This window comes from Haplochromis burtoni, unplaced genomic scaffold, assembly GCF_018398535.1.
Source record: "Haplochromis burtoni strain Fernald_Lab_line unplaced genomic scaffold, NCSU_Asbu1 Contig_7, whole genome shotgun sequence".
Lineage (NCBI taxonomy): Eukaryota > Metazoa > Chordata > Actinopteri > Cichliformes > Cichlidae > Haplochromis > Haplochromis burtoni.
Window position 1 is genome coordinate 208,254 of NW_024582368.1, and position 54,536 is coordinate 262,789.

Here is a 54,536-nt window from a genome sequence, read left to right on the forward strand (position 1 = left end):
AATATTTCTAACCCGCACTGGCAACTGAGATTTAAAGCAATTTTCTGGAGCGTGCTGCCCAATTTAATCGACTTATCTTATTCAACTTTAGTACGTCTGCTCTCTCTCTGACTTTACTTTGAAAATAAAGCATGTTTTTATCTAACCCTGTATATATATATGTGTGGCCAACACAGTATAATGAATAAAATTTCCTCTTCAAAGATCCCAGATGAAATGGGCCAGGTGTTAACGAGTCTGGTTTGATTCTTACATGTCAACAATGTCGGGCTGTTTAAAATAAACCACATGTGAAAGGAGGCTGTTCCTGAAGTTCATTTCTCAGACCAAACATTTCTGCTCCTTACATGAAAGCAAGAAGCTATTTCGCATGAATGGCACAAAATCTAATTCAAGGTATATGCTTTGGATCAGGCTCTTGAAGGGGTGCCAGTGGTAACGACTCCGTGTCAGGAAAGATCAAATTTGCTCAGTGGAGTTTTTCTTGTGTAGGAGAACCCGAAGGAACCTAGATGACGGGCATTTAACCATGGTCCTTTATTTCCCTTCTATACGAGTCTACCAAGCAGATTCCAGTTGTCTATGCATCAGCGCACACTGAGCCAAGTGTGGCTCAGGTTTAGCCTGTCTGGGTCAAGCTGAGGTCTGGACTTTTAGTTCATCCTGGCTTCATGTTTCCCATCAGCAGCTGCCTCATGCAGTGACAAGACAGCACTCTTCCCGCTACAAAGACTTGCTCCAGCTGCTTCCACAACTGGGCCACAGAGTCTAACAGCCTGTGTGTGTGTGTGTATAAAGAGCTGATTGAGTGAGTGCACAAACGATGGTAAACTTTAATACCGTGCCTTTGTATTGGGATCACAGTACAAGGGCATTTCTGCTTTGCTTTGTGCTCTTGTGCAAGTATAAATCATATCTTCCGATCTCTTTGTTTCTTTTTTCTATTGGTTACCATGTGCTCCTGCAGATCTCCGTCATGTCCCGAGAACCGCTGTGGAGTCTGGTTTCAGTGCACTTTCACATGATGGGACTTAGCTGTTTGTGCAGACGTAAAACTTCCTCCCAAATCCCCTCTTTAATGCTATAATGAATTTACAGTCAAAGGTTATGGAGTCTGACCTGTAGACAAACTAACATCTGAGTAGGATTACATTCTTTGTTTTAGTGTAGTCTGTGGTGAATTGCTCATTTTTACAAAAGAAAATAAAGAAAGCTTTCAAGATCTTGGGTATTTTTAGGTCTTTATTATTCATGTAAACTTTTTTTTTTTTTTTACCAAAAAATAATATAGGCACACTTTACATATATAAAATAATGCTCTCCAAATGAAATATGAACATCTCCACATTAACTATAAACACATTTAGAGGATAATTATTCTTTATATTTTACATGTTTAGACACTTAACCTGCACTTGCTTATCACTGTTCTTAATGGTGTCAGTTTAAAGCTCAAAAGGCGTCATGTCTAGCTCTCTCGAGGGGACATTTTCACTGACCGCGGTCTTACTTTTCAGCATAAGTTAGTCAAAATATTTTGAAGTAAAATGCAGATGACAGTCTGTAAACCATCGCAAGATAGTTGGATTTGTGTGTTGGTTCCCCCCCCCCCTTTTAATTAGACCCACCACCATGTGTGTGTTTATTTTTTTTAAATCAATGTTAGTTGGTCACCCTGTTACTGAATGAGTACATTCCTACAGGTTCTTTTTTGTTCTTTTGCATAGATTTTGCTTTAAAATTGGGGCATTAGTACAACTCTTATATAATAGAAATATAAAGACAAAGCAATATAAATTAGTTGTATACTGAATATAAGTAAACATATCAAGCTTAAAACACTTTATCACTCTTTTTTATGTACAATACATAATCTAATAATATGACAGTGAACCTGTACAATATGTACTGTAATATATATATATATATATATATATAGTATATTTAGTACAAAAGAAACCTAGCAGCATTAAAGGATTAAAAACAAAAGATCAAGAAAAGAAAAGAGTAAGAAGTGCTAAAATGTACCTGAAAAAAATCTGTATTTGATTTTTTTTTTTAATCTATAGTCTGATTTAGCTGTGGATCCAGGTGATGTGAATGATGGGTTCACATTATCTATCTGTGCATCACATCAAAACAGCTAGTGACACATCCTGTCTATCATATCCTGCAGTTAAACTGAAGTGCGCACAAAGATCCTCAAAGCATGCACACAAAAAAGAATGAGGGGAAAAAAGAGATTTGCAATTTTCAGCCATTTGATATGGCAGAGGAAAACAAAGTGTGGTTTGAGCGGCACCCTCAACAGACACATCAGTAGCTTTATCAATAAAACACATGCATACACAAACATACACAGACAGCATGGGGTCAAGAAGAAACACACCATGGTATGTTTTCTCTCTGTGAAAAGGATCAAGTCATACTGAAAGTGATTTGTGTAAATCTCCTCATTCTGTAGGTCAAAGATTAGAAATAGAGGCTGTAAATAAAATTTCAAAAGTCTAAACTCTCTAACACAAGGTTAAAAAATTTGTGGTTTTTTTTTTATTTCTGCAACTGCAGTCTTGTAGCATTTGAGGAACTGCTGGTAAAAAGCAACTGGAAGTTTTCAGTGCGTGTGTGTCTTGACTTAGAAAGCCTGGGTTTATTTTTTTAATCTGCTTGATCATTTAAATATATATCAGTGCGGATGGAAGCTTGTTATCCAGAGAATTGTTTTGTCTGTAAGAGTACTTGAGCATTTTGTAAAACTTCTCACAAAGTGGTATTCTAGTCTTTAAAATCTGAGTAAAACAGGTGTTGGTGGTGTGGTATCAGATGATACTTCATGGGGATAAAGGATCAATGTTATCTCCGACAGGCGTAAGCATTAATATTTTTGATAACATAAAAACCTATAGTCATGGGAGGCATAGCTATTGTTCGTCCCGCCCTCAATGTCTTGGGCTTCAGCTCTGGGAATGTCTCATTGTTCATCATGACCAGCTTTTCCCCATTCAACTGGACATGTCTGTAAAGAGAAGAAGAAATACGGTGTGTTAACTCAGTGAGTTACAACATGCTTAAGTCACATAATCAGATTTACCGACCGTCTTATATTCCAAGTCTTCTTCCCCTGCCTTCTGACAAATAAAACTGGTAGGCCATGGTAAGACTTTATCAACAAAAGACTCGGGATCTTCGTTATTTCATGGGCCTTGTATCTTGCCTATCAATCTGCCAGCAGGGGGTGCTGTTGTCACATTATTGTAATTAAAACAACTGCAAAGTGTGAAAACTGACATGTTGAGTGGAAAATACCAAGAGCAAACCCAAGTTTATTTCTCTGTTAACATTTTGGGTCATCTGTATTCCCTAATATTTGGCTTTAGCTGCATTTACTGCAGCTGCTCACTGTGATAAAAGTCATAAGGCTACAAAAACCAATATGCTCCTCATATATATGAAACAATTTTCTAAGACACTCTGTTAAAGTGTTATATTGTAATGATTTAGGTTGTCACATTCATCAAAATAACCCCTGCTACATCTTCATCTACTGTAAAACCTATTAATATTTATTTTTTCTTTTTTTAAGACTCCTGACTAGGCATGATCATAGAAATCTACTTACGTGAACAAATCCAATTTTACAAAGTCAAACACCAGTTTCATTAAACCAAATAACAGTCAGTTTGAGTATGACCTTTGCTTTTTTAATTCACAGTGGTTCTCTTTATCCATACAGGACACAATATGCTAATTATTATTAATGTAAATACAGTCTGTCCACACTATTTTCTATCTTGTTATGACTACGTTTCCCCTGAGATTGTAATGTTCACAATAATAAAGGAATAAAGGGCAGTGGTTTGAAGACTTTTACATGAACATTGAATTCAAGAAAAGATCAAATAAAATGATGTTCACTAATGAGAAGTTGTAATTCAAACCGGACTGCTCAAAGCCTTTCTTCACATACATGGGTCTGAAAACTTAAAAAGTTCCACTACTCAAACCAATTTATAGACATCTGGTGTTGCTAAATTCATCATAAAAATCTCCCTGCACTCCATGTGGTAAATGAAAGCACTTTAGGCCAGGCACATCGTTAGCTTGCTCTCCTATTAATTGCCTTGCGATCCTGTTCTAACACCTAAAACATCCTCCATCATTACACTGTTATTGAAGGATCATGCTTGAGCTTTCATTAAGGCCGCATGTGGGTATCATATAACAAAAAGACAGACACGCACACACACAGTCTTAGGTCATTAGACTGTTATTTCAGGATTTGTGTCTTAAGTCTGAGTCCGAATAACAGGCCAGGGGATTAAGGGAGAGAGTTAAAGACTGAAACCATAAAGTTTTTATTTTAAGAGACATTTTAAGGAAATGGGAATTATATTACCTTGTTACATAAAGTGAAATATATTGTAGCCAAATGGAATGTATATAAAATGAAAAATCGATTGCTAAAACATCTGTTGTAGGCTATAAAAACAAACTCAAAAAAGGGACACGAAAACACATTAAAACTTTGCAAAGGACTGTGCTCTCTGAAAATTTCCTTCAATAATTAAGGTGGCAAATTAAAGCAGTGCAATGACAATGACCATCTGAACAAACTTAAGTTTTATTTTTCAGTTAGCTTTAATTGTTACACATTATTCTTTATGAGAATACTTGTCTTCACCTAACTCTAATCCAGATAAAGACAGGAAAAGGTAATTGCATTTGAGTGTACATTTGCATGTTTTGCGGTGTGGCACTCACTCAGCATGCTGGCTCCATATAAATTATACACTGTGGTCATAAAAGTAAATTGAGTCACTGCAGCTCTTTGAAGTTTTGATGTTTAACACCCTATTAAGTTTGGAGGCATAAAGTTGTTTATAAAATTATAATTTTCCTATTCTCCATTTCAGTGTTTTTCCTGACATCTGCACAAAGTAATTCCTTTTACAAACCAAGGTTTACTCAAGCAGTGTACAAATAATCAGCATTTTATTCTTTTCTTTTTGTTTTATATGAGCAATAACTGTCACATTTCTCTTTTTTGAGCGACATAAATAAATAGAAAAGGACTGTTTCACATAGAAAACAATTACCTAAAGCACGTGTGCATGTTTAAGTTTATATCTGCACATGTGTAAGAGACTAGAGATACTAACTTGGCTCGCAGTCCATCATTGCCATAGGGCTGCAGTAGGTACTGATGGACAGTCTTGTTCCGTAACGTTCCAGCCAATTTGATTTTCTTCCTCGATCGATGCAGGTTGATGATGTAGATCGTTATGGATCCTCTGACATAGTTATGACTAGTGTCACAAAGAAAAAGATGGACACTGCCTCATTAATTTTCTTTTACATTTAGAAAAAAAAGATCAGGGCACAACAGAAAACGTCGCCTCTCCACATCTGTTAATGGGGATTCATTATATATTACATTGCCATGTTGAATAAAATTCTCTATAATTAAAGATGACTACAAAGAGAAGAAAGTCTTTGATATTTGCATCCCATATAGTAATGGAATAAAACCACGACTCCTTGATCTAATCTGGATCAAAAGGCTTTCGGAAAATTAATAAAGAAAGATAAAGCCGGCTAAAAAAAGGAAATTCCTTTACATAGCAAGTTACTCTTTATTATAGCCTAAAACCCATCATCTACTGTATATTTAGCATCAACATATCAAACTGCAATTCATTTTTGAAGCCTTTATCATTCCATTAAAGTCTATCTAATACAGAAAGCTGCTTCTCTTATACAATATCCAGTATTGAAACCTGCCGCTGTCTGGCCCAGGGTCAAATGAGGGGTGTGAACACAAAGGGCAACACTACTTGAGTTACACAGACAACAGTCTTTGAGTCCCTCTCCTTAGAGCAAAACACCGGGGACACAATTTGATAGGAATACTGGTCAAAGGTAAATAACTCAGTGAGACAGATAAGACAAACATGATAAAATCTAATAAGAGCCCATATATGAGGACAAAGACAACACAGCTCTAGTGAATACCACATGTCAGCCTTGGTGTTCACCGTCTGGTAGACATCGCTCCCAGTTACCACCTCCTAAATCTCATATCTTCAAAGCAATATTGGATTTTGGTTTTATGTTTACCTTTGTTTTTTGTGCACAGGTTTAGCAATTTCAGTAACCCGGCAGGACTGTTAATGTTTAATATATCTACCAGGAGATATAGTCCCGTACTCCTACTGGGAACACATTATATCTGCCTCTGTGTTAAACTCCTACAGCCTTGTTTCTCAGAAATGTGGACCATGGTTCAGATGGTTAGATGGAGTAGGAGATAATAACCTTTTAGACCTTTAAAATGATGAGGTTCTTAAAGATCCAAACCAGGAACATAAACATGTGTTGATGCTGTTTGATGTTGGAGCATCGCTGGAAAGTGAAAAAAATGCCATTCAAACCACTAAAAGGGGTAAAAGGGCAGTGGAAGTCATATTTAATCTGCAAAGACTGCTTGGACACATTTATATTCTTTGCTCTCTAATACAATTTAGTCAAACCACCAAGACTACAATGGTTTGCCTACTTAAGGGCTGACTGTGTAAAACCACAAAGTAGCAGAAATAATGGCAACTGAAGTGGCTTTGGATTTGAGACAGACTGCTTTAGTGCTTCACTGTCTGAACATATGAGTCTAGGGCTGATTGGTATCTTGAGTGGAGCTCAGTGACTCCACATGCCGAGGGCATTTCTCTACTCCTAAATTTACAATACATACCAAGAGACTGAGTGAGTACACTTGTTGAAAACTATTTAGAATATCTGCATGAGTGTCACTAGAACTCACGCTTCTGTAGTATTTCTTGCACATTTATCAACCATCTATCTTTGCCGTGCTCCGATATTTTTCTAAGAGATGCTCCACCTGTAAATGAGCACCGTCTAGAGTATGGCCGTAAGTCTACCCTGGTGCTGACAGCCACTGGCCTGGGTTAAATGATAACCTTGAACAGGCCATGGTGGCACTCTTTATCTCCTCGCGGCACAGACTGCCTTATTGTCCCTCCCCCTCAAATATCCCCCTCCAGCCAATCTGACATGGGATAAAGGTCTGTGCACACCTTTCAGCAGCCCTTTGACGACAGGGAGACAGAACCCACACACCTGATAAGTGATACCCGTTAAGTTTTATAGTCTCTGAGCTGTGAATGAGCGGGTGTCTATGGTCTGCTTATTTATGGGAAGCCAAATGGTGGAGTTAGGGATTTTGTTCTTCCTCACCAGACACCAGCCTCAGGTGTTTGTGAGAGGCAAGAGGGGGCGTTCTTTAAACTACAGTCATCTGTTTTCTGTCTGACATTCCTGAAAGTATTGCTAGACTTTACTAAAAGTCTATGAGCATTCAGCAGCAAAACTGGAACAGGTTACAAACTAATCCAAGGTAGTTAAGCACGTACTTTTGATAGCTGGTACAGTGGGCATAGATACGTAGTTTGTCTCGTATGACTCGTCCTGGTTGCGGCTTCCTCTGCAGTCCAGCCACTCGCACAGCTAGAACCTTGGGACCAACCAGACGTCTAAACACCAGAGAAAACCAGTAATCCTGTAAATGAAATATCATCACATACACACACACACAAAGAGACAACAATTTGCATTATTTTTATGATTGCATTAGTTAATTGATTCTCATTGTAACTTTTCAAGACAGGGTTCCAGTAGTGACAGTTGAAAGACACCAGTAAAAAGCAATAGGTGTGGAGAAGACGTTTTACATGCAAAATAAAAGAAAACAACATTTCATTTAAAAAAAAAAAAAAAGAGAGAGAAACTCTGGATTCCCTTCAAACAGAACAGCTCCAAAATCTCTATCGTTTCTAATCGAGACATGAAATGTCCTGGTGATTGTAGAAACAGATTTGGTTTCACAAGCTGTGAGAGTTAAGTATGTGTCGTAAGTGGCTAACGTGTGTAAAGAGAGACGTGGTGCACAAAAACATCAAGTCTGAATACTGGACTTCTAGTTGGAGCGCACTGTCACATGACACACGTCACATTGTATTTAACAACCGCTGACTCGTTTAGATTTGACACTTCTTAAATATGACATTTTTACAAAATATTATCCTCTATCATGAATTGCTGTATTCATTATGATTGTTGAGTGGTCCACCATACTAAGTTAAACTCTATAGACTATAGGGACTCAACACCTCTTCAAGAGACCCAGAACAACATGTGCTCCTCAGGAAGTTCCCATGCAATCCTGCATATGGCAACATTTAAGGGCTTCTTTTTTCCACTCAGACTTTAACTTAATTTGCTGCCAAGGCATCGAAGAAGCACAGCACAGTATAGAACAGTATAGTGGTGGCCACGGCCAGAGGGACAGATGAATGAATGTATGATCCATGATTATTACACAAAGAATAAGACAAAGAGCAGTGACGAGTCTTGGGTTTCATTTATTCCAAACTTGTTCCTTTGTTTTTAAATTTCAAAAACACATGTAACAAAAAACACCAATAAACCGATAGAATTTAATCTGTGGCTGTGATGACCACAGCAATGATTAGTGATTGTTAATGTGGAATATTTTAGAGAAATATCTGTTGAGGTTCTAGATCTCCAGCTGTGTAACTGTTTCCTTCTTATCCTATTGCTCGCCATCGTCTTTTTCATCCCTTTCCGTGTCTTTTTTAAATTTAATTTTGTTTTTTTGCACCTTACTTTCCCCCCTTGGATAGATATACAGACAAACGTCAACTGCTGGAACAACCATTACTTCAAGAACTGGTAACATGCCAATATAAATAAAATAAAAACACCAGACACCAAACAAACTTCAGCTGCTCAGAGGTAACAAAGGATGATAACAATTAAACCTTTATGGTTAGCTAATACGGACAAATTAGATTCAGCCCATTGCATCATCAACCTGCTTTTGATGTAAGAAATAAAAATTCTTTCTTCTTTAACGGTGAGCAAAAATCTCCTTACTTAGTGCCAGTCAGACAGAGTTCTGTTTAAAGAATGGATCTCAGACAAAATCAGCCATCTCTTTAATTTAGGCGTTTACTGCTCACTTCTAAAGGGGATGGCTGACACATGTGGAGTCAAAACAACACAAAACAGGAAAGAGAAGCATGATTGGGAAAGAAGAGTATGCTTTAAAAAAAAAGTAGGAAGGGGAGGGGAGAAAAGTGTGGAAAAAAGATGAGGCAGTTGAGCCATTCAGTGGGCTGGGGGCTTTCACTAGATTCTACCAATGGTGGAGTCATCCTATAGGGGATGGGGCCAGGTCATAAATTTCCCATGCAGTGGACAGGTTGGCGCTGCAGTGAATTCTCTCAGCAGGTAGGCTGGTGCAGCCTTCAGACATCCAGCCATGTTAAAAGCATTGTGATCTTAGCGGGAGATCCCCATTCCCAGAAAAATAATGGAGACAAAGAGGGAGGAAAAAATGAAGCAATCTTTATTGTTTAATATCTTATAGGTGAAGTGAGGTTAAAGTAAGTGCATGCCCGCTAGTGAGATCTAATGAGGGAATTTCTGAAAAATGTTTTGCAGATGTAATTAGTTCATGAGCCCAATAACATTAGCAGCTAATAATGTATTTTGGAGCTCCCAGTACACATTAGACTACCTATTTCTAAGTAAAGCAAAATGAAAAGAAAAAGAATATAAGTCCTAAATAATAACAAATGTTTGATAAATGCCAAGACTCCATCATTTTTTCCTTTATTGTTGGAAGAATGAGTTACTGTCATTAATATAATCTTCTCACCCTACACTGCCTCTGCTTTATATAAACCCATTTTTATTAACTGAATAAATCTTTTTTATGAACTTGGCACGTGGAACCATTTTATCACTTCTTGACATTTCAGGATTTTTTTTAACAAAATGAGATTAGCTAAAAAGCGAGACAATGCTACAAAGCACCCTTTTAAAAAGAATTTAATTAGAGGGTTTAATAAGAAACAAACATCGTGACTGCAGAGGTATACCTCTTACACGTGTTAATATAATTCCCCCCTCATATTCTAATAATGCACAACCAAGTGACTAACAATGAAACAATAATATGTTTTTGTTTTTTAGGTTTTTTTATTTTTTAGACCAAACCACCGGGGAACTTGGCATTGTGCAGTCTCATTCCACACAGGTTTGCAGGCTATTTGACTAACGTGCCTGTGCATCAGATTCTCAGGTTGCAGATCTCTCACCGGCAGACTGTCCCACACAGAGAAGCACAAAGTTATGATGGGGGTTGAGGGGAGCAGTGACACTGTCCTGTGCTACTGATAAAGGGCTAAGGTTACATGGCATTTTGCCCCCGCGTCTAACTACTCATCACCACTAAACACCTTTCATCTCAGCTAATAGCTCCCACGGGAAAGAGTAAGAGGTGCCATCAACGCACCAAGTCTAATAAGGGAAAACTCTTGCATAGTTGTCCAGTCAGATCTTGGCCATTTTGATTGCAGCACTAAGAAAGTGAACAGACATTTTAATCTTTTTTGAAATAAAATAAAGAGGCTTACAGGTAGAGGGTTAAAATTCTGGTCCACAAGATGTGTGTATCCATAGTCAAAGAATGAGTGACGCAACACAACATCAATGCCATTCAGTGCAGCCATACCCAGTGTGTTCATCCACCTGCAATATGTGAAAAATATGTGATACATGAGAAATAGTCAATATTTTATTAGGAATAAATACTTTAAACTAGAAAATATGAAAGATTTTTTAATTGTGGCTTCCAATGTTTTAAGCAAAGGTAGTATGATGATAACAATACTTACAGAAAGCCAGCAGCATACGTGTCAGAGAGATTGCTGATGCCGCTTGCCCATGCTGGCCCAAGTCCACCAAGCCACACCTTCTTACCCGGAGTATGTGTGTTCACAACCTGCGATGAGTCATTGAAAAGAAAATTATCAAAAAATTTGGATTTCACATTTTAGGCTTGAGAATCAGTGCAACCTTTTCCATCTAAAATTATCTGAGGGCCATCCATCCAACTCACGGTTGGGCTCGGCTGGAGATTATGCCAGCTAACATTGAACAAGAGGTGGGATAAGCAGCATCCCTAGTCCATCTGAGGAGCATTACAATCCTAAATTCTTAACTTTATAAACTTTAATGATGAAGAGGAACCTTTGTTTTGTTTTGCTAAATGACTGCATTTTACTGTCTCTGTAAACGAGTGAGACGTCGTGAGAGTTTGCAACAAAATACTTCTAGCAATACAAAGAGAACAATAATAAATATAATAATAATAACAACAAATCGGAAAGACATAAACCTGACCTTATTGTTTGAGTGGTGGTACACAGAGGAATCCCACTCCTTTTTCCTGTTAAGTTTTATTTCTTGGTAGTGATTGCTTATTTTCCCTGATCATCTTTCAACTCACCCAGTTTTGATAATATTACGAATTGGCAGCCATAACCATCTTACCCTCAGGGCTTACTTTTGTGGTTTGCACATGTGGCCTCTTCAGCAACAGGTCTGGATGATCCAGAATTTTGCAAACTCATTAGAAATGCAAATATATGTCCGGTCATATAGTTTGTATTTACACTACAGGTATAGAACTCCAGAGTTTAAGGAGTCATTACAGGCATCCCCATTTTATCAAGCATACAATATATATGCATATGACTGGGATTATTTATAGTCAAAGTTTAAGTAAAACTTAAGTACCTTGGTCACTTTACTGATCTGCTCTGCAAGTGTGTCCAAAAGTCGAGTTTTTAGGAAGTCCTCTGCTTTGTTTATTCTGCCATCCATGTAATAACTGTAATGAAAATGCAAAACAAACAGCGTGAAAATATATGCAAATTTATATAAATTTGATATCCTTGATTTGATATCCATCCATCCATCCATCCATCCATCCATCCGCTTATGTTCAGTCTAACCTTGCAACGATGAACTTTAGACTGTAAAGGTTTTACAGCAGCTTTGATAAACAGGCACTGACATACTCAATTATATTTCAGTGCAGTGATAATCCAATTTTACTGAGATTGCATAATGGATGGCTTGGAAGCATGGACATTTCAGACAGACTGAATAATAAAGACATCAATCTGCATGTGTGTGAGAAAAGGATAAAAAACAAAAAGACATGAGAGAAAAAGAGTGTTTAGGCAGCATGAAGAGAAGAATTTATTTATTAGAGCCAAAGTCCTGCTGAACAAAACCCTGTGGGAGAACAAAAATCCCCTCCAACATACTCTCTAAACGAGGGAAAGTCAGTGATAATAGCTACACTGTCTAGTGCATATTCAGGTGCCATAAAAAGGCTTTTTCCCCCACTATTTTATTTGATGAGTGAGTTGCAAAGTTAGCGCGGTGAACACGTAAATATGTCTGTTACATTCAACTGTTTCCAAACGACTTAACACTAAACCAATCTGTGGCAGGTAAACTTCCTTGTATTTTGTTGTTGTCCTAGAGTTTTTAATCTGGTGCCTGTGGCAAGACGCATGACGTTAGGAATGCATTTTATATCAACCAGTAATGACCAGCTAACCAGAAAGCTTAAGACAACAGTAATTGTCATGACAAAGAAGGCTACAGCCTTTATCTCCTCCTGGCACAGCTTCTGTAAGGTCTGGCTTTTCCTTATTGGGAGATGTGTATCATAAAACTACCTTGATCGTGTTTGTGTAATTACTCTCACTGCCAGAGGGGGGAGACAACAGTTGTACACTCAATCAATCAATTAATTAGTCAGTACACTGTGATTGGCTCTCCAAGGTCGAGTTATTTCAGAAACAGCATTTCTATGAACAAAGAACTGCCTTGCTCAGTTATATTGTCAAAAGTATCCCAGAGTCCTATATATTAAAAATTTCCATATTTAGCTTGAGTGTTTCATTATCCAGCCGACTGCTTCAGTAAATAGTTATGATTTATTTTTAAAAGACAGCAGCAAGTGTTCACCTCTTACATGCTATCCTCTGGGTATTGTTATAAATTAAAAATGAAAATATTCAGGGTGATCAATGGTATAATGGTGAAAAGAAATTACAACTATTAAGCCCAGTGATGTCATTAAATATCATCCTTTGCACAAACATCAGAAAACGAAGCATGCATAGCAGGTGGAATAATGTAGATGTGTCCTTTTCTAAATTTTTAAAAGCAGCACATGTTATAAGATATAGCCAAATTTCTAGAAAGATGGAAGTAAAAAATATTTTATGTAAAATTGTTTTTTTCTTCTTCTCCTCAATCAATTTTTAATAGACACACTTAGGTCTCTTGGAGAATGCTAGTTAGTATATTTCTTAATCAAAATTTCAAAAAAAAAGGGGACAACATAAGTAAGAATGGTACTGTAAATACTATGAAAGTAGAGTATTAGACCATATAATCATAACAACTAAGGGCTCATAAATTCAAAAACTATGTTAGAACCTCTACTGAACCTTTTTGGAAAGGTCTACAGAAATGACAGATGTGCCAACAAAACTGCTGAGAACAGAGCTGAATTTAGTTTATGTGGGGTGAAGCAGTGTTGCAATCTGAGCTTAACCTTGTTGAAATTTTCCTCATAGCACTGGAGAAGTCCCAAGCTCCTGGCCTCAAACTGTAAACAATGCACGGATTAAGTCATAGCCTTACACAAATTATTTGGCTATCCTGTCATCTTTTCTGAGAGCTTACAATAATTCTTCAGTCTAGATCTAAGGGAAGAAATTCCAGTTCATATATGGAAACAGAATAAGACAGCACAAATTCTATCTACATCTTACACTACAAATTACCATTAGGGTTAATTTTGCTTAGAGTATATACAAGCATCCAGTAAAAAAGCAACACTAGCCTTTAAGATAAACACTCAACTTGGTGGTTCATTAGTGCAGGAACACACACACACACACACACACACACACACACACACACACACACACACACAAAAACAAATTATGCAAACAATGCTCAAGTATTTTGACCAAAAACTTTGAATTAGTATTCAGGTCCAAGCTCCTCAAACAAAACCACAAAATTTTCCTTTGTTCATTCAATGTTTGGCATACTACTTTGGGCTAAACGTTCCAAAATTCACTAAAATGCAAAAATTTACAACACAGGAACTGAATGTTTTTAGACAAAGATCTACTTGCTCAGCTTGTTCTCCACCGCTCTCTCAAAGTGCCAGCACCACATCAAAGACAGCTCACTTACAAAAGTATCTAGCACTCCACTAACACCAAAATATGGCACAGCCTAGAGACACAGATGTAATCAGTTCAGACAAGGATGGACAGAAGCAGAGGTGGAACTGCATCAGTACCACAGTTTGAAAACTATTTAGCTGAAATGGTACATTTATTTATTTATTTATAGATAAATGATTTTGATTTGTAATGATCACAGAAGATACTTTTAGAAGACTGTTACTAATTTTTGCACTCGTGGAATTTTTTGCTAATGGTTTTTTAAAAGCCCTAAACTATAAACAATGTAGAACAACTTACTTTTAATAACTGCATGTGAGGCACCGAAAATTGTCCATCTGGTGTAGCAAGAGATTTTGGGAGTAAGCAGAGGGGTAGCAAAATAAGAAAAGGATGTGTTCCTTGAATGTGGACCATCAGGTTATCATTAGATCAATCATAATTACGTAACGGCTGAAGAATATGTAGCATCCCTTAGGATTTCACAAGTAAATTTACAGCCCCTTTGTGATTTTCACCTTTAACATCTATTTCTCTATTACATAAGCTATAAATAAGAACTGGTACCACTGCCATTCTGACAGGAAACAAGAAACCTCTGGCTGTAACATGTTAGCCTGGCTTGTAAAAAGCAGCACTGCTGAAATAGTGAAACTACTAACATATATATTTGAAAAAAAAAAATGTTTCTAATGCACTTTAAGGCCACAATGATTAAATCAAGAAGGGCTCATTTGAAAGGAGAGGTTTGTCAAAGTGCGCCTTTCATTATTAGAGCATTTAACTGAGGGAGCTTGCTTGTTTGCTTCACACCCAGATGTCCACACCACTGGAGCAATTAGTCTCAGATGTGCTTTGCTCAGGGGCAACAAAACAGCAACTTCAAAAATTGTAAATCTGTCTTGTTGACTTTTCTTGGTCAAATTTAAACCTGGCACCATGTCCTCACACACTTTAAACTAATTTAAATCTCTCACCAAGAAGCAGCCCCTGTTGGTAAGGCAGTTCACTATACATAAGGCTGGAGAGCCTTGGTGTAGCAAAGTGATTAAAGTTTGTCGAAAACCACAAATGTCAACCACATGGCATGGCTAGAGGATAAGTCAGGGAATCGGCATTAACATCCATCTTCTCAGGAGTATAAATGTTTCACTGAAATCTATAAAAACCTATCGATATAATGCAAGTCAGATTTTGACTGAAATACTGATAGATCACAGTTACCTTAAAAACCAATCAACAGGAATTCCCCCAAAAATGTGTTCTGTTAATTTCAGGATAGATGTCAGTGTTATTGTTAATTTAAATGTAATTTGTTTTAAAACAATATATTTATTGAGATGATTTATATGTCTTATTTTAGTTTAGTGTGAGCTCAGTGTGAAGCCCATTCTTTACTCCCTGTTTTATTAAGTGCACATACATTACTGTCCCCCCACTACACACTGACAAGAGGTAAAATTAAGTTAGCAATACTTGAGTTAACAGGTCAACAAGCTCTTTCCACTATCTCACAGATGCACACACAGACATAGAAAAACATACAAACTATACATCATGAAACATCCACTTTACAAAACACTATATGGACAAAAGCACTGGGCCACCTACACTTTACACCTACATGAGCTGCATGGCCACATAAACCTATGCCATGAAGTTCATGATGCAAAATTGTTGTGCTGGTGTTAATACCAGAGGTTAGGAACTCTTTCGTGCACTATGAGCCTCAGCACTCAATGACCCTGCTCTATAACTTTACGTGGTCTGCCACTTCATGGCTGAGTTGCTGTGGTTCCTAAATGCTTCCACTTTGCAATAATTCCACTTAGTCTTGATGGCAGAAAATGTAGGAGGGAAAGGAGGAAGAGACTTCACAAACTAACTTGTATCAAAGGTGGGGAATTCAGTGTGCTCTTTAGGATGAGGCACTTTTTAAAATATGTTTGTAAAGGCAGATTGCTTGCCTGAGGGCTTGGTTTTATACACCTGTGGCAATTGAACTGAAAACACCTGAATTCAAAGATTACTTTTGTTGATACAGTTCAACACAAAATTCCTAACCTTAGTGTGCACCATCTGGTAGTGTAATATTAACCTACTCCTAATCTAAACTAAGCCTACAGTAGCTCAAACCTGTCTTTGCTGTAAAATGTAATGATTCGCGAAAATTGACCTAAAGTTATATGTGCCTTGTCAGGCTAAAAAAGGGAGGTGCTTTTAAAAGTGCCCAAGAGAGGAAAAAGCACCATTTTCAGCTTGATTTAAAAAAAATAAAATTTCCCAACATCCACAAAACTTGTTAAAGCAACCACTACTGGGATGTTAGGCCCTCAAAACAGGTCCTGACATTTGGATTGGTGTTTTTGTTCATTGTAGTTCATTTTTATTCACCTCTAATGTATTAATGGAGATGTTTTATCATCACAAACCTTGGATAAAATATATATCTGGTTTTAGGGTTAAAGCACCTTGACAGAAAAAAAAAAGACATCCAGGCCTCTAAAATAAAAGAAAACTTAATACTGAACCAAGATGCAGAAAGAAATGTGAATACAGAGAAGACAGAGACAAAATCAGGGAGTTTAATAGAGAACGACTACACATACTGATCATGCCTTGCTGGTGAATCCAAACATGGATAAGCATTAACTGAGACAAGATGCTGCAAATGTCAAACTACAATGTTGTGGGAAAATGTCATAATATAATGCAAACCACATATCGTTGTTTCAAGCTTTGGAGGTACACAAATATTTCACATCATAACCAACACGTTTCATCACCACAAGTGCCGACTGGACACCTCCGACTGTAAGCCACAGACAGACGTATACTAACAAATTCACAACACTTTCCAAACAGGTTTAAATCGAGTGCTTTTTTCCTACCAAGCACATCTGACTCAAAACAACTTGAGACAGCTGCACTAGAGTAAAACCTATGTCGTAGACGTGTTAATGAGTGGTCTCTACTTTTATTAGGTTGGCTTCTTTTGTAGAGGTCAGAGTTTCTGTCACGCAGCCTGGTTAGACTGGAATCTGGACCTCTTGTGTAAAACGGGCTAATTGACAAAGGGAGTGAGCCAGAGCATATGGTTTGATTTTAACAGTGTGGGTGGTGTTTTTCCAAGCCTTACTGACAGCCCTTCCACCTTCTGTTTCATCTAATTTCTCCTAATTAGACCTGACCTTCACCTTAATGACCACTCACTCAGACACAAAGGGTTTGTCTTAGTTTACACTCAATGTGCCTTTTTGTACATATTTTACATGTGGGTGTAAAAAGATACAGATAAAACATTGGGGAAAAAGATCAAACCAGTGATACATTTGTATGCATTCCTACAGTATGTGCAACAGACAAATGGCAGGTGTTACTAATTTAACACACACACTGTCTCTTAGGCTCCTTTTCCTGTTGTTCCACTTGCAGGATAAACACGGTTTGGTGAATATGCATTAGTCTCTCTTGGTAACTGTGCTGACAAATTTGCAATATTGGTACAAAAACACAGTGTGGCCTGTGCTGTTAGATATATGGTTTTGAATTACTCTCTTTCAGAAGAACGTAGGTTAATTCTGCGTTTTTCTGTAGATGAAATAATAAAAAAGGGTAAAAATGAAAGGGTAAAATACCTACTGTTGCCACGTAACTGCATCTACAACAGAGCCAGCATTCTTCATGAACCTGAAAGAAAACACAAATGTCATTAACTGATTCGTTGTATTTTGTCTTCAATATATGACAACCTATGTCTTCCTTACACAATTACAATATGGCTATATGAATATTACAACATTTTACCCATTTAACTGTTAGTGCTCAGTTTATTTAACAAAAATATTTTTTAATTCAAGTGCACATATGTCACCTTCACTTTATCTCAAGAAGAAAACAAAATCTATCTAGGTGACAAAAGCCATAATTCACTAAAACTCTTTGCCAACTGTCATAAAATGTGTTGCAGTGTTCATTCTTTTAGCAGGTAAGCAATTGGTAATTAATAAGACTTCAGGATTAAAGGCAAATTTCTGAAAATCAATTAAGACAAATTATAAATATAAGAAAAGTGTAATTTAACAGCTGAGAGCTCCTTAAAAAGACAGCAAATGGTGTGTATGCATTATGCAGATTTTCTGTCATTTTAAAATATGTGTATGCAGCAGTCTAGATTTGGCTTATAAAAATGAGCTCTTTCATAGTTATATAGCTTACATAGCATAATTACATGGTTTGACAGTCACTGTTGGGTCCATATATTTTTGTGATGCTTTGCCAAACCCTTGCTGCAGCTGTCTTCAGTTACTGTTCCTTCATGGCTCTTTCTACCTCTGGTTTTGTCTGCAAGTGAAATGCAGCTCTATTGCAATAACAAAGCCAATGTGGAATATTCCACTTCCTGATCTTTCAAAACCTTTTTACAGATTTAGGTAACTCTCCATCTGTACTGTGATGTGCTAAAGAATTACCTTTGGGAATGAGGCTAAACACAGACTGCAATACTTTATACTTCTGACATCATTCATCTGCTTTTGTCACATCACCAGCAAACTACACTGAAAGTCATGCTTGTCCATGCATTGCACTGCCTTCACTCTTCACCCAAGAGATGTAGTATGCTTCAGATTAAAGGTAGCTCTTAGTCACATCTGCCTACATAAGACTGAGCTGGTAGTGTAGAACCTCTATTTTCACTTGTCTTGTCAAAAGTCTTTTATTAGGGTAGATTTTTGTAGTGATTTTATTTAATCATGGAAAAGATCCTGTGATCATCTACGACTTATCTTCCACAGTGTCCATGAATTTCTATGTTGTCTAGCTGAACAGTGCACTCTATCCTCCAAATGAACAAAATTGTTGAGCAGGTCAGTTCTAACTATTTATTTTTTTACTGTTTAAGGTCGGTTCCACTTATTTTTCATTTGCAATTTCTGCTCATTTGAAGAGACAATAACAGCCTCCAAGTCCAAAATGGAATGAACACCAGAACTGTTTAGTATATAAAGATATGCTACACCTATCCATAAGACATATAATAAAATAAAATAATTAAATGAGAAGGACAATTAAATTGAACCCTCTGAAAATATTTTGAGTCCCTCAAAAGTGAATGCAATATTTCTGTTCATTCCCTTAAGCACACCCTTTCACGACAAATTCAGTCTAACATTGAATTTGAAAATAAACAAATGTAAGTATCATGGCAAATCTGCAAACTACTAGTTTTATTATTATTATTTTTAACTAATTAGAGTTGCTGATTCTATAGCTTGAGGATTTGATTTGTTAATTTTCAGTTTAATTGTTATTAATAAAAGGAAAATCATCTGAGAGCAGAATCATCCTGTACACAAACACCGTGCAAACACAGAGTCGCCTCTTTGCATCTGTGTATGTTTCCTGATCTACCTGACCCAAATCGCTCCATATTTGGCTGTAACAGCTTGTCAGACATGCCAAAATGTGTGTCTCTAAACATCATGTCACAGAAACACAACTTTCACTGGGCTGGCTTGTTTAGTCTGTGCAGCTCAGATATTTGGACTCTTGAGCTGCTCAGCATCTAATTAATCTTATTTCCTGAGAGCAGCAGAGTAGTTGGGCTGTCAAACACATGAGCAACCCCCTCGTAACAGTGTCAAACACACAAGAATCGTCGTGTCGTTAAATGCGACACCCATGACCCATGGGTACTCCGGCTCTCGACTCTTCATCTTCTCAATCGTCCTCCTCTTCTCACTACTCATCTTCTATGTCCTCCCTTTGTTCTGATAACACTGCTCATTAATCAGTCTGACTATTACAGTACACATACACACATGTGAGCAAAAAAATACACCTTTTTGCTTCTGACTAAATCTGAACTGTCAGTGCTCAGTGAGATAAAAGGCAGCTCCTAACGGTTTCACTGATGTAAGTAGTTCAAGTACATAGTGGAGACAGATCCATACCAAATTATTCTTTTTCCATAGTCTTCCAACTACCTGTCAAAATGTGTGTGGCTGCCGAGAGGCTAACCTATATTGAGACATTAAACTGTTCCTGTGAATTTAAGTACACATGTGCTTATATACTTGTGCATGTGAAAACATTTTAACACATAAACATATTCAATTTACTTTATAGATGGTATTTTGGTTAAATGACATGCTGACCCCATTTATTCAACAAATTAAAACCAGAACTATGTATCCCACCTCCATCACTTCTAATTGTCTTATTAGCTCTGTAATAAATCTCCTAAACCTCTTGTGACAGATTAGTGGACCGCAGAATATAGCTTCCTTTCAGCCACACAAAATAGATGTTAAGTTTTCATGGTTGCTGCGCAGGAGCACGTCTAACATCTGCATTTATTCACCAAAATCTATCAGACATTGCAAAATGTTCCCAACATTGTCATGTTTATGACTGTGTGTATCTGACCAGTTGCTTTTACATATACAAAAGTCTAAGTGGAAGCTAAAAGGGAACAAAGCGTTCTCCATTGCTGCCCCCAGTTTATGGAATAAATGCCTGTGCACTTTAGACAGTCACCTCCACAGCCCATTTTTAAAACACATTTATACTCTCTGGCCTTCGACCGGGCATTATACATTGATCTTACTTGCCTTTGTTTTATTATGGGAGCTTGTTTGTGTTTTTATTCTATTCTAGTTGTTTTTAACGGTCCTGCATTTATTCACTTTTGGTTGCAGCACTTTGTATTTGCTGTGGTCGTTTTTAAATTGCTTTATAAATATTGCACACTGAATGTCTGAATAAAGTAATTAAACTTTAGATTGACTTGATAAGGGCCCCACGTAACATCTTAAAACATGAAGATGTTACGCAAAATATCTGTCAAGTTATCAACATCTAAATGATCATAACAACATTTTTCTATATATTACTAGCTTTTTATACACCACCCTTGTGAGTTTAATATAGAGTCTGACAATTTTATTATTTGGGTGATTTTGGCCTATCATAGATATATATAATGAATATATTATCCCCTATGCACCACAACGAAGCTTTTCACGTTTTTGCTTGAGGTAACGTACATATGGTGTCGTTTGTTTGTCCACCAGTGCAATTTCAACCTTGTGGTTTACAGTTCTCTCTCAATGTCTGCAACAGAACCATGGCCACTTGGTTTCTTTGTGCTAAACTTCAAACTGGATTGCCAAAAAAACATAGTGGAAAATCTAAAAAAAATAAATACATTTTATATGTATATATTTATTGGTTGGATAGTGTATGCATTTCCAAAATTCCAGTATTAGTCAGGCTAATTTAAAACAATCAATCAAATTATTATATACTGCTCATAAAGTCAAAAACAAAGGGCAAAAAGTAATTTTGATAGTACTAAATTATTTTATTATCCAGTGGAAAAAAAGCAAACATTGCACCATAAGGTCACACTTTATTTGTATTGTCCAACACTGACAGAGTTGTGTATATACCTCCATGTTTGACTTTCACCCTTTGTTTGTTGTACTGGGCCAGTGATGCATTCATTTTAGTCAAGTTTGTTTCCATTTCAACAGACAGAAAAGCTCACAAAGGCGTTACTTTTTTGGAAATAATGATTTTGTTTGAGGAATACTGTCAGCTGTTTGGTTGACAGAACTAAGGATAAATTTCTTGTCTAAAATGAATTTCAACAAACTAAGACTTGCAGTAATACCCAAAGAAGCCTACATACCTGTGACAGGCAATCTGGGGTTCGTTATTTGTAATGCAGCAAGGTCAAATTACGCTTTTAAAAAAAGTTTTTGTCTTGGTTAACAATCACTATTAGATTATCCAAATTAAAGTTATGCACAAACGTTTCCAAATCATTAGTGAAAAGAGGAGAATGTGTTATTCTCTGATGGCACAGATTTGCTATTTGTATCCAAAGTGCATTTTGTAAATCACCAACTTGATCAACTGCAAGCCTTAAACTAATTTTGAATTAAGATTAGGTTAAGTTGAAGACAGCCAATTACATGCTCACTGCCAGTGGAAAAGTGGTTTGTGGAAGAACAAGATGGGGAGGTTTTTTGTTTTGTTTTGTTTTTTTAAATCTTTTGTCATTGAAGTTTTGAATTTCTAAGGATCACAACAAATTATGTTTCTTTTGCCTAAATTCATCAAAGGTTTGTTTCAGTGAGCCACACTTTGTAAAATATACTTGGACAGACTTCATTGAACTGATGAATTGATAAAGACAATACAAAATGAGTCAGCGCCTTAAAGGAGGTATTACTTTTCCGTTTTGTGCTCCATATTCACATCATGATCTTACGTTGCCCGTGAATTGTTAATGTTCTGATTTTCATCTGCCAGATAATTACAGCTTGTGAATGCAAGATAGATAAACCATGGAGCTACAATATTGTGTGGCTACAATACAACTTGTCCAAAAACAACACAGTAATTTTCAGTGAAACAGAGTCCGAACAATTTAATCTTGCTTTCAGTCAACTTGAATAAAATTTTGGCCAGCTAAAGAAAGTATGTCTGAAAACCTTTTTGTTTTCCAAAGATTATAGTAATCTGTATCAAATGCTGGTGAATAATACTACACAATGACACAGTGACAATGTCTTGGTTAGTCTTTTGTTGTAAAGGTTTGGCTACCAAGTGTAACAATGCAACCTTTGCAGAGGACAGGCTGCAGTTGAAAGAGGGCGGTTAGATAAGCGACCAGAGTCAATCCAAAGCTGCTGCAGCTTCTGGGTGAGACAAGCAGGTGGGACGTTGCGCCATCACGTTATCAATCAGATGACACTTTATTTATGCTGACATGGTATAACTGAAGCTGAGAACCTAAAACCTGCAGAGTGGGAATCCATAAACACTGAATACAACTACAGAGTGTGAGTGTGTGTGTGTGCGTGCGTGCGTAAAACTTTTACTGAGCTTTACTGTGTTTAATGCATAAACTACTGCAGCATACTTTCCGCTACCTTCCCCCTTTCTTTTCCAGCAGGACAGCCTAAGAAGAAGTGTAATCCTGGCCAATCGCTGTTTTACTTGGTGACTCACCCATCCAGCAGCAGAATGGCGTTCTTCCGGGGTCGTCCTGCGTTGGGGCCAAAGAGGTGAGCTCGGTGGTAGAAGCGCACAGACTGCAGCAGGGTACGTAGTTTGGTGTAGTCCTGAGCCAACTGGGTGCTGTTGACCGCACGACCCACCATGCTGCGGTACGCATTGGGCTCTGGAAAGAGAAGACACAGTAGACTGAGGAAGATAAGAGTTTATACAAGCAGCATTGGGAAGATGACAAAGAATGATGTTGTTGTTGTAGTCTGATCCTGCTCTTAGAATATCCAACAGCCAGTAGAAAAAAGGGATAATTGGCCAATTCACAGTAATACAGACAGATGGACATTGCTTCAAGGGAATAGCCAAAGCACACAGGGTGGCCTTGCAGAATCAGTAAGCCTAAGAGAGTGAAGGATTTTTACAAAAGGAGAAAGACTAAACTTTTGCAGACTCATTGTTGATTAACAATTTCACTGAAGATTTTTCTGTACCAGGCTGTTTCATCCTAAAAACATAGGCTGCTAACATGTCTGCTTTATTAGTGTATGTTGATATGCTGTTTATGAGAACTATGAAATGATTAACTGCACATTTTAAAAGATAACCTTTAATTCATCATATAAATGTCCTCTATATTTTGTGCTACCTCAGCAATTTACTTGAAATTATTTCCTTTGTTGCAGTCACATATAAAGTTATTAGACATATGCTGCTACTCTTAGGCTTAGGCTGAAAAAAAGGGTGATAATAAGTTTTTAATGTGAGGGTATTTTTAGATTTTCAGAAAATTAAAAGAAAAAAATAGTTTACCCCTATGCGAACCCTTGGATTAACCCTTTAACTGCTACTGAACTTAAAAATCCTTCATTAAATCTGCAACAGTTTACTTTAGTTCTGTAACAAATTTGTATTACAAGTGACAATACAAGCATGAACTGTTATACTGCATTTAGTTTATACTTCGAATTTAATTTACTGCACTCAACCAGAGAGAATAATGATATGATTTTGGCAATAAAAACTATACAGTGTGTTACCTTTAAAACACTTTCTTTTCCTTTTACTCCTCTAAATATTTTAAATAGTGTAAAAACTGCAGATATGATTGTAAGTCATGTGTTTTAATAGACAGTTTGAAGTATGTTGCTGTACTGACCATTGCCCAGCTCCCAGGAGATGTTGTATTTCTTCCCAGCGCTGTACTTCAGGAGGCTGAGGGTGGAGGAGGTGTTCCAGGAGTTGTCTGGATTTCTGTGTAGTGCGTTGAGCCCCAGGATCAGGTGCAGGCCAGCACAGTCGGCAAAGTTGTACAGTTTGTCTAAAGACCTGGCTGGGAAAAACCCACAAAGCAGTTGTAACTTTGATTCTTTTTACACGTATGGAATCATATGACCACATGAACATGATAGAAAACATGTGTAACTCATGGATTCCCTGATTCACATGCCCTCTGTTTCTATATGTTTATGTATACAGTAGCCCTTAAACCATATCTGTGGTGCTTTCTGCACCACAACTATGTATGTTTGCAACCGGCTACATTTTCTTTTCATTAAAAAAAAAAAAAAAAGAGAAGATGGAAAAGTGTTGACATTATGTAACATTATGCACTTTTATTATACTTATTTTAAAGTCAGCTTTATCAAAACATACCTTCAGACTTGGAGGAAAACAAAATTGAAGCAGTATAGGTTTGTGTCACGTGTATACTACTGTATTTACACTGTGAGTACTATGAAACCTGCTTAAAAACTTAAGATAATTAATCAGTTATGATAAAAACAAATCCAAAATGAGAATTTCAATAATTAATTGTTTTTACATTAGCTACTGAACAATATCTAAGCTGGTTCTGCTCAGTTCTTTGTGGATCAACTGATCAGTTTATTCGCATAGTGAAAATAGAAGTAAATCAACCAGAAATAGAGCCCAGCTTTGAGGAATGTTTATCTTGTCTGTGGCGTAGGTAACATTGTTGTGATTAACTGTGTACAAAGTTGCTTCCACCACTTCAACTTTCAAACTAAACCATTCAAACAACCAAAGAGGACAACATTCCTTAGCCATACTGTGTAAGTACTCTGTAAGATGTACTTGAATAAACTGACTGCACGTGGTGCAGGATATACCTGGAATGTATTCTGCAACCAGTTCTGAATTTCGTGTGTTCATTTTTACACACAACAGCAGAGTTTCTTCCTTCAGCAACATTCAGTGAGAAGAATGCAGACAGACTGATTTTCCCATCATGGACTCCTGTGGTGATGCGCTCCTCAAAGCATCAGGCACAGGTTTGTTCTGTTCTGCAGCTGACTGCTCACTCATGTTTATGTCTGCTGTCTCCATTAGAACACATTATTCTCCCTATGCAGTAGAGGATAAGGCCAACTGCAGATGTTGGCATACAGTGAGAGTGCCAAAAGTGTTTGTTTATATTTTAATGTGTGACTGTAGGCTGCTCCTGGATATCTTAGGCTCTTGTTTTGAAATTTTATCTGTTTGGATTCATTCCATTAATGTAAATATTAACCTGAACTCTAACCCTTACTTCCTAGGTTCAACAGGGACCAGATGAAGACTGTGCAGGTCTGGTTCCTGCTAGAATTTGCTCTCAGCTCTGGATTTGGCACCACCTGAGTTTGCCAAATGATAGCTTTGTCCAAAGTGGAATGAAGACAAATGCAGAGCAGACTCGCGTGCATGTAAAAGGTTTGGATACGTGTCATGCCAATAAAAGGCATAGTATTTAAAAATGGATACAACTAGCTTCAACAGAGGACACATTTAAATAGTGAGTAATGCTTATTAAGTTATATCTGAACTCAAATGTGTTTGTATTCAGCATTTACTCCAACCCTTTATTTCTAGTAGAGCACTGGCTATGTATAATCCAAAGAGCAAATAGAGAGAACAGAAAGATTGCTTGTTGCACCTGGCATTAATCTGCTCTCTGCTAATAGCAGGACAAAGCCTGAAAAGCAAAAAATGTTTGCAGCAACAATAGCTTTATTCCACAAAGCTCTTTTGGGGAGTGTATATCTCCTGGGTAAACTCCCCGTTCTCTGTCTCATTAATAACTATCAATAATGTTATTATCATAACTGCTATTATTGTAACTTCTTCCCTTTGTGGTTGGAATCAGAGTGGCGTCTGTTTGCAGCAGCAGAGTTGAGGGCAACTGGACAGAGAAAGTAGGGCCAGATGTGGCTGTCAAGATGAGTGATTCCAGGCCTTTCCTCACCTGATATCTGAGCAGAAGGCAACCAGCCTTACTGCAAGACACAGCTAGCAGGCCTGCAAACACATCATAAAAGCATCATGAGATGTATCAAGCTACTAAAAATACTGTTTCTCTGCTGGCTGATCTAAGAGCAGTGTGTAAAATAAGAGTCTATGTGTGCATGTCAGGCTGGTTACTGCTAAATCTTTATACCGAGTCTAGGTCTTAAGCTTATGAAACACACGTAACTGGTGTCGTATAAGCTGAAGGTGCTAAAAGATATTTTGCACTCAGTAATTTTAAACATAAATTTTGCTTTTCACCTAGACTATTAGATAAATAATTGCATGTTTGACAGCATACTCATCTAACGGATCTATTATACAGACTTTATAAATGCATATTTATTTATATGCATACTATGATTCCAGCTTATCAAATGAAAGGATCTGTCATTTCTCCTGTAAGTTAAATGAACAGGGAAAATAAACATTCTCTCCCCCCCCCGCCAAATATCTGAAGAAATCAACTTGGTACCTGCAAAGGTATGACCTCTATCATTATCAGAATTTTTGGACATATTTTTGATTTTGGTTAAATAACTAGTAATCGAAATGATTAGTTGCAGCTCTAGCAGTCTTAGCACTGTATTTATACTTATTGTAAAGAAGAGTTGAAATTAAGGCTGACCTAGACCCATTTTGTGTGTCCGATTATGGGTAAAAAAGAAATATATAAAATATATAAAATTCTGTTGATAAGGTCTCCTTTTTAAAATAAAAGCAATCCCCTGTTAGCCCATTGGTGAGCAGTTGTTGGAGTCTCTTTTTCACACTGACAGCAGCTTGTAAAGAACATACATTACAGCATAGCCCAGCATAGCAAAGCTCTTGCTTATCATCTAGGAGGTGGAGATCATGTGTTTTCTTAAAAGCAGAAACAGGTATATTTGCTATACTGATGTCAGAAAATCTTCGACTTACTGGGGCAAACTTGACCCCCATACATAAAGCTATGCAGACACTAAAAAGCCTTTAAGATACAAGTCAGTGATCTTGGTCAGACAAAATGAAGGCACTGTAAATTAATCTATTTCATCTGTTATAGCTCACCATCACATCTGTGTGATGCTAGAGCACAAATGCTCCAGGATTCAATGAACTCCAGAGACATACTGTGGTTGGAATTCTGAAGGGAATACCAGAACTTACTATTTCTGGATAATCACTCACAAACTTAGACACAGATAATCAATAAAGCAAACATTAAATTGTCTTTTCTGTTCATCCCAATTACATTTAATAATATCTCTGAAGCACTTATCATTATTCAGCTTTCAGTTTTTAAGAAAACTAAATCCTTCAGAAACAGGTCTTACATTGTAATGTGGTTTAAAACAGGTCTCAAAATTCTCAATTACACACAAAACAATGAAAGCCTGTCTAAGAGGTCAGACTTTACTGTACTCAGCTACAATCTTCTCTTTTATCTTACAAACAGTCCAGCCAGAAACAAGCAGAACAAACCCCAGAAAGCCGTGTGTGCACGGGTGTGCATTTGCTTATATGTGTGATTCTGCTGGCGTGCCTTTGTGTGTTTGTGTGTAGCGGAAAGAGTGGAGTCTGGATATTGTCAAGCTGTCTATCTGATAGAAAAGCCGGCTCTGTGAAGCAGAGCGGCCGGCAGCATCAGTCAGCGATATGCCTCATTTCTGCAGTTCTGCATATTCCTTCAAACACTGAGGTACACATATGTCTATGTGCACCAGGCCTCTATGCACTCACACAGTGTTTACTGGTTTACATACCACCCACATGAAGCAGACACCCATTTAAAGTTTCCAATGAAATCCCACTCTTTTCTAGCGCTGTGCTTTCACTAGGTTACTGTAGCTGACAGGACAGGTGTATTTTTACATGAAAGTTGTTGCTATTACAGCTTGGATTTGTTTCACTTTTGAGCTGCTAGATTCGCCTTCGTTATATCACACAGCCTCACTAAAATTTCATAAAAGTTATGAAAAACAGATTGAGACAAGGATCACACAACAGAGCTTAAAAAAGCAAGGGACGGCATAAATATAAAAACCTAAAATTTGAACTTAAAACATGAAACACCATCAGGATTTCTTTTAAATCACAGAGATACTATATTAAGACTATATTTTTATTATCAGTGAACAACCACATTTAACTGAGAGTATACATTACACAAAAACATTGCAACCATTCCAGACTACTCTGCAACATATGTTTTTGTGTACTGGGAGGAAAGTGAATGCAGGCTACAGATATGCAGACAGAACAAGTAGCCTTTCCTGCCTAAAATGTGAGGGATCATTTGGAATTTAGTTTCAGTGATTTATGAAAACATTTCTTGCTTTGAGCATCAAAAACAGAGTATATCCATGCATTCTCCACCATTTATGCCTTGGGAGACAAAAATACCAAGCACAGCAGAAATTAGTTTTCTGTTTTCATTAGATATTTAATTCAATACCGAAACAAAGTTGCCAACACAATTTACAACTACTAGTTGAATGGAAATCAGTCTGGAGTGGGTGTGTGCACACATTCACACACACAAATTTCAAACCCAAAATGTAACCATACCCTATTCTTAATACACGCCTTCACCTTTAAAATGTTATGATTTATGCCATAGGACTTGGCTTTTGTGCTCATTAGGATGACATGTCTGCATAATTTGACTGTGTAAACAGACCTAGGTCCCCACAACATGAGTAATACCCGGACCGCTCACAGAAAAAAAGACTGCAGCTGAGTTCTGGCTTGCTTTAAAAGCCAAATCAAAACCGAATCCTCAAGAGACATGTGCAGACAGGGTAGAAGGCTGTTTAGAGAAATTAATTGTGAGTCTTTTTTCCTGTTTATGGACACAATATGTTTTCCATAGATGCACATGTTGCAGTCAAGTTTCCAGAGTTCTTGAAAAGTGTCCACACTGCTAATGAAGATGATCTAAAATGAATTCTAAAACTTTTTATGTTATTTTTCTTTCCTCTAATGATTTAATAACTTTGTAGATGTAGGAGGAAAAGAGAGTTATGCATGAAATAAAATCACACTGAGCACACTGCCGCCCTGTAGGTGCTTGTAATTTTCTCTGTCAGCTGTAAAAACTCACAGCGCACTGGCTTAAAGTTTGCAGTGAAACGCACACTGTAAACTCAATGGGGAAAAGATGGTGGAAATGGCTATTCTGAAACAATACATCCATCAAATTATTGTTAACATGCTGGAGAAAATTGTTGATGACAGTTTATGAGGCTTTACCAGATGGATTAAAAGTAATCTAACATTTATACTTACACACAACACGTGCGGTTACAACATGCAAGATGATGTCATGAAAGATTTGGAATTAAACTGCCCAAATATCCAGGAAAACTCAAGCTCAGTGCATTTATCATCGCCACCTCCATTATGGCTACAATTTCCAGCAGCTCCAGTGGTTCATCTCTGCCTTCTGTTTCTCATTGGTCGGGTCATCCACTAACCAGATCCTCTCGGGCTGCAGAGCAAGACAGTGTGACTGAAGCAAGATCATCTGAAGACTGATATATCCAATTATTTCAACAGCTAGTCAAATGCTCAAGAGCAGCTATCGATCAAACCGCAGTTTAACAATTCATCCATATCGGTGAAACCCAGACCAGTATACTGTTACGGTCGCTGTGCACAAAGATGTTAAAAGAGGTGTTTTGCTATGTTCGCGTGGTATATCTATGACTTACCCTGACGCTAGCTTGACACTGAATGTTATGGTTGCGCAGAGGGAAAATGTGGTTCTAATATACTGCGAGCCTGTGCTGCTCCACCAGCATGTTGCACAGAACCCAACGCCTCCATGTTTACATAAACACACATCTCCACATGGACTCTTCTTTCATACAGGGGGGCTCCACTTCAGCAAAACCATTCAGGTCAAACCACTTTTGTATTTTGGAAGAATGCAAGATATGTGGTGGGCACCTGTTTTCAATTCTGTTAGTAGAGGGGGACTGATATGTGTGTGCGTCCATATGTGTTGAAACCAGAATGTGAGAGAGAGATTATCTCAATCTGTGAATTTGCTCTGACTAGACTTGTGTGTGGCCCCCTTCTGTGAACCCAGTGTAAAGAGATGCAGAGCAGCTCGACAGGACTGGTGAGTAAGATGAGTGGTATGTTAACATACGCTGTTCTTGATGTAAAGTACAACAACTCTGTGCTCCTGTGTGTGTGTGTGTGTGTGTGTGCAAGCACTATTTTCCCTAGTGTTCCAAACAAGGCAAGAGGATGCAGCATATAACAAATGAAAGGCAGTGAAATGGACAAAATGACATCAAGTGTCTTTTATTGGCTTTGGGCCATGTAACTCAAACCACTTGTTGGGGGGAAAGGGTGTGAGTGGTTTTCACATCTGTTTGGCAATGGCCGCTGTCTATCACTCCCTAATGGGAAAAGCACGCTTGTTAGATACTAATGACCTCATTGGCTTGTAAAGATACAAGGTGTGCGCAAGGAGTGAATTCCCAGGAGAGAAACATCACCATGTCTGTTGTATTTGTATGTACTGTGGAGCTACCTATAAACCACTACCAAACACAACCAAAGCACGAGGTAATACAGCAGCCATTATCATTAGCCAAAATTGTTGTGAATGATTCTTTTATTACAAACTGACAGACTGTTTAGTAACTTGTGAATCGAACTGAGGGTTCATCGCTGTCTAAGGCAAACAGTTGTCTTCATAACAAGATGATTAAGATGGCCAATCTGCAGCTTCTTTGCAATGTGCAACCAATTCTAATATTTGAACACCCAGCATTTACATTCAAAGCGACACCACAAAGGCACGCAATTAGTCAAATTCGATGAAGTTACTCTTCTAATATTATTGTATTACAGACAGGAAGTAATAGAAATAAAAGGTTTTTTTGATAAGCAAAAGAAATGCTTCTTGATGGACAGGCTAGTATTGCCAGTTGGCAGGGTGCTGAGACAAAATATAAACTAACTTGCATAACTGTCTAGGGATGGATAGTATTTTGTTAGCAGTCATACTGAAGAATAAGACCTACACCATGTTTGCTGCAAAATGATCTTCATCAGGTCAAGGTCCAACACAAGACATGTGTTCAGACTTGTAAGCATTAGAAGTTATTAGAGTTATTATGAGATTAATGTGGGGACTTGTTTGGAGTCTGAGACAGAGAAAGGAGGACATTCTGACCCAAAAAAAAGAAGATTCAATTACATGAAAGTAATATATACATATGGTCTGACACTTTTGTTCTGTTTGCACCATATGTCCGTACACTTCATGTAAAGGAAAAACTTTAAAGCTTTTTACATGAAAATATGTATATTGTTGCTTTTATACTGTAGGATATAAAACTGCATTTTTACCATGTAACATATTTTACACTTCATAAACTGTTTACTTTTTTTGGCCAATGCAGGGCAGTTAAGCAAAGGGTGTGAATGCAATACCTGACAGTTTCACTACCAAAGATTAGTAACGCTGTCACCTACATAGAGGGTTGTTGTAAAGCTTCCGCCTCTTATCTGGTTAGCCATCTCGTCTCACACACCTCTGCTGATGCTGTAATTAAGCACTGAATGCTCTGTAGTTGTGGAGAAACAAAACTCCTCCACATACATAGGCTGGTATGAATGAGAGACTAGCCCAGGGCTTTACTGCCCTGAATCATCAAAGAGCTTGAACCTAAAATATTTTCAGGAGTCCTTTAAACAACACACCTGCTTAGGATTCAGACACAGTGGCTATCTTCACAAGTTTTTAACAAATGCTTCTTTTAACACCTTCACCATCATATTCAAAAATTATACCACTGGCAAAGGGCAACAATGTGTTGGGGCATAATGGACATCTGCTACATTCCAGTTCAAAAAGGGTATCTTTGATCCCAGGCAGTGTGATGAATGAGGGTTATGAAGACCAGATCCCAAGCGGGCAGCAATGCAAACACACAGTATTCCAGACTCCCTTTCACTGCTAGAATAATCACCATAATCACAGCAATCATCTTCCACTCTCAAACTATATCCACACACATTACTTATGCTTCACTTAAACTGGAGGTTCTTCAGCTGAACGTGCAGAGCCAGATTAAACAGTTACTGAATCACCATCTTGCATAACAACTTTTATAGGTAATTATACATTTATAATATCAGATGCTGGGAAAAGACAGAAAATGTTTATAAAAATGCTACTACGTAATGTGCAGACCATACCGACTACATAAGCCATTTGTTATTTTGCAATTCAAATCTAATCACTTATAACTGCACTAATTAAATATAATTGACTGAATGATGGAATAACATTTTAGAAATGTATGTATTATTTTCATAATAATTCTCGGATAATACCTGAACCAATACTTTGCCAGTGAGTTCAAGCCAGAGAAAAAAATCCTACAGGTCTCTTAAGATAATAAAATCATCATATTTTCAGGTTTAAAAAAATGATACATTATGAAATTAGAAGATAAAAATTTGAAGATTAGAAGACAAAAGTGCACAATTGCTAATTTAGCACAGTATAAAATACTAAAAAAATGTTTCAAGGTTTTAAATTTACATTCAAGGAGACCTTTTATGGGGTTTTTTCATATCTATTCTATTCTTCTGGAATGTCATGGAATAACTTTAGTCACAAAAACCAAAACCTATATATGTTATGTTGGCTCTCTACACAGGAACTCAGTTCTTTCTGTCTAAAACAGGCAGTTTTAGCTTTAAATCTTGTGGTCACTACTTAACGTGAAAAGATCTAACACTGCTATTTAGCAAACCTAAAATAAGCCCCTCAAATGTCTTTTTGGTAGATATTGTTCTCAGTGCCTGCTTATTGTGTGACATATAGGTCAAAAGCTGTATATACTTGTGCAACATAGGATGGAATCACTGCAAAGTCCTTTTCTACAGCTTGCACTTGCATGTCTGCAGCTTTAATCATGGACCTCTACCTTCAAAGCAAAGCAAACAGTCCAACTTCTGTGTCAGACTGACTCAAAATCACAATGAGGATCATCAGTGGTGATGAAAGCTGAGGTTTTTTTGAAATTCATAGGTTTGTGCACTGAGAATTTGTTACTCACAATCAGCATCTAAGCATGCAGTTGTACTGGTATCTGATGGAAGAGATTTGCTGCAAATCACCTAAACAATGGTGCGTGTTATTGTACAAAACTGTCCTTTACCACAAAATTTAATTTAAGTTGAAGGATCAGAGTTTTAACACCGTGGAGGAGATCCAGCACGTTGCAGATCAACACAGTTCTTGATCTAAAAACAAGCAGCAGTCCTGGAAGCGATCGTGCCATTCACGTGGCCATAATGGAGATAGCAGTGAATTTTATAAAAGGTGAGAGTTTGCTTTTTATGACTAACGTGGATAACATAAACCTTCGATCGCACCTTGTTCGAATAACATTAAATGTCTGGTTTGGAAATGCATGATAAGACGTCAGATCTACAGCAAGCTTTAAAATGACATCATCATCAGATTTCTCCAGCAAAACAACCTTCAGTCCCATGAGATTTTTACAGCACCTAGTATGACAGAGATGATATTCCTGCCAGATTTTCAAGGAAATAAACACAGAAACATTTTCCAACTAATCACCTTAACAAATCACATCATCAAAAGTCCTCTCAAACCATCCTCTCAACAGTCTTGTGCTCTGGCTAAGTTTCATGATGTTGTCTGCTGAGAACCTAATGCTATAACAAATTGAGCCTATTCTTCATCTGAAAACATTTTTTACTCCATTTGCTTTCCATCTACACAAGGACTTATTGGCAGAGGCTAGAATGCAAGTGAGATTTTGATTTGTTTTATTATTATGTTTTGGTCAATTAGTCTGTTGAGATGTTTGCGGTTTAGAAAAATGACATTCTTCTTTAGTGCTCTAACACTTGTGGCGGTACTTTTAACCGATGCAAAAACCATATTGTATGCTAAAATATTTGAATTCAATCACACATATTTTTCCAGTTTTACAAATAAATACCATTTCATTTACACCCAGTGTAGGAAACCTCAAAAATACATTGCTGTGTCAAAATATTACTGCAAGTTCATCCATCAGAATAAACATTTTTAGCATTAGTGATTTGATTTGCACCATTTACCAGAATATCCTTTAGAAAGCAGTCCAAGTAATGTCTGCTCACCAGTAATGCTGATGTACTGAATTTATTTTAGGATTTACTTTTTCCCCTCAAATCTTGATCCTAGATTATTTAACCATTAGAAACAGTGTATGACATTAACCCCATGAGGGACAAGTGGCAGAGTCATGCTAAGAAGTAGTTAAAACAAATAATTAATACATAATTAGGATTTTATAAGCATTGTTTTTTTGTACCTGCTTACAGTTGACAGTAATGTGCTCTGTACATTTTTCAGATCCTAAACATATTTTTAGTAACATAATTACATTTATATTATAAAACACAAACGGAAATATGACTGAACTATAACTATATGATAAAATCTAAATCTTTACCAAGTGTGTAGAAGGACTATGCTTGTACATGCCATGCAGTTTAGACAGCTTACAGTGTCTTTTTCAACGTTTCAGTAAAGGTTGCCAGTAAAGAGAAGATGCTCAACATCTGGTGGGACTAAGATGTTTACATTAGAACTTCAAAAATGTTTCATGTTGGGGGATAAGAAAATCAGGAGATTTTAGAAGATAAAAAGGCAATGTGTCTTGTAATATCTTCAGTATTTACTCTTAAACGCTGGAGACAGCTATCCTTCATTTGCTTAAAACAAAAACAAACATCTAACATCACCAGAATCCGCTGGATCATTTTTAACATAAATATGCACTGAGACGTTGGCTTAAAATTTTTACCGCTGACACAAGTTAGACTAAAAGCAATCAATTTTTGATATTTCTATAATTAACGTGTACTTATTTTGTATTCACATACATATGATGAGTGAAAAACTTAAACTCAAGGCAAATCTAAAAAAGCATCAAAAGATGCCAGTTGCTTAACATTATAGCAGAATCAGCTACGGCTTTGCTTCAGTGTTGAGATTCTAATGTTGCGATGAATGCACAGGAGTCTTGGCTCAGCTCGGTTCCCATGTCTCTTCTAGACCTACAGTAAAGGAGTTTGAAGGCAGCAGACTTCAGCAGGGGTAGCCTAAGTAATGCAGAGCCAGGCTATTAGTGTTGTGAGTAGGGCATGCTGGCTCAATCAAACCCTGGGTTCCCTACTCTGCCAGCGGACAGACCAGGCCAAGCCAAACATCTGCTCCTGGTTAGAGGTGTCGGCTCCTGCCATTCACAGCAAAAGTTCAAAACCTCAGGGAAAGATTTCACTTGGCCTCTTCTTGCCTGGGCCACTGCAAGCAGTCCTGTACTCTCCCTAAGGGAATGCAGGTCTGAGGAACGTACCACGAAAATTCAATTCCAGTTTTCCTTTCCGTGCTTCGCTCCTTTGACCGAGGCAAATTTCATTACACACTTATGGACTTATAAAATTCCTTTAATAACAAAGCGCATTGTCCCACAGACCAGGGTTCCTTTAAAGCCAAATCGAGTAAAAGGGCTTTGAGGCCAACCATCTATAAGAACTGAGATGCTTTAATGCATGAAACACACTCTACTCCAATTTTTTCCGATCCTTTTCTTTCTATTTTCCTTCTATTTCTTTACAACACATAAACAGTTGTATAATATGGTTAAGACATAAAATAAATAAGTTAAGTGGGTTGCACTGCTTAAGTGATGAAAGGCCATAAAATATCTTACATATTTCCTCTGTCATCTTGTAACAATCAATCAGCTGGCATCTAATAAAATCTCCAAATAAAAACCCAAAGCACCAAATTACTGGATACTTAAGCCAATTAACAAAAACAGAAACAAAGAGAGACCCTGGAAAATGAGAAAGAAAACAATTTGGTCACACATCTAACATTATGCCTCTATTACTCTTCTAATGAGCCAAAAAACTTTACGGAGGTGACTGATTTTAAGTTGAAGCCAAACAGCTATCTGTTTTTGGTCTCAGTAAAAGTAGGTTACCATCCTAACATTCAAGCATAAACTGGCTTCCATATGTGTCCGTCCAAGTTCCTAATGTTTTTTTTTCTTTTTGTTTTTTTAGAGATTTACAAACAAACAAAATACAGGCTCTGATAGTGATGTGGGTTCTGACTTTAAGACTTAGACTCAAGGCTCTATCTGATCAAAACACACAGCCCACCGTGCTTCTCTCACTTCAGTTTACAACATTTTTCAAGTGTAAACAAAAACCCACACTGTAATCCATTACTCCCTAAAGCTGCTCAGTGATCAGAATCTTTCACAATAAACAGAAATGAAAACAAGCAACAAAAAAAAGGAAAAAGGGGGGAAAAAAATACAAAGAGACGATTCCCCTGTGAAGTCGGTTTCCTTGTAAGACTTTTTAGCATTTTCCTGCAACTCTGGATTATGTTGTTTGAGCACTGGATTTGTTTGGTTTTTTTGGGATAAAGTCTATGAATCGTTGTTGTGGAAGGTAGCTGGGCACCTGCAGTTTTAATCTTTCTAGAGGACACGATACTCAGCTTTTGTCTGGATTTTCATTATAGAGATCTGAAGGAAGGAAACAACTAATGTTGTTTATAGGTAACTATATCGACACAGAGCATGATTTGACATACTTGAGCCACTTTCTTTGTAAGTTAGAGATGTACTTGATGCATACTCATGTTATATATCTACAGACTGTATTTAAAAGATGGATATGTCTCAGGGTCTGAAAAGTGAAGCAAATGTGCTTTAAACCTGCAGCATTACTAAAGGACGTGGCGTGCACTCGTACTGTTAAAAAACGTAAGTCGAATTCATCAGAAGTCCAAGAAAAATGACCCCATTAGTTACTTAGGGCCAGATTTACTGAGGAATTAGTGTATTTCAAATGCAAAAGAAAGACATGCTTTCTTTTACGTTAAATATTAGCAAAATTAGCAGTAAACTGCATGTTGCAAGCATTAATAAATCAGTTTTCAATACTGATTTATTATTTGCATGTTCCCACCTCCTTCATTCAATGTTGTTACTGTGTTATCTTTCTGTTTAAAAAAAACAAACCAAAAAAAAACCCCCATCAAACCCAGTTTATGCTGGTACAATTTCGTTTAAAGCCTTCTTCAGTACAGCATGATTTATTTTTTCTTTTTAATTAGGCCTTTTAGACAAAAATGGGGTCTGATTTGATTAGTGGATGTGCTATAATAGACAAATCTCCATCTTACTGCTAATCTCGGACTTGTCAGTCCATATTTCAAAATGTTCAAGTTGGTGTTTCAGAACAGTATTTTTACCAGCCACCAGGTGAAGTTATCCATATTATACATACAGTTTATGGTTGGTTGCACATCAGAACTTCAAGATAATAGATGTGTGAAAAGATAACTCCCAGACTGAATAATGCATGTATGTCATGCATGTCCTGACCTTTTTAATGCAGAAATATTGCTTTAAGAACAGCAGGATTTACATAGTTCAGAGGCAGCTGTTAACAATGAACTGATATGACTCTGTAACAAATCAATGAGTCCCAGTAAAGTAGCAGGTATATTTGAGGATGTTGCCTCAACACAGTAATTCTTTCTTTGAATTCTCACACTGAGGTACAAATTTATAATGGAGGAATTGCATTATACTGCTGTTTGTCATTTGAGTTATGTGTTGGAAAACAACTTACAATTTACTGAGCCAATACTGAAGCCACTTAAAAAAAATCTGGCATCAATCTTCACTTTGTTACATCACTTGAATTATTTATTAAATATATGAGATCATTTTGGGATATGTGGGTCAGTGAGTAGATGGAAGAGGACAATAATATATATTGTTAAGTAATGGGTTTCATAATCAAGAATATTATGCATTTTTTCATTTGTTTTGTTTGGTTTTGTTTTTTGTTTTACAAATAACAGGGTCTTCAGACACCACCTCAAAAACAATATATTTACACATAAAAATTTAGGAAGTAGCTTCTTTACACATCCCTCTAAGGCACCTAGATGTCCTCTTTTTATGTCCAGGTCAAAGGTCATGGACAGCCAGCAGCAAGGCCCCTGAAGCAGGTAGAACTTGCCCTTTATTTCCTAACCACTTCAACAAGGAGACACATACTTTCTCAATTATGGTGTTTCCCCTCCTTTCTTCGTGATAACAAGTTTTTTTTAATAGTTTTCTAAAGGCAACTGTGATTTCTTTTAAGCTATGAAAATAGAAGTACATCAGAAACAATATAATATGGTATTTTTACAAACATGCCAAAAAAAATCATTATAAAAATTGACTGTCCTGATTTCCATCCATCAGTGATAACAAGAAATTGACACAAGCTAGTGGGTTGTGAAAGATTTTTGGAAACACCCTAGTTATTAAAGATGTTTTTGGAAGGGTGCTTTGAAGATGTTATTTGTGCTCTGAGGCTGTTGGGAAATCTAACACTTGTGAAGCTACTGATCCCTGAACATTTACAGGTTTGCTCAACCTTGAAGGCACAGTTTACACCACAGGTGTTGGCTTGTGCGATGGATCTTAAGTGCTGGGCCTGGCTGAGATGGTAAAAGATTGTTCTAGAGAAAAACTGGAGGTCTCACATGAGTTGAAATGTTTTATTCATCTTCAAGTTTTGCTCTCTTTTTGCTCTTTATACTTCCGTTTTGATCAGTCTGTTGGTTCACTTCTCACTCTATCCATTCCCCATTTTTCCCCTTCTCTCTGCTCTCTTATTCTTCACTCATGCTCTTGTTTTCTCATTTTGAGAGTTGAGAGCTGTGCTGTGAATCTCCAACTCAGCAGGACACCATGGAGTGATAGATGGCCTCTGACAAGGTCCAACACAATCCAACATATGCTCCAAATGAAAAAAAAGGAACAGAATTAAACAGGGTTCACAAGTGGCCAAAGAAAAACATGCCAAACATGTATGAAAGCAACGTTTTTTGGGGGGGATGGGGTTTAGTGCACGATGACACAATAAGTTGAATATCCCCAGTGTTAAAGTATGAACACAAAGTATGAACCAAAGAGAGGAAAGAAACAATTTATCCAACAGGAATAATGTGAATGATTATGGTTAGAAAACATTGGGTGCAAATCACATTAGACTAGAGGAAGAACGTCAGTAAGTAGTCTCATCCATATTCTGCAACTGTGCATATATATTATATATCTAAAGTTACATTTACCACTGCAACTAAATATTACAGAAACGTTAAGCAGAATGTAGGAGAAAAAAAAATAATATTAAAATTATTCAGGTAAAACATATGAAAATATTTTATTTTAATTTCTTAATACAAAAATGTAATATAAAAGAACAGTGTTTATGTACTCATGCTAAAATTTACTCAACTCCTTAGATACGTACTGATGACGGCTCAGCCCCGCAAAACTGTATTCTCTCGCTACAAGAAATAGCAGACACTTTCCTGGAGCACACACACGCATGTAGCAATGTTGCCAACATTTGTGCGATGCTAATGAGTGTGTTAAATTCCAGGGTAAGTAGTTGAGAGAAGAAACATTAGCGTAACATTCTTAAACACCAAGTCAAATCACCTCTCTAAACAGCAGTTACAGCTTTTTAGCCCCTTACCAGACCCTATTTCCAGTGCAAACTGTACACACAATGAATACATATGGACAGGCACACACACAAACACACACACAGGGTAATCTCATAAATAACGGATGACAGCCTAAGAGTCAAATTAAGGAAATAAAATGTGTCTCACTGGTAATGAAGGAGGCATGTTTTCTGCCTCGGGATAACAACTTCATCTGGACCCATACACACACTTACAGTCTGTATAAACACACACACACGGAGACCTAGACACACATATATTCAAGAGGTACCAGCATTCCAGCAACAGAGCCATCCCACTGGTACAAGCTTGCTCAAAGCAGTCAAGAACACAGTGCCATGATTTGAAATTTGACACAAAACGTATGTTTTCTAGAGCTCTGAAGAAAAATGTGGAGGTTGGATGTCATGCCAAACAATCACGGGAGAGGAAGGACTGCTTTCAAACATTTCCCATGCATCAGGCTATTAAAATGACATTCGTTTGCAGGTTGCTGGCACTTGTCTCGGGGCATATTGCAAACACATGGAATTACATGTTATGTCCATCCATGATTTAAACACTGGGTATTCTTTCGATCAAGGAAAAACAGACACTTCTGGATCTGCGTAGGCCATGTGGAAAGAGTAAGGAAAAAAAGTAGGCTATATGACAATCAAACGTTTGTCACGCTGAGATTACATCACTGGTGATAATTGTAAACTGACATGTAAGAATGAGAAAAAAGCACTTTATAAATTCAGCCAAACACACATAAAAAAAAGGTCACACAAATTCACATGTAGTCATGTTCTGACTGAGCTCCTTTGTCTATAGATAGTTCACTACTTTGAGTTATGCTGTAAATGGCTCTGTGTGTGAAACTGATTGCAGTGACGTGCCGCAGGGTTTAAGTCTGGATCCAAATCTTTTCAGTGTGCACATGAACATGAATAATCTAATGATGCAAGTTATTTAGAGAATGGTTGTTATTACAGATACACTTAAAATGAACATGACTTTAAACACATCTGCGCTAAGATGATACACATGGTGACCGAGAGGACAAATGCAATGAAGTAAATCCCTGAAAGCCACAAAATATATATGAAAAAAACTACAAAGAAGGTTATGGTTCTGAACAAAAACCCAAAAGAAAAGAGCATGTCTTGTTTCAAAAGATATAAAAGCAGATGGGATACATTTTAAGCCAATAGGTAAACTAAAGTGCAGAAAATTTGCTCAAGGTGTGCAAGTAATGAAGACATTAATAATTTTACTACTCACTTTAAATTTATGGTGTGTTTTTTTGGACACATGGATCCCTTTTGTAACTATAAATCCTGTTTTTGTTAACTGGTTTTCAGGCAGGTCATTGTCAGACAAATATTGACTTTTGTAGTCTACAAATCAAGTGTGTGCCCAGATTTCAGCGTGTGGATACCAACAGTACTGTCCCCAGTCTGGTTCTAATGCGCTTTCATAAGTGTGTGTATTGCATCTAATGTAATACTGCAAAAAAAAAAAAAAAAAAAAAAAGCTACTATGTAAAACCTAAGACCGGAAAACAATTCTGAATTTCAAACAGAATTTAACGCTAATTTGGAAAAGCTTATTTTGGGTATTATCATAATAGGCTTTGTCCAGTTTGCAGTTACTGCTTGAATTGGCAGAACACAAAACAGTCCAATTTAAATATTTCTTCTTTGCAATAAATGAAAAGTTTAAAAATGCAAAAGAATTTAATTAAAATTTGTGAAATTACTATTGCAAAACCTCTTCAACACAAACTCCATATAAGACAGCAGTAATTTTGCTTTACCTAAGTGTGAGTGCAGTTTGAAGGCAGAAAAATACTTAAAACTCACACTTCACGTATCTGTGAAAAGAAATGCTATGCTTCTGACTCCCTTAAGCTATTGGCAGGACACCACAGCAGGGTTCTAGCATCTCTTCTTTTAATAGTACAATAAAGTAAACAGTTGGGCAATACGTTGCATGAAAAAATATGCACACAACCTTTAATGTTTTTTCAACTACCTCCACTCTGTCCAAGAACCGCAATAGCCGCTCATATCTAATAATATCATTATGGATATATACAAATCAAAGCAGATTATATTCACTCTCCTGCTGACATGGCAACTGGCTGCACTGTAGTGTTACCGTGTGAAACTTGGCAGGGGAAACTCTCATAAATCTGTATTCAGCAGTGAGCTAAAGATGGTCCGGGTACTGAAGCAGCTGCAACACCAAAAACCAAATCCATTACAGTTCACGCAAAGTGTGAACATACTAACTGAGGCAATTTTAAACAAAAAGATAAGGAAGCCGTTGGAGAAACACTTCTGGTCACTCACGAAAGAGTTTAAAGCATACGATTAAGAAGAGGAGTGATAAAGGTCTGGGAGAAGTTGGTGAGCAGAACAAATACAAAGAATAGAGCATGTTTCCCAGTGCTGCGAGAAAATGTGTTTTGATTTTTTAAAAAGAGAAAGTTATAACTAGAGGCTATAGACAGCTGTGCCAGTTTGTTTTGATGAAAACATTTTCAAGCCATTCACAGATGTTCAGTGAATTCCCCGTTCTGTTCCTAATGTTTGTCTTTCCAGATTTTTAACATATTCCTGTATGTTAGTGTCTCATTACGCTTTCTGTCAAGAATTTCATTTCAGTTTTCACAGTTGTACTGCACACAGGATAGGAGTTTTTCGCACAAAAAATCCGATTTGATATCTGAGCTGGGGTGAAATATTTCAATATGTGTTTACACATTTGATGTGCAGTTTTACATCAAGTGTGTACACAAAAGTACAGCTGGTTTCACAAGCTAGAGTGCAGCAGTGTGTACAGTATTAATGAAAACAGTCAAACGTAATAATCAAAGTTTGCATGTCCAGCCCTGTTCATATTTTCTAGCAGGCTTAGAAAGGCTATCCACTAACTCTGTGGAACATTTGAGATATGCATACAGTGAAATTCTCCTCTATTCTCCCATATGTTGCAACTCAGAATCTGAACACTGACTAAGTCACTGAAACATACAGTCGTTGACAAAAAACCCTTCAGTTTTACATGTAGACTTCATGTTTAGGTAGAATTGTACACACGCCAAATAAACTACGTGGCCAAGATTTCATTTAAGCACAATGACCTTTATCAAGTGCACAAGAACATTTGTTGCAAAGAATACATTACATAAACATTAACATATTTCACTTTTCTGTCATTCTTCTCATGTTTCCTGGGGAGCTATGCATCTTTCTGTTAGCGGTTTCTAGCCTTGACTGTGCCAACTTACAGAGAGAGGCTCATGGTATTAGTGTCTGATCTACTCTCAGTAATGTTTGCGTATACCTAACAACTGATTAAATCCCGTAAACATTCATGTCACTTAATACTGCGAGTGTGAGATCAGACTAAGAAACAGAGAAAGAGTAGAGGCTAAATTGTGACGTCAGGCTCCAAACCATCTGCTAGATCATGAAGCCAACATTTGACTCATCTTACATTAAAATAATATTCTTAAGTGTGTCATCTCAAACCAAAATTTGATCAAGTGAAGTGGTCATCTTTGTCTCACTATACTCAATTAAAATAAATTCATCTCTATGTACCATCACATAATGACTCCTCTTTGCAATAGTTTGTGCAGGGGACACTACTAATTTAAAGTCCTAATAACTTTACTCCTTCTGCAGTGATCTTCATTCTTGGCTTCTCCAACAAGCAACAGTTGGCTTTAGCAAGGACCACAAAACTGCCAGTTATCTTGGAGTTTGACATCTTGCCTTTATGAGGAAATCAACTGCTAATCAACTGCCATATTTCATCAAGATACTTCCTCCCCCAATGATGTAACTATTCATGCATGTAAACATAAAATAACCAACCAAATAATACTATTACCTCAGTGTCTGGGTAGGGCTGCATTGAATATGACAAATATTGATTTTATGCAGTTTTTAACAGCACAGGACAGTGTAGCTTTTTGTATCTCTGTCACCATAATTTCTTTCACTGTGTACTTATACAGAAACTTTTGATGCATGCATTAAGTTATTCAATTTATTTATATATATATATATATATATATATATATATATATATATATATATATATATATATATATATATATATATATATATATATATTATATATATATATGTGTGTGTGTGTGGTTGTGTGTGTGTGTGTGTGTATTTGTGTGTGTGTGTGTGTGTGTGTGTGTAGGCACAATGCAGTTTCTTCCCATTGGTGCAGCTAGAACTATAAAAACACTGATTAGATGAGTTCTTTTTGTATTTAGTGTCAAAGAAAACATTTCAAGATCATTGATACTTTTAAAGTAAAGTAGAAAACTGCTTTTCCATTCACTCTCCTGCAAGCAGCTGCAGACCTCATTACTGACAATGTCCTCCTCTTCACTCTTGCTTCTCAGATTTCTCTGTTTTTGGAAGATTTTCTTCTGGTTCCTATTCACAAATACTGATCTTCCAGTTTTATATGACAAGAATAACACAGTATAGGAATTCCTAAATTGAATTGTGTCTATCCTTTGAGTATTCAATACATGAACGAGGTTTTCAATGTCCCAAGTTGAACGGACTGGTCGCTTCATTCAGTGTAAAACATGCCTATCCTCATGTGAAATCAGAATAGCTAAACTAACAGTAAATATAAGAGAGGTGTTGTGTTATAAAGAAAAGGAAACTGATAGAGTTAGAGAAGAAAAGGTAAAGCAAAAAAAGAGAAAAAGGTCCAGGAAGTGATCCTTGATGGAGGAATATTCTCCTGCAGAGAGACATGAAATGACGCTCGCCATGACCTTGTCTAAGGTCATGGTAATTTCTCAACTTCATACCCCAGCTGAATGTGTGTGCGCATGTAAACTCAGAGTGGCCCCATTACTGATAGCTCTAACAAGCCTAGGCCAAAGGTCAGACAGTGGTGAGTGGAAAAGGATGGAGAGAGACTGTTAAAGGTCTTTAAAACACCACCTGCCTTTACACACACACACACACACACACCACAAGCACACGCACCCACCCACACAAACACACACACACAGATCTTGACTAATTGTTACCAGACCATATTTAAACACATCCTTAGTGCCTCTGAACCCCTGTTTCTCTCCAGCACAGAGATGAAGTTTCTGCACAGATTGGACTTTACACAGAAACATGTTCACACTTTCAGGACTTTTTCAGTGTCATCAGCGTGCATTCTGGTGACTTATTTCTCAACTAATAGTTGCTCAGTTCCACATTTTTTGTTTTTGCACCTTTAAAAGAAACCAATAGCCTCACCAATTCCCTTAATAGCTTCAAATAATTGCTTTTAGCTTAGCCTGTGTTTGGAAAAATTAGATGTTTTTGTGAAAAGACTTTCGCTAAATTAAGTGCAGTCTGATAAGAAATGTGGCACCTGCGTAAAACTAGCATTACCCTATGGGTCTCCAAACTGAGGTTTTACCATTTAAAAGGACATGATTCTCCATGAGTCCCAAACACTTAAAATGTCTCAAATCTAGGAAAATAACAATTAGTTCATATTCACAAAAGGTTAAATGTATCAATATTTTAAGATTATACTTCATCAACTTGCTTCAGCAAATTTAAATACAGTTTGAAAACAGTATTTACAGGATAAAATAACATATCTTTTAGTCATAGAGACAAGCTGTTGCCTCTCCTCTATGCTGCAGCTGCTGCTGCTAACATCCTCTTTGTGACAGGAAGCAGCAGGGTTTATGGGAAATGTGGTCTTAATTTTGAGCAACATTAGCGCTATACTACATGTAAGACTGGGACTAGGTGTCCTGATCATGTTTTTTTAAGATTATGGCTATTTCTTTTTCAAGAAACAGCAACTCAGACAATATCAGAATGATAATGCAAATGATGTCAATGCATCACAACAACATTGTGTGTGTAATAAGTATTTGTTGAGATTTGAACTGCAGAACTGGATACTCCAACACTATTTTCTGCTGATCTTACAGTTTCGCACAGTAGTCATGTTATATGCTTTTCTGAAATTATACAAGTTGCATGTCTCAACAAGCTTGGCCATAACACCCACATTACTAGTTGCTCGTACTGTGTCTTTAAATTTGTATTCATATGAGCACCATATGAGAACAATGCAAGAAAATATAATTATGTAATTGCTACCAGCATGTTTGATCAACAATAGATCTGGCTGTTAAAAAAAAAAGACAAAGAAACAAACCCCCCAAAAAACTTCAAACTCTCATGCGCAGTAGATGTTCCAAAAATGCTGGAACTCTGTGTAAAATCTTCAGTTCCTGCAGTGATACAATGAAATACTGCAAGGCCATGGGTTTTTTTTGCACAGTCAACAGATCAGTATTAATGATAGGGTGCTACAGTAAATAACTCCTGACCTGAACTTGTGAACTGACCCCACACCCGAGCAGGTACAAATTCTTCTTCTGTGTATTTGCCTACTTTGATAAATGCGATATGTCTTGTGTTTTCACTGTTGCACTTGAGACTATTTGAAAATATGCAGCTGATGTATGGTCTTCATATCTGCCTCTATCACTCACACAGCAACACACAGAGGGTCTGTCCCAGGGAAGCAGTACAGTCTGAATACATGAAAAATACTCTGTAGACCAACTCATGCAAGGCTTTTTTGTTCTCTGCATGTTATGACCAAAAATATTAGTGGCATATTCAACGGGGTTCAATTAACGTATATTTGGATTCTTTACATAATGTATCAATGACTTTAAGATTCGCATGGCCAAATATTTTTAATGTCTCCAGACAGAGAACACGTGGTCATGTACATCACTGTATCTAATGATTCTCTTCAACTCAGGTCCCTGCTACTTCCCAAGTCCAACATTACTTTTCCAAAAGAACTTACAGGTTTTGAAACTCTTTTTTGGGTGGTTCAGATTTTGGTATAAAAATCCCACCAACCCAAAACACAATTCCAACCCACTGACTTTTCAACATGCTAACGAAGATAAAAAGGGCGTGTATAAGACTTAACCTTCCTAGTAATCAACTACAATTTTATTTTGAATCCAAAGTCCTCTGAAACCACACAAACAGCATGAATTAATTATTGCTGACAGATGCAGCCAATTTATTACCAAGTCCAAGTCTGTGGACTTTTCTGAGCAGTACAATACTTTTAAAACATAAATCCAATATTTTACTTTTGCCTCTGTTACTATCCTCTCCTGCAGCTTCTTATTTCCATCCCAATCAATCACAAAGGAAAACAGATAAGAAATGCAGCCCACCCAACATCAAGACGTCAGAGTTCCTTCTGCGGTCAGGTTGAGTTAACTGTAACCAGCGAAAATGTCAGTGCTCTGTTTACTTGCCTGCTGCTGCACCCCTATATCCATCCTTACATTCCTCCTTTACAAATTACATTTGTCATTCTGAAAGCTGATGGTTTACACTGGTGTGCTTTGAACCTCATGTGAGTGCACATGCATGTGTATGAACAAACTGCAGACAATACGCCAGGATATGAATAAGTGCCAAAAAAGGCCTATTTTGTGCGTGCGCGCGTGCGTGCATGCGTGTGTGTGTGTGTGTGTGTGATCTCCTACCTGTTATTGTAATGTTGCTGTAGATGTTAGACAGCTGCTCTTTTAGCAGAACAAGCTGGGTGGTGGCTGCCTTCTCCCTCTGCAGCTCCAGCATTATATCAGGATGGCTGGCCAGTTTGCAGCCCTTCTGCTTGTCCAGTGCAATGTCACTGCGCACAATATCTGAAAACCAGAATGAATGGAAAAAAATTATTATTTTATTAATATTTTTGCCATAGAGAAACCTATGTTGCAATTTTCACCCCAAACTAATTGTACATATCTTTTTTTATTTTATTTTAAATTTTTAATTCAGTCACACTGAAACCAGAAGGCTGCAGCAGTTTAACACACTGCCAAAGCCAGAACATAAAGTTATATCTGTAACCCAGTCTGTTACTATTCAAAGAAACACACGTGTTTTATTGATATCTAGCAAGACTAAGTATATAGACCACCTCCTTACATCGCCATTTACATCCTCAGTTGTGACTTTTTTTTTGATAACACACATTTATCTAAAATGAATACAGTCTAGTGCTCTGCCTTTATCATGTGTCTAAAATGAAGTGTGCAATCAAACTATTTAAATAAAATTAATCCAAGTTAATTTTTAAAGTGTACACATTAGGGATGCGTTAAACTGTAGTCCACTGGGTTATACTAAGACGTGTTTCTAATATTTTGTCAACACACTTTAGTGAAGCCATATAAAAATATCTAGCCAAATATCTGCCGTTTTTTTTTTTTTCTTTTTTTTTTTTTGGGGGGGGGGGGGGGGGGGGTTATGAAAAACTGAATATTTGGCTCTGCGGACCACGGCGAAAAGCCGCCATTGTGATATGAAATGTTAGGTAAACACAGGTGTTTCCAACAACTTTAATGAAGGTTTTGTGCTTTTAAGGTGTGAATCATAATTAAGATGATAACACCTGTGTTCATGTCATAACGTCCTGCTGTGAAAAAGGCATAACCATACTATAGGAGCGATATATTAAAAACAGTTGTAGCGGCTAGTAAAATGATTTGTTTTCTAACTTTTCTTTTAAACTTCTGTTTCTCTCGTCTTCGCTTTCGTTTTAGCTAGGAGTCCTTAAACTGGCAGCGTAGCACAGCGTTTCATGAAGAAATAGGCAACCCTAGCTTCAGAGGATTTAACATTCCCTCAAAGAAATGGGGACTGACATGAGAGCAAACATTTAATCATCTTCTAAAAGTCGGTCTAAAATAAATACTGGGGCCAGAGAGAGAGGAGAAAATGTCATGTCTAATCACCGTCCTCGTAGTTTTTCAGATAGTAGTCTGGTCCCGGCCCTCTGAACTTGGCGAGGTTCTTCTGGTTGTTGAACTGCAGGAAGTCTGTTCGCTTTCCACCAAAGCGCAGAAACGCGGGCGACAGGCCTCGCGCCAGGGTCACGAGCCGCTTGGAGCTGCGGATATGGGACAAAAAAAAAAACACTTCAGCAACTGGGTGGTTTTTACAGACTAGACTCACACGTTAAAACTGCTAACCTATGTACATTTATAACGAGGGATATATTTGTTAAAGTCAGTAAAAAGTCGTCGTTCTCTGTGATCGTCCTGTCTCCCGTTCTTCAGTTCCGTTTACTTCAGACCATCCAGCTATTAAACAGATTAGCTACAGAAGAAATTGGATTTTCCCGTAACTGCTAATTTGCTGCAGGTCTATCATAAAACTTTTTCCCTTCGTCTGCAGACCCACGACGCATTTGGCAGCCACTACAGCAGGTAGTACAAGGCCACAAGCTGATGAACAAAGGATTAAAACGACACACACACATGCTTTGTGTAGTTGACGAACAATTCTATCCTCAATATTTTAAAAATATTTTTCCCAACTAACTTGCTGTTTCTTTACCTATTTTCTTTCATACACTCAAGCTGCCTTTTACTTATTCATGTTCTTTATTCACGTGAAATAGAGGCCGATCAAAAGGAGCGTGTAGTCCATACAAAGCTATTCAAGCTAAGTTCATATTTAGTGAGTATGAAGTTTTCATTTTTTTAAAAACTAATTCAAAGTATAGAGAGAGACTTCTACTTTGCTCGATTGTCAGTCTAAACCACATAATCCAGTTCAATTATGAAAAATGCGGAAACGGCCCACGAGTCTTACTGAATTTTTAATTTTGGTTGATCACACATATGAATCCTCGTCATTTCAATGTAAGGGTAACAAACAACAATACGAACTACAATAATAATAAATATAAAAATCAAAGTTGGAACAGTGGTTAGGTGACACGTAGAAGTGTAACGGCTATGTGAATAAAATATCAAATGTCATATATTTACTGTAAAATAATAACCGAGAATGGGCCACGCGCGGATTAAGATGTGCTCATTCTTTGTCACTGAGTGGTTTCCAGTTTATATAAGAAGCTGTACCGAATAACATTATCTGGCATTACTCAATACATGTCATAGCGGGCCAGAGACTTCGGGTATTGTCAGTGTGTTTAGTTTAAACACACTTTAAAGTTATTATTGAAAGTCTGGGTTTTAATAATGCTGCGCTTCATTAGCCAAAATATTGTGACAGTGGCGCGGGTCGTGGTCTCAGTCTGTGCTTTCCTCCAACTGTTCAGAGAAATACTCAGGGTGAAAAGCCAGCAGTAAATAAATAGTTACCCTTCATTATTTAAAAAAAAAAAAAGCAACATAGCTGCCATTGGAACCAGTCGATCTGTTCTTTTAGTTATTTTCAGAAGGTGAAAAGTAGATTGGCTAACTTATGAAAGTGACATTTTGCATTTTAGATTTAGATAGACATTAGATCATTTTTATCAAATCTTGATGCAACAGTGCACACTGTAGACTATAACAGCTGCAACCCTAAATGGACAGTTTTTGAAGGAATCGTCCACTCAGTGTAGTCTTTTTTAAAGTTAAACTTTGCGAACCTCAGTCAGAATCAGTATGGAGAACTGGACTGCTTGGTTCCCGGAGTGAGAAGGAAACGTGCTGGATCGATCCATGACAACTCAGACAACGTGGCTGCGTGCGTAATGAATAAAATAACCTCCAAATATTTTAGAGGAGGGCACCCACATAGATCGATGTAGACGACAAGCAGGAAAGGGTTCTTTTGTACCTCAGAAAGTCCAGCCATCCGTCTCTGATGATCGAGGGGTCCAGTTGGAGAGAGAGGAAGTTTTCGTTGAGGACTCTGATTGAACTGCGGGTGTTGACATCCAGGAGAACCAGCGTCCTCTCCAAGAAGCCTTGGCGCTTCCCAGCGACTGCAGGTCTCTGATACGTAGAGGACGAGAGCACCGACTGCACCATCAAAATAAGCAACGATGCCAGCCACAGGGAGGGCCATGGGAATACGCGCGGAGAGGATTTGGGCATCTTCTTGGTTTGGAGAGCAGGGGGATCAGTGTGCGCAAAGAAGCTTAAAGGTGGAAAGAAATCAAGCACTAAACAATCTCTGCTTCCGAGGAGTTCGATGGCGGTTCTATACCTCGGTCTCATCGATCTGGATCTGTCTTCCTGTCTAGCTGTCTCACCCCCCCGCCCCTGCCCCCCGCCCCTCCGAGTATTTCTGGGAGCTGCACGCAAGAGCGCACGCCCCGAGCCAGCCTTTCCCGTTGTGAGAGCAAGAACTGGTAGGAGGAGAGAAGACAGTACCGCCCCTCTAAGGTTCTCCGAGGTATGAGGACAGACTACTCGAAAGTCTTCCCAGTTCACAAGTATAAGAATTTAGTCTTACGAACTATGATTGCAGTTTTTTTTTTCCTAAACACCGAATACAGAGGTTATTGTTTTCTGAAGAAACTGACATTAATCGTTGTTTCTTAAAACGCTGTTAAAATCAAAATCAGATTTTGTAGAAAACTCGAGTTCAGTCCAGTAATTAAGCTATACTCAAATACCAACAAGTAAGAAAAGTACACATTTAGAACCGATTAAGTCCTTTGGGCGAGGATAAAAGGCTTTTTTCCTTAAAAATGATAAGCCATGGCGGCTGGTCCTTTCGGAAAGATAATAATCAATCATTTAAAAAAAAGCTGAAGAAAAGCAAAACTTGGATTAAATGTATGCAATACTGTCATATGAAAAAAATAATTTTAGAATAACCATATTGATAGCGCAATGGGAGACTGTATAAAGATCTTCCAGAAGTTGTGCTTAGACTCACCTAAATTCAGGCTGACCGTACGCAGGCCTCTAATCGCCTGGCCAAACTGAAAATCTCAGTTGTCCATCATAAGAAATTATTACAGCAGAGACTGACTGAAGGTCGTTTTCGCCCGTCTTACGTCGTATTTCTTAAACTAAACGTTCCAGCAAAAAGTCGAAAATATTAAAAGTAAAAGAAAAGAATCTCGAGGCTGTTGTTCAAAAGAACAAAAATTCAGCTTCAAAACAAAAACAGATCTTGTCAGCAGCATAACTCATGATCATTGCAAAGGCTCTGCTTTCTTGACAAATAGATTATTGATTGCACATTTTAGAGATGGCACTTGGAGATGCCAGTCTGGATATTTGGCCTCTTTTCAGAAGCATTCAAAACCAGTTTGGGATGTAAGTCTCCGCACATGGAACTTACCTATAAATTCTTTATATGGCTTTAGTCCAGATGTTCTTGGGATACTTGTGAGCAAGCACACACCAACCAAAGTGCAGGCTACTGCGCTTCCCCCCATCCGCTTATTTCTTTTTTTCCACGGCGCAATGCGCCAAGCTCTCCTCAGGCGATTGTCGTTTAAGGTCACTGCTGTCTCACAGATGAGCAACGAAGTACTTAAGAGAAAAAATGCACAAAGTTAAGCTCAATTTAATCGTTTCTTTCCGGTATACAACACCTACTCACGAATCCACGAAGCCACAACACAGAATCATCCAAGCAGTCAGGCTTTAGGTTTAGGGACACAAAAGTTCCCCACAAAGCAGATTAAAAGATCATCCTTTGATTTTATTTGGTACAAAGTGGGCTGATATTTCTTAGTGTCGCTCACGAGTGTCAGAAACTCTGACGTAACGTTCTCCGTGGGGTGGTAGCTTGTTTTCTTCGGCCTGTTAGAAGAAGCAGACCCACGGTCAACAAGAGCAGCAGAAAAGCACAAAATCTGATTTTCCGCATTTCTTCATATTGTCAGTTGGCGCAGATAACATCATAATTAACATGCGCTTTCAATTCAACCACAGTTTTAGTTTTCAGTGGAAAAATATTTAACATTTTCATATAATTAGATCTCAAATGCGTTTTGGGACATCTATCTCACCCTTGAGGATATTTTATTCAAAAAGAAGGAAAACGGAACCTTTAGCCTATCGAAACAGCACTATCATATAATATTCTAAGAGGAAATGGCATGGATAATGAGGATGAGTACGCAGGGAATTTTTGTCTATTATATTTTCTCTTTGCTATTGTTTTAGTGAATGTTAAACTCCTTTACGGCCTACCGATCGACTGTACTGCTGAAATTTGAAAACGGTTTGGTTTGTTGTTTTTGGATTTGAAACTCTAATTTAAAGCAAACAAAACAGCACGGTGACTTTTTACACTCTCAGCTTCTCCACGGGCCGGTATAAAAAGAAGTGAAAAATGCACAAGTTATATATAAAGTTATGTTGTTAACTCTAAGCTGTCAGTGGAAGAAGAAAAACTTTCTAGGAAAATATTAAATCAGTTAAACATATTCGGTGAGGGAAAATAGTCTGCTACTATTACAATAGACTTGTTCTTCGATCAAATCTAACCTACTCTAATTTCGGATTTAATAATTTGAAGGGAGAGTTTAATCATGATGTGCGGTAATGTTCTCGTTGCTTCTTTTGAATGTAAACTTTACAATAGTTTGTTCAGGAAATGATTCGCAGCTTTAATTAAACTGAGTATTTTTCTGTCTGTTTTGTGTTTAATGTTAAAGACGCTGCTGCTGTATAAAAATCAAGATCTGTTGCTGCAATCATGGGAAATTATTGCTTTGTGAGGGGGAAAAAAATTACTGACCTCAGCAGAAAAGCAGCACGAGTTATATCATTCATCCAGCAGGGTGTTTGAATAAAAGAATAGAGCATAGAGACGTTTAAAAACTTCCTAAGCAAAATTAGGTTTAGACAAATACACTGAATCATCAGAGCAGTTTCGGCGACTTTTGTTGGGCGGACTCAATGGTTGGCTTTCTTTAAGATTTATTTTACCGCTTCCAATGCGTTTATTTTGATCGATCGTGAAAAATATCTCATGTAAAACATATATGGTCGACATATTCATACATCAGCAGAATCTTTAACGATGCGAATTTTTTTATACGCATATATTTTTTGGTTTTGTTTGGCAAACTATTTAATGTGTAATTTTATCAGGAAAATTGTCTGTCATTCTAGGATGACAGTTGGAGTGACAGTTTTATAACTTGTTTTGCTGTTTTTTTGTCGTCTGAGTAAAGTTTAGCAATGACTGTTTGCCCTTTGCGCCTTCAGTTTTCTGCATCGTAAATCCCACAAACCGGTCACCGAACTGAGATGCGTTAGATCTGAACCAGCTGATCACTGAACTGTACAAAATAATAATAATAATAATAATAATAATAATAATAATAATAATAATAATAATAACAACAACAACAATAATAAAAATAATAATGGTAGTAATAATAATTATAATGATAGTAATAATAATAATGATCTGTGGGACTTGATTGTAATTATTTATTTGCAACTTAGTTTGTTTTTACAAAAAATACCAAACGAACAAACAAGAACAATCCTCTTCATGTCAACATTTAAACGTCATGAAAGTCAGTAAAACGTTGTTCCTTGTCATATAATCTTTAAACAGAGGCTAATATTTCCAAAGCGTATAGAAGTTAAAAGTGATATCTATAATATATACATATATATTTACATATATATGAAATGT

At 37.3% G+C, this 54,536-nt stretch overlaps 1 protein-coding gene across 1 annotated transcript; it reads right to left on the minus strand.

The window, feature by feature from the left end:
• Positions 1 to 1,958: 1,958 nt before the first annotated feature.
• On the minus strand, positions 1,959 to 51,167 carry hpse2 (heparanase 2). Its single transcript, XM_005913892.3, has 12 exons — positions 50,754 to 51,167; positions 48,914 to 49,068; positions 47,660 to 47,821; positions 24,352 to 24,525; positions 23,196 to 23,367; positions 17,814 to 17,861; positions 11,683 to 11,776; positions 10,779 to 10,885; positions 10,518 to 10,632; positions 7,428 to 7,573; positions 5,160 to 5,306; positions 1,959 to 3,016 (listed from the first exon to the last, which is right to left on the minus strand). The coding sequence occupies exons 1-12, from the start codon at positions 51,134 to 51,136 to the stop codon at positions 2,854 to 2,856; spliced, it is 1,866 nt and encodes a 621-aa protein (XP_005913954.1). The 5' UTR covers positions 51,137 to 51,167; the 3' UTR covers positions 1,959 to 2,853.
• Between the last annotated feature and the right edge of the window lie 3,369 nt (positions 51,168 to 54,536).

What these genes read in the sequence shown, in the direction of transcription:
- hpse2 (XM_005913892.3), bottom strand. Translation starts at nt 51,136, where the DNA reads ATGAGACCGAGGTATAGAACCGCCATCGAACTCCTCGGAAGCAGAGAT. An exon ending in GATGCAGTTACGTGGCAACA is followed by an intron (nt 11,777 to 17,813) that starts GTAGGTATTTTA and finishes TTTTCATTACAG; the next exon opens with TTATTACATGGATGGCAGAA. An exon ending in AGATCAGTAAAGTGACCAAG is followed by an intron (nt 10,886 to 11,682) that starts GTACTTAAGTTT and finishes GACTCATCGCAG; the next exon opens with GTTGTGAACACACATACTCC.